Source organism: Myotis myotis, unplaced genomic scaffold, assembly GCF_014108235.1.
Source record: "Myotis myotis isolate mMyoMyo1 unplaced genomic scaffold, mMyoMyo1.p scaffold_m19_p_61, whole genome shotgun sequence".
Taxonomy (NCBI): Eukaryota; Metazoa; Chordata; class Mammalia; order Chiroptera; family Vespertilionidae; genus Myotis; species Myotis myotis.
In genome coordinates, this window is record NW_023416370.1 from 522,593 (window position 1) to 578,126 (window position 55,534).

At 53.7% G+C, this 55,534-nt stretch overlaps 1 protein-coding gene and 1 long non-coding RNA gene across 7 annotated transcripts; both read left to right on the forward strand.

Annotated features, from left to right (window-relative positions):
* Positions 1-4,388: 4,388 nt before the first annotated feature.
* Positions 4,389-31,195, forward strand: MOB2 (MOB kinase activator 2). 5 transcript variants are annotated; one of them, XM_036315819.1, is made up of 6 exons: positions 4,429-4,506; positions 7,466-7,582; positions 27,574-27,734; positions 28,299-28,392; positions 29,550-29,674; positions 30,196-31,195. In XM_036315819.1, the coding sequence occupies exons 1-6, from the start codon at positions 4,490-4,492 to the stop codon at positions 30,504-30,506; spliced, it is 825 nt and encodes a 274-aa protein (XP_036171712.1). In that variant the 5' UTR covers positions 4,429-4,489; the 3' UTR covers positions 30,507-31,195. The 5 variants fall into 5 exon arrangements, with proteins under 5 accessions (XP_036171715.1, XP_036171712.1, XP_036171713.1 ...); XM_036315822.1 differs by lacking the exon at positions 7,466-7,582 and having other exon boundaries at positions 4,389-4,506; XM_036315820.1 differs by lacking the exons at positions 4,429-4,506; positions 7,466-7,582 and adding an exon at positions 21,737-21,861.
* A 17,727-nt stretch (positions 31,196-48,922) lies between these two features.
* Positions 48,923-53,583, forward strand: LOC118659616. 2 transcript variants are annotated; one of them, XR_004968646.1, is made up of 3 exons: positions 48,923-49,468; positions 50,750-50,843; positions 52,897-53,583. It is a non-coding gene; the product is annotated as an uncharacterized LOC118659616 (long non-coding RNA). The 2 variants fall into 2 exon arrangements; XR_004968647.1 differs by lacking the exon at positions 52,897-53,583 and adding an exon at positions 52,141-52,882.
* Positions 53,584-55,534: the final 1,951 nt, after the last annotated feature.

Here is a 55,534-nt window from a genome sequence, read left to right on the forward strand (position 1 = left end):
GGCAGGGGTGTTGGCTCAGCCTCGGACCTTGAGCAGAAGAACGAGCCTCAGACAGTGAAGAAAACACAAGAGTCATTAGCCTCAAAGGTCCCAGCAGCCCTCAGCTAAATAAACAAGGAGGGTTTCTGGGAGCAGAGGTACCCCTGTCACTGGTTCTCAGGACACCTTGCCCGGCCAAAGCTCTCAGTGACCTGCAGGTCCCATGGAGGGGGCTTGAGAAGGAGGAGGAAGACCTGGATGCCAGGGCAACAGGCAGGGTAGCTCTGCGTGGTGGTGACGAACCCAGAAGCAGAAGCACTGGCTGAAACTCCCCTCACATACAGCCTGGGCCAGGTGGCTTAGCCACACCTGGAGACAGGGATGCCGAGGCCCCCACTGAAAGGTGCAGAGAGGAGGCCATGGGTCATGGGCATGAAAGGTTAGTCTCCCAGAAGTGATGCCAGGTGATATGACAAGTGTCCCTATTGAAACTTTAGCCCTGAGCCCTAGTTGCTGCTTCCTACCTGCTGGCTGAGGGACCTGGGACAAGTCCCTGCAAGGTAGGAGCCTGGGTCTCCTGCCTGAGTATCACTGTCCCCAAAAGTAAGCAGGTGATGTTGTGTTAGGAGCCTGCCCAGGGCGCCAGCCCAGTGCAGCTGCAGGAGCTAAAGGCTTCCAAGGGCATCTGCCCTTGGAGCGGGAAGGCAGGGGCATGTGTGGTTCCCCTGCCGGGAGACTGGCTTTTGGCAGGGCCTTCCCCAGAGCAGACCCGAGGCCTCTCTGAGACTAAGCAAAGGGGCTTCCTTTACTGGGCTGGCCCTCTGTGCTGTGGACACTGCTGTTGCTCATCTTCCACCTCGCTTGGGACCGTCCCAGGCACAGGAACCAGCTCAGGAGGAGAGGGAGCCATTATCTCCGGCCTCCAGAGTGTAGGAGAGTGTGTCACGAGGCCTGCCCCGTGCCAAGGCCTCTTGGCGGGGCAGCTGCACGGGGAGGGATGTTCTGCACTGACCCTCTGGCCAGGCCTCATTGGCTGTGGGAGGAAGGGAAGGCAGCGAGAGGAGGGCCCTCTGCCCCATACAATGATCAGGAGCCTTTCGGAGGGGGGTGGGGGGAGTGCAGTCAGTGGGGTTGTGGGACAGACAGGATCAGGCCAGAGGCCAGGAAAGAGAAGGGAGGATCCTGCAGGCTCAGCCTGCATCCTGGGTAACTGATCAGAGTCAGCTTTGCCCCCTAAGTCTCAGCCATGTGGCCACCCTTTTTCTGGAAGCCTCATGGTCCACCCCACAATGGAGGACAGCTGCCTTGGGGAGATTCCTACAGGTCCTGCCTTCACAGGGTCCCCAATCCAAAGCAAAGCATTATTGAGAAAACCAAGCCCCCCACTTCCCTGGCTCGTCAGCTCCAGGTGCCCCTGGGAACCTGGGCAGAGACAGGTACCCACAGGAAAAGGCAAGGCTGAAGCTGCAGCCTGGATTAGCTTCCTAGCGCTGTGGTAACAAGGTCCCACAAATGAGTGGCTTCAAAACGTAGAGATGCCTTGTCTCAGCTCTGGAGGTCAGAACCCCCAGGGTGTGGTGTCAGCAGGCTGGTGGCCTCTGACCTGGAGAGAAGCTGGCTCAGGCCTCCTCCCCTCGGCTGCAGACACATCCCCTCCCTGTGGTTCTTCACACCCTCCACCCACTGTGCTCACCACTCTCTGGGCCCCAAGTTCCACCGGTCCTAAGGACGCCAGTCAGTCATATTGGATTAGAGGCCAGCATGAACTCATTGTAACTGATTTAATCTGCAATGGCCCTATTTTCAAATAAGGTCACATTCTGAGGCATTAGGGGTTAGGACTTCAATATGTCTTTTTGTTGTGGGAGGGGCACATTTCGGCCCCTGACACCCAGCCTTCTTTGTCCCTACCCCTGGGGTGACTGTTCCATCGAGGAAAGAGGGGAGCAGGAGAGGAGGAAATGGATGTGGACAGAGGGCAGGGAACTGACAGTCTGGCCAGTGCTCCCTGGATGCGCTGCTCTAACCCAATTAGCAAGGCCCTCCGTGCCCACACTGAGAAGCTGTAACCGAGGCTGCAGACCAGGCAGTTCTACTGCTTGTCACTTATGAGCCCCAGATGTGTGGAGACCGTGGCAAGCGCCAACAGAAGGGTGAGGCAGGAGGGCCCTGGGCTTTAGGAGCAAAGCCAGATCTTCTTAGGGAATGACTCGTGATTCTTTGAGATGCAAGTTTTGACTTGCCACTGGGCTCCACCTCAGACAGCACACAGACCCTGGGATACCACGTGCCCTTGTGATCTGAATTGCTCATTGCAGACTGGGTGACGTGATGCCATAAAGTGGGGTGTGCCCAGCAGCACCCTCATCAAGGGCACTCGGATTTGCCTTGAGCACAGGTAAGCTGCTTGAACAGGTGGGTCACACTCCAGATACACCCAGTCATATCTCCCACTTCCCCATCCCCGACCTACACTTGTGACCTCATGAAGTTCCTTATGACACATCTGGCAACATTATTCTCATTATACTAATAAAAAAAACCTGAGTCACAGGGTGTTAAACAAGTTGTCCAAGCCACCAGCCAGTAAGTGGAAGAGCTGAAATCTGAACCTCAGACTATGGAGGGGACATAGGATTGCTGGTGCACAGTGGGGACAGGAAGGAAGATGGATGGGCCCTGGGGGTTGCCTGAAGCATTCCTAGGACCGCATGCTATTGTCACAGCTAATAGAAGAGCAGCGCCACAGGCTGGTGGGGTCACCAAGGCCCTATTTCTCAGGAAGGGTGGTTTGGGTCACTGCACCAGGAGGAGACGTAGCCTGCTGCGGGCTGGCTAGAGGCAGAGTGAACGTGGACTGGAGAGAAGGAAGCCCAGTGGTAGCGAGAGACCCCAGCACGTATCCGCATGCTTTTCCTTTCTGAGACATCACATGTGGAGGGAACCTCTCTCCTTTGTCTCCTCACTGCGCTGTCTCAGCGGCTGTTGGTGGAAAGCTCTGCAGCGTCCACCAGGAGTTTCACAGTCATCGAGGAATGAAGGGAGAAGGGAGGTCTCTGCATCCTGGCGGTCGCTGGCAGCACTTGTGCCTGGCCCTTAGGGAGGGGTGAGCAGTTTCAAGTGTATAAGGGGCAGTTGCACTATGGTGGGCAGCATGTTTTTTTTCTCTCTCTTTGGACCTGTAGGTGAGGGAACAGTGGCATTTGTCAGTACAAAGCAGCAAACTTGGGTGGACTAGCTTCCTACCGAGGACTCCTCACATGCTGACTCGCACTCTAAGGCTGCCTGCCTCTGGTGCAGCCGGGCGCAGGCAACGGGCCTAGTTTTCCCCAGTCAGCCTGCTGCCCAGCGTCCACCCCAGTGCAGGGTCACATGGTTGCATCCAGGAACATTGGTTCTGGCACCAGTGGCAGCAGTGACCACCTTCAACATCCCAGTTCTGCAGCTCACATGTCAGTTGGAAGGGCTTGGCTGTGACTGGCAGAAGAGCCTACATTTCTTATCCGTCTAGAACCTGGAGGAAAGCAGCCTGGGGCTGGCGAGGCAGCAGTTTGAAGACACCCATGTCCCAAGGTCTGTCTTTTGTTCCCAGTGGCTTCCACTGTCATGGTCCCAAGATGGCTCTGTGCCTCCAGGCATCATGCCCAAGCAGCAGAAGCCCCAGCCTCTTCTGGTCACTCAGGAGGGAGACCTCCACACGGACCTCTGGTTCACCTCATAGGCCATACCACGTCCCTGGCCTCCCGCTGCTGCGAGGGAGGCTGGGATTGACAGGTTTACTTGCTGGTCTTCACCTTGGGGACGGCAGGATGCAGGGGCTCAGAATCACAGAAGAGGCCGCTGTTACTGGCCCGTGGGCTCAGTTCTCCATCTCTCCACCTCTCCTGGCAATGCTGCGGGCACCTATATCTGTCCATAAACCTTCACCTGAGACCTTTCTGTTGTTGGCAACTGAGAGCCCTGCCTGATGATACCTGAGACTTTCTGAGCCTGGAGAGAAAGCGAGGCGACAGGAGGGGATCTGGAGAAGAGGGCAGGGCTGGAGGGGCCCCTCTGAGAGTAGGGGTGGGGGGCTGCTTCCTTCTGGTGCGAGGAGCCGGCGGGCGTGGTGGGGCGGGGAGGGGTGGGGGGAGAAACAGTCCGGAGAGCGGTGGACAGCCCAGGGTGTGAATGGACAGCCAGGGCGCCATGACACAGTCCGGGGTGTCCGGGCTGCAGGGGGACAGTCCGAGGAGCGAAGGACAGACTGGGCTATGAGGTCAGTCCCAAGACAGGGACGGACAGCAGGGTGCACGCTCCGGGCGGCGCGGGCGGGGAGATGCAAGGGAGCCGGGCGAAGCAAGGGAGCGGGGCCTCCGGGACTACATTTCCCAGCAGGCGGCGCGCTAGCGTCACTTCCGGAGGCGCCGCGGTACGCGTGTGGGAGTGTGCGAGCGAGTGTTTACTTCCGGCCGCCGCGGGCTTGGGGCCGAGCGTGTCGGACGGCGGGCGCGGCGGGTCCCGCGCAGCCATGGACTGGCTCATGGGGTGAGTCGGGCGGCCGGGCGGGAGGGCCGGGCCCGCGGGAGGGAACTCGAGGCGCGCCGCGGGCAGCGCCGGTCAAGGGCATCCGGTGCGGGCGGAGCGGGCTGGGCCGGCAGGGGCGGCTCCGTGGGGACTGGACTGGGGAGCGGGCGCCGGGCCAGTGACCGACCGGGGCGCGCGGCGGGGCCGGACGCGGGGTGTCGGGACCGGGAGCAGGGTGGCTCGCCCTGGGCGGGACCGGCGCCCGCACTGCCCGCCGCACCCCGCGAGCCGGCCCAGGGCAGGCCGGCCACACCTCGCCGCTGGGTGTCGGACCGGGTGCTGCTCTCGCCGGTCGCCGAGGGGAACTTGCTTCTGGGAGAAATAACGTTAGCACCGACCGAGAGCAGCTCCTTAAAACCGAGGAACACGAAGCACAGCAGCCCAGCTTGGCCCGTCAGCCGGGCTCGGGAAGAGGGCGAGCCGGGCGAGGCTGGGGTGGGGAGGGTGCGGTGGGCGAGGCGCACGCCGCGCTGCGATCGGCGGATACGGGCCGCGGGTGGGGTAGGAAGGAAGCGTCGGGCCGGGAGCAGCGGGCTGGGCTTCCCCTCCAGTGGCTTTTGTGTTTCGCTGGAAATGAGAGAAACGAGGTAAAATGTCACACGGTCTCCAAAAAGTTCACTGGCTCCAGTGATTGTTCCAACCGTTTACCTTTTGAGGACCAAGAAGGGAGGCACTTTCCCCCCAGTAGCGGGCCCTGCCCCATCTGTCCTTAGCTCTGATTCTACTAGCACTTCTCCCCCCGGAGGCAGGTTCCTTACTCAGGGGCTGGGCGGGGGGAGCCGTTGCTGTTGGCCCCCGGCTCCTGGAAAGGCTTGTCTGGACACTGAAGTCCTGGAAGGAGGGGGAAGGCGTTTGTTCCCCTTGCAGGGTATAGGGCAGAGTGGAGGGTGTGCTGTTGGATAACTAAGGCGATGGGCTAGATCGTCCACCTTTGCCTGCAGGTTGTGTGGAGTCTAGGAAAGGGGGATCCCAGGGGGGACAAGCAACTTGAGGGATGAATTGAGCAGCCAGAGGGAAGTGCCAAGTGGGGAGGGGGGCGGGGGGGGCCAGAGTGCAGGGGTCAGGCAGGACAGCGTGTGGGTGATGCTGGGGACCAGCCTTGGTGTGGCCGGCTCACTTGGCTTCTTGGGGAGGCAGCACGGCTGCTGTTAGCTGTGTGACTTTAGGTGGTCACACTCCTCTCCTGACCTCCTCCTGTGAAATAGAAACTGTAGTGCTTGCAGGATGGCTTTCGGAGAAGGTGAGCCGAGGGGATGGAGAAGGGCACTGACACCGGGTTTGGCATTGCTGTGCGCTGGCGGTTCCTACCAGAGGTGTTTTGTAGGAGGCCTTTGAAGGCAAACGGCTGTGTTTGCCTTGTTTTGAATTGCAGACTCTCGCTTTCTGCACTTACTGGGAGGGACTGTATGGGGGGAAACCTGGCCTCCCAGTAAGCCTGTTTCAGCCGAGTCCACTCAGTGAGTGTGGGAAGGGCCAACCTAATCGGCTGAGTTGCTGAGGAAGCAGCCGCTGGCATTCTGGTCTTTTGCCCCTTCTCTGTGAAGATGGCGTGCTTGTGTCCATAGGAAGCAGGTACTCCAGCGCCTGGAAACTGACCAGCAGACAGTCATTTAACTTGACAGACGTCTGTGCTTTGTGTACTCCACTGTCACCGCTGTGACTATGCAGAAACTAACCACAGTTAGGCTTCTAAGGGACTGGTTCTTGAGGTCCTTGCCAAGACCTTGGCACCCAGGCAGTCGTCTGTGTAAGGCCCTCGGGGCACCCATCTCCTGGGCCCCCTTCTGGGGTGGCTGGTCCAGGAAGACAGTTCTGAAAGGGACGAGGCTTGGAGCTGCTGCTTCCATGGGCCCCTGGGAAGGGAAGGAGTGTCCGCTCTGCCTGGCTGTGCAATGGACAGTTCCAAGAGGACACTGAGATGTGGGGAGGGCATCGGTGGAGTTTGGTTCTTTGTGCATGTGTTCTTAAATTCAGTGGATTGCATATTGGACACTATAAACCACGAATTCTCCCATAGTTCCTTAACTATGACCCCCTCCCACTATTTTAAAAAGGGGTATGATTTCATTTGTCAAGTACCGATCTTCCTCAAGAGCTTTTTTTCAATGTGGTATCCTAGGATGCTGGAGCCAGTAGAGCCCAGGTGCCCCTCTGTCCCTCCCACGTGTTTATTGAGCAGCTACTGGAAAATATGATGATGCGAGGCCTAGACTAAGCCACAGAGTGGGTGAGCAGCAGAGCCCTGGAGATGGCTCCCACTCGGGTCCACGTCTCACTTAACCCATCTCTCCACTCCAGCGAGAACAGCCAGCCAGCGGCGCTTGCACCCGTTGCACGCCTTTTGTGCGCTCAGTACTGGGGCTTGAGCTGGCCATCAATTCTTCAACTGGGTTTCAGCCTGGGAGATGTCAGGAAATGTGTTATTTTTTTATACTTCCTTACTACTTTTATTAATTCACACCATTCAGTGTCAGCCATGTAGTTTGCAATATAGTTCGTTCTTTGTGTTTTAAATGCTGTTTATTCAGTTTTTCTAAGAAAGAGTTTCTTTCCATCAGTTCATCTCAGGTGACAAAGTATGGACTCCACTAACGTAGCGCTCATGCTCCCTCCAGCTTTGACCACTGTCACACCAGCATGGCTTTTGTCCCTGGAAGGGCTGTGCTGAGTAATGGTGCGGCCTTATCTTCCGCTCTCCCGGCTGCGTCTGAGGGAAGGGAGGTCCCGCAGGAAACCTGCTCGGAAGCTAGAAACAACGCCGCACGTTGCAACTTGCCTCTGGAATCTGCTGGCCTGACTTAGAGAGGAGCTTCTTGGTGTGTGGCTTGCATGCGTCTGTGTCACTGTGCGTTTCCTGTTCTTGGCCTTGAGCTGGCTGTTGCAGTAGGTGTGTAGCACTTTCTTTTTCTACCTTGCAAAGGGTCACCGCTTCTTGTGTGGTCTGCTCTGCAGTCCCTGGCTGTCTCCACCCTGGGAAGCTGATGGCAAGGTGGCAGCCTGGCCCTGGGAAGGAAGCAGCCACGTCAGATTCAACGAGGTTTGTGGCGGCGAGGAGCCCTGCAGCAGCATCTGGGGAAAACGTGTGTCTTACCCTTAACTGGCAGCCGTGGGCATTGCTGAACGGACGAGAAAAGAGCAGTGTCAATGTTACCAACAGAAAGCACAATGCAGCAGCTTCCCGGCTCTGGACATACAGAAGAGGAAATGTACTTCCTCCCTCTTCTGACTGCGGGGCAGACCTGGGCACCCTTCCCTGGCCCGGGGTGGGGCCCACAGGGTGTTGTTTGCAGGGACAGCCCACCCTCCGGCTGGGACCCGAAGCTAGGGGCAGCAAGCACACCCCAGGAGCCCTCTTCCCCCATCCTGGGGCTGCGGACACCTTGACACAGCCACGCCCTGCTCCTCCAAGCAGCAGTTGAGGTGAGGTGGGGTGAGGTGTCAGTAAGAACTTCCTGGCTCTGGCCAAGGAGACAAACCGACCACCAGGAGATGCAGTGCTGAGTGCATGGCCCTGGGAGCTCCCGGCCAGCTGACCGTCTTTGCTGAGCTGAGCTGCAAGGCGTTCTGGCCTGTGGCTCTGCCTGCAGGAGTCCTGTGCCGGGTGGAGCCTACCTGCCTGACTCTCAGGGACTGAGTGGCTGTCACACATTGCCTCCCGGGCAGGTGTTGCTGGTGGCTGGCCACTGAGCCTGGTTATGAGGGGACCGGACTGAGCTCGCCCCAGTCTCTAGGCTATTTTTATAACAGCCTCATTGAGGTATAATTTACATACCATAAAGTGTACTCCTTTCGAGCATACAATTAAGTAATTTTTAGTGAAATTACAGAGTTGGGTAACCATCACCACAGTTTAATTTGAGAACGTTGCCTTCACCCCAGAAGAAACCCCATGTCCGTCAGCAGTCCCTCCCCGCTCCACCCCTGCCCTGCCCCGTCCCCGGCAACCACTTGTTTTCTCTCTGTCTGTGGATGTGTCTGTTCTGGGCATTTCGTGTAGGTGAACCACACAGGTGGTCGTCTGTGGCTGGGTCACTTAGTGTGACGTTGTAAAGCTCGTCTGTGGTGGGGGACAGGAGTGCACGCTGCACCCTGAGCCTGCCTCTGGCAGCCGCCACGTGAATGCTGGCAGTGGGCATCTGCCCTACAGGCCCTGGTCCTGGGAGGGGCACTGACAGGAGGGCATGGGTGCCCACCTGGCATGCCATATGTGTCAGGCTGTCCCGGGAGTCACAATTCTCTGAGCCTCGGCACCCAGCTCTGGGGAGGACTCCCAGCCCTGCATGCAGTGGTGTGGCTGACGTGGCTTCTCGGAGGCCCTGGTCATGGCAGCGTCGTCATTGCAGTCAGGTTTGCTAGTGTCAGGGACACTGATGTGCTGAAGCCCCAGAGCGCGGAGGCACCGAGGGCGTGTGGGCGGGTGTCCTGTGCTCACGTTGTCACTATGCAGGCTGTCCCTGCTGCCACCCTTCCTGGCCTCCGGGAAGCAGCGTGGCTGTGTGCTCCGGGGCTGGCAGTGCTGTGGGCCGGGGCTGTGGCCTGACATTGGCTCCTACATTTGCAGTCAGAGCAGAGAGGCCGTCCTCTGGAATGTCACTGCGGGGCTCAGACACGTTTTGTCATTAAACCTGTGTTCAGGATCATTCTGTGTTCCCCTGGGGCGGCCTCCTACCTTTTTGGCTGAAGAAATGCTGGACTCCCTGAATTCTTCTGTGAGTTTCTGGCACGTATAATTCATGTAAAAACAAGTGTGTGGTCTTGTGGTGCCCTAGTTGTCTTCAGGGCCTCCTCCAGGCTGACTGGCAGCCGGCAGCCCCGCCATGCTCCATGCCGACTTTCTGCACAGGACTGAAGAGTGGGCAGTGGCCACGGAGGAGCTGTGCTTCCTCTGGGGTGCTTGGTGCTAGTTTCTCCTCGTTTACTGCCTCCTCATTGGACTCATGTTTTTAGGGAGGGAAGAGCACTGGTGGTTTGCTTGTCCCTGAGATCTGAACTGTCTCCAGGAAGGCAGCAGGGCCCTTGGTTCAGCGGCAGTGTCTGCTCTCTCCTGAGATGGGGCACCACCGCCTCCCCAACGGTGGAGCTGGTGCAGAGGGCACCACCAGGCGACTGGGGACGTGTTGTGGCCGAGTCCTCACCCCATACCTGCACCGCCAGGCTGACCACACAGCTGGGAACAGCTGCAGAGAGCACAGCCCGCAGGATCCAGTTCGGGGGCCTCATTGGGAAGGCGGGAGGCAATGCTGGTGAGGCCGTGGAGAACAGGGAGCCCCCCCACACTGTTGGTGGGAATGTACATTTGGTGCAGCCACTGTGGAAACAGTGTGCAGACTCCTCAAAAAGTGTTAGAAAAGAATTACCTTCTGATCCAGCAGTCTCACTGCCGGACCTATTTTTAAACAGAATCATTATCTTGAAGAGCTGTCTGCTCTCCCATGTTCATTGCAGCATTATTTTCAACATCCCAGACATGGACATAATCTAAGTGTCTGTGGACAGGTGATACACAATGGCAGTTACTCAGCCTGAAAAAACAGCCCTTGGGAGGATGTGGCGCTGGCCCGGGGCCCAGAAAGGTGCTGGGGCTGAACCCACCCACCTGCCCTGCACTCATGCAGCAGCGGGAGGGGCTCTTCACAGAGGCTCAGCGTAGCTGTCCTCTGACCACATGTGCCAGCAGCAGCAGAGACTCGAAAACCACGGTGCACACATTTGACCTAATGCAGAGAGTAGAGTGCCCACCAACGGTGGACTGCACAGCCTCTAAGCCAGCCATGGGCAAACTACGGCCCGCGGGCTGGATCCAGCCCATTTGAAATGAATAAAACTAAAAAAAAAAAAAAAAAAGACCGTACCCTTTTATGTAATGATGTTTACTTTGAATTTCTATTAGTTCACACAGACACTCCATCCATGCTTTTGTTCCGGCCCTCCGGTCCAGTTAAAAAACCCATTGTGGCCCTCGAGTCAAAAAGTTTGCCCACCCCTTGCTCTAAGCACTCAATATCTACTGACCGGAACCTCTGCGGATTTCAGCAGATGGAAACCCTCCGAAGCATGTTCTTGGCCAAAGTGAATCAAATCAGGGCTCAGCCACAGAGATGATCTGTATTTAGGAGTTAGGAGACACACTTCTGATTGACCAGTGGGACAAAGAAGAGCTCATAAAGGAAATCAGAGAAGAGTTTTAGCTGAAAGGTCACAGCAGCACTGCCGTGTGGGAAGCAGACCGGCCTGGGAGGACCTCGTGCTATCCTGACGGTTCTCTGAAGGGCAGAAGCCTGTGGCTTGTTGGGTCAGTGCCCCTCAGGGCTCCTGAGCACCCTGCTCTTCCCCCGGCGTCGTTTGCATTTTCTCATTGGACTCGGGGACCACACTGAGAATCAGCTGCCAGAGGCAGGGGAGCACGCGTTGCTTCTGCGAGGTGGTCCCGACACGGGGGTCTGGGCCTTGTTTGATGTCCTACCTTTCTTCACTGTGTAAAGAGACGCAAAGTAAAGTGATACCTGTGTCACCTTCCACTGTTGGAAGGTGAGATGCCAGTGTCCCGTCTCCTCCTCCACCCCTAGGCCTGGACAAGAAGAGTCTTCTCTCCTGTGTCTGTGTCTTGGTTCCCTGTTCTGGGTCTTGCTGAGACCTGCTGTGGCCTCCTCCCGAGCTGGTGGTTGGGAGCCAGCCCAGAGTGACTGTAACCTGGGAGACTAGGTTGTTTCCATGTGTGGTGGCTGGAAACAGTGTAGCAGGGGCCACAGGCATCTGAGGGTAGTCAGGTGGCCCTACCCTCGTTGATACATTTTGACACATACTTTCTATTAGCTTGTGCCTGCTGGGTGACCAAGGGCCTGCCCTGGCGGCTGCCAGTTTTCAAGGGCTCTACTGTCTGTCACCTGTGTTTCGCTGTTAGTAGGGTGAGCCTGTTTGTGATCTCCGTTACTTCTGTGAGTTTTCTTCTGCAGGCTGCTCCTGGCATTCTCCGGATGCTGTTTAGAGTCACCTGGTCACGGCTGAGAAAGGACTTTTCTTGCTCGCTCCTCAGCTGCACTCGCCATGCAGAAGCGCTAGGGAGACAGAGGGCAGCAGAGTCCCATGTCGTGGGGCCCTAGCAGCAGCAGTGCTTGGCTCTGTCTGTGTGCACTGGCCTTGTCACTGCCCAGTAGGAGATTCGGCTTTCCCAGGGGCTGCTCCTGGCGGCCCAGGTGCCCAGCTCTTGGGCAGCAGACCCTGAGTGCCCAGGGCATCCAGGAGCTGGTGGTGGGTTCCTCTGCTCACTCAGGACACTGGGCTGGAGGTCAGCGTCCCATTTACAGGCAGGAAATCGAGGCCGAGAGGCCAGTAGCTGCCAGGGGCCGGAGGCTGGAGGCTGGTGCCAGGTCGGTGTGCTGCTCTCTGCTCCAAGTCCACTATCCCACTGGCCTCTGCCCCCATCTCACCGCTGCCTTCAGGACCTCCCCACATAGTTTCCGGAGGCTAAGGGTGTGCAGACCAGGCTAGCCATGGGGGAACTTTCGAGGGCTCTCAGGAAGAGAGAGAAGGTCTGTCCGAACTCCAGAGTCACCTTTATTCCCCTGTCCTGTTACCAGGGAAGACTGGTCCCTGTAGATGGTCCACCAGGGGGCGCTGCCGACCATGCAGGTGACTACAGTGGTGGCGAGCACCGGCTCTGTACCAGACCACATGAGTGTGGAACAGGTTCCATGTCACCCACAAATGCCGCCATGGGCTGCTGGGAGCCAGAGGGGTCAGGCCAGGGTGAGTGTAGCAAGGTTGGCTTCACGGGGCCAGACCCGAGGCCTGCTGCGGGGTGGACTGGCCAGGCCCACCTTAGGCACCTGTGCACGTGTAACTGCAAAGTGAAACCTCAGAGGGCGCACCCCCACTGCCCAGGCCAAAACGTGTGATAAATTCCACCAGTGTGAATGCCCACCCCACTACCACACCCTGGGCTCTGGGGCCAGTGTCCCCCAGGATCAGGGACCGTGCCTGTGACTCCAGCAGATCGGGACCTTCCTGAGCCACACAAACCTTCTCCGAGTGGTGTTGGAATCTCATGTGGAGGTGGGCATGGGTAGCGGTGGTGGGGACCCCCAACACGAGGTGCTGCGTGCATCCCGGCAGGTCAGAGGCCCCCTTCTAAGCAGCGATGAGGCTCAGTTAGTAGTGTGTTGTTGAGGGTCCAGTAGAGGACAGGTTTGTGCTTGTTCTTGGCCTCTCAGAACCCCCAGGGAGACAGTGGTGTTTGTTCGGTAGCCTTGGGCTAGGACCTGGGTACAGTCATGGCCTTGGACACTGACCCTCAGGGTTGGGTCCAGGCCGTGGCTTTCTGACTGGTTGGTGGCGTGGGGCTAGGGCCTACATGGAGGGTCATCCTGTGATGCTGGCAGTAAGTGGGTGGGGCTGAGCCTTTTGGGAGAGGCTGTCAGTGCACCGTCTAGCCCTGCCATCCAGCTACGTCCAGGCAGGGCTGGGCCCTCCTCTGTGAGTGGTCCTGAGCCGGTGGGAGGTCCTGCCATCCATGAGCAGAGCTCCTGTTGATGCCAGCGACCCCTTTGTGTGCTGGAGACACCGGTGCTGCCCGGAAGGGAGCTGGGCTATCCACCCACATCCTGTATCGCACTTGGACCTGCTGCCGGAACCGAGTTGACTGGCCTTGTAATTGGACCTGCTCCCTCCCAACCCCACTGAAATGAGAGCAAGGGGAATTCTGGGAGGTAGAAACCACAGAAGCACAGGATGGGAGACAGCACAAACAGGTTTGGATGTTGGGAAGCTGATGATGGGGTGGAATGTGAATTTGAGAAAGGTGAACCAGGGCCAGCGGGGGTCGCTGAGAGACCTCTACCAGCTCCGCATTGGTAGGGCCCAGGAGCTGGAGGGTGAGCTGGAGAAGCAGCAGTGAGTCACCCCCCACCCCTGCTATCTGCCCTGAGGGGGCACCTTCAAGCAGATACAGCATGGAGGACGTCCTACAGCCAGCCTGTTGATGTCCCCCAGCCACTCTGGTCTCAGACCCCAGCATTGCGGTCTCCTTTCCAGGCAGAAGAATGGGAGTCTGACCAGCCCAAGAGAAAGGCCCCCAGAACTGAGAGTGGAGGGGTCATCCTCCGTGTGCTGCCAGGGAGCCAGGTGGCGCCCAGTGACGCCCCCCGAGAGCTCCCCTGCCTTGGAGCTGCCAGGGAGCTCTTAGTGCCCACTGTGAAGAAGGAGTGGGTGGCGGGCTCCCTGGGTGTTTTGAGGAAAACCTGCATAAGACAGAGCAAGGCCAGCAGAAAAGGGCGCAGGCTGAACAGCAGAACCCACTGTGGTCACTCTCCTCGGAGACGCCAGGACTGCACAGCCCCCACAAGAAGAGCAGCCAGAGAACGAAGGAGAACGCAGGGTGATGAGAGGCCACAGCAAACCGAAATCCTGACTCAAGGACCAGAGGGAAATTGGGTGCACTTCTCAGCAAGTAGATCAGCCTGGCGTGGGCACCTGCCGAGCAGGGGAGGCACAGAGCATCTGTGCGTCTGTGCGGTAGCTGCAGCCACGTGGGCCCAGCAGGAGCCAGAAGCCTAGGGATGAGTTAAAGGAACTCTGCAGTTTTCCAGATCCGCGGGCAGCGAGTTCAGGTGGAAGAGTCTCCCGTATGAAGGGCCTGGGGTCACAGCTGTGACGTTTCAGACACCAGGTCCAGGGAAAGTTTACAGGTACTGAGAGGGACAGGACCCAGGAACCGAGCACAATCCCACCCACATGCTAACCACAGTCCTCAGGATGCGGTGGGGGAACCCTCCTCAGTGCAGTTCAGGAGAGAGCACTTCCTGGGATCCCCATTCTTCCCAAGACCCCTTTCCTCCTGGGAACCCCTTCCTCCCATGAACCTCTTTCAGGAAGCGTTTGAGGGGACCAGTGCTGAAGGGAGAGGGAGGGGACCGTGGTGCGGGGGAGCATCCGCTGGTCGCCCTGCCCGTGCTGAGCTCTCCCCCCTGGGCTTCTCTGGGTCTCCCCTCGGGAATCTCAAGTATGGACCATGGCATCTCGGCATTCCTCTCCCTTTCGGGCACACCCACATCTTATGCCTCCCCTCTCATTCCAAAGAGAAAACAGCGTTTCCAATTAGAGGAGAATGTGCCCTTTCACCTTGGCCGCCAGGGCGTCCAGGAGGAGGACCAGGGTCTTGTCCCAGCACGGCCACCCCCGTTTTCCTGCCTGTGACCTGCTGGGTGTCGTTCTCTCCATAAAAAAACCAGGGACACGCCCTGCCCAGGCCTGTGGTACCACAGGAAGCGAAGTAGATGAGGCCCGGCCAGCCGCCTGGCGGGGTGGCTGCAGCAAGCTCTCGGGGACAGAGCCCTGTGGTGGGTTTTGACCCTCACGCCCTCGCTGAGCTGCAGCCCAGGCAGACCGGGTTCCGTGTGCCTGTGTGTGCTCACGGGCACGGGGCACCTCCAGTCTGTACTTCCTGGGGTGGATCTGCTGTGAGGGGATAGCCTGGGCCCTGGGTTCAGGGAACGAACGGTCCCTTCCCTGTGGGTCTGCAGGGTGACCATGGGGTGGGAAGGCCTTCTCCGCTCGTTGGGCTCTCAGCCTGTGCCTCTTGGGATTCCCTCCCTCTCTGGGAACATTTCCACTGCCCTTGCACAGGGAGGGCACTGCTCTCTCCCTGGCATTTTCCCAGGCCAGGCTGTTTTTTTCTTAGATTTCAGTGGGTATTTTTTTGGGGGGCGGGGGGGGGGGGAGATTCCCAGTGTTTCTGGAGGATCAGCAGGTTGCCAGGTCCATAGGGTAAGGGATGACTCTGGGTGCTGGGAGGCTATGGTCTCCTGCCTCTCCCAGGCTCCCCTGGGTCTGCCAGTGGCTGCTCCAGTCACTGCTCCCTCCCTGTGGCCTGAGCCGCCTTCCTGTGCTCTGAGCCTGGGCTAAATCTTGCAGCCAAGGTTTTTATACCCACAGGGAGGGTGGAGTGACTTGGCAGGACCCACATTGCCCTTTTCTTAGGCAGCCTGGACCCTGGCTGCCTGGGCTCCGTGCCTGCTTGGCTGGTGACACCAGGGGAGGGAAGAGAGACAGTGTCACCTGTCCCCTGCCATGAGTCCACTGGCTTTTCTAAGCCCAGGTGACCTCACCGCAGAGCAGCGAGCACCAGCCTCTGTCCGTGCCTGTGCCCTGGGTGGGCAAGGGCTCTGCTGTATTCAACAGGGTGCTGTTTACTCAGGGGTCTCAGCCACTGTGTCCGTGCCCAAGGCTGGTGGCCCTTGTTCGGCAGATGCAGTGCAGGGTCAGAGGGGAGACTTGCCAGAGGTGGCTGCTCCATGGCCTGGGTACCCTGCCCCTCTGTCAGCGGTAGCTGGGGGTCAGGTGGGATGACCCAGCAGCTCCAACAGGCACTGTGATTGCTTCAACTGTGCCTTGACTTGAACTTGAAACAGACGGTTTAGGTGGTATGTGGGGTGCATGGGTGTTTCCCTGCCTTCTGTGACCTAACACCCTGGCCCTGGGGTCTGTGGCCGCCGGTTCCGGGGGCTCCAGTGTCCCGGTGTTTCCATGGCTGGGCTTTAGTGGGCACTTGGCCTCCAGCCTTACCCCTTGGCCTGCCACCCAGAGGGTCTTCCCTGACCTTTTGGGCCTGGTTGTACAGAGCTGTCAGGTGAGTGTGCGAGGTGAACAGGGTGAGACCCACCCTATGTCTGTCTCTGCCTTACCCGGCAGACCTGGCCCTGCCCACACACCGGTGCCAAGGCGTGTCTTGGACAGGCAGGGCTGTCACCTCTCCGCTGTCCCTCGGGGCGTCTCTGTGGTGTGAGGCCTGTCGGCTGTGGGGGCAGGTGCACTGGGGGCCTTTCCTTTCCTGATCCCTCCCTCTGCTGTTGGGTTGGGGGGGAGGCAGCACGTGCTCGCCCTTGGAAGTTGAGGCTCAAGGGTGCAAACAACTGGAGAGTGGTCAGAGGGTGCTGGGGGTGCAGTTCCGTGGACTGATCCAGACAAGGTGTCACACTTGCACGTGGTGTCACCCTGGGCTGCAGAGGCGAATAGGAATGGGTGAGGATGAGGCCCAGGAGCTGGGATTCCAGGTGGCCAGTGCCTTTCTGTCCTGCCTCCTCACACTCCCAGGGCTCCCAGCCCAGTGAGGTCTCGGGAGCAGGTGAAGGCCTTTCTACCCAGCTTGGGACATGCCAGGTTTGGGTCTTGTGGCCAGACCCACACTGAGCCTTGTTCCCATGGTCACCCTGGTGGCTCACCTGCGGGAGTGGTGCTGAGATGCCTTGGTCGCCATGGACCGTGTGGAGCGGGACCTCTGACCTCAGGAGGCTATTTCAGTCCCTGCGCCAGTGACTCCAGAGTCAGCGTCCCCACGGCCCAGACCACCCCTGCCCCGTTTGTCTCCTTGGACACCCCCCCCCCCCCCCAGCGCTTCCTCTTGTGTAGCAGGTCAGACAGACCGTAGGATGAAGTTAGCGTAGCAGCGATCCCATCACTGGATGTGGCGATCCCTCCCATGAGAGGAGGGCTGCCAAGCAGGCAGTTGTCCAGGTAAAGGGCGAGCCACCAGGCATTGTCTGATGGTCCAGCGAGGAGCTCCGGGAAGACGACCCTGTGCAGCAGAGTCACTGAATCAGACGGCACGGGGGTCCCACACATTCCCAGGATGGTTGTGGGTGCTGGGATGCAGCTGTCAGCACACTGGGTGCCATTCCGGACATGACTCCCTGGTGTGGTGCTGGTAAGGCATGTGCCAGGCTGTGTGTGCCGGAAGTGGAGTGAGCACAGCAGCCGATGCTGGCCGTGAGCAGAACCTGAGAGAATAGAACGGGACAGTCTGGAGGAGCAGGTGGGCATGGCGGGGGCTGAGCCCAGTGTGGTGTTCAGGAGCTGGGAGGCGAGGGTGGAGGGCTTAGGAGGAAAGGAGCACATCTGCCCAGCAGTTACACACACACCTACATGGACACGCACTCACACACCTCTCACACACGTATCCTTGTACACATAGGCTGGATTCAGTTTACTAACACTCTCAGTTTTACATCTGTGTTCATGGAGGATGTTGCTCTGTAACTTGTCTTGTGTGTTCTTGCCTTATTTTTATCTAATTGAATTAGTTTGGTATTGTTTCTCCCTCTGTTCTCTGAAAGAGCATGTGTAAGAATGGTATTATTTCTTCTTCCTTTTTAAAAAAATATATTTGTATTGATTTCAGAGAGGAAGGAAGAGGGCGAGAGAGAGATAGGAACATCAGTGATGAGAATCATTGATCGGCTGCCTCCTGCCCGCCCCACACTGGGGACCGAGGCTGCAACCCAGGCATGTGCCTTGGCCAGAATTGAACCCGGGACCTTTCAGTTCTCAGGCTGATGCTCTATCCACTGAACCGAACTGGCTAGGGCTGCATTATTTGTTCTTTATGGGCCTGATAGAATTCACTCTTAAAGCCACCTGTACCTAACATTTCCTTGTAGAAAGGTTTTTAATTATATAAATTTAAGTTTTTAATTCCTTGTATCGGTTTTGGTAGCTTGTGTTTGGTCGTCTACATTTTCTGTTGGCATAAAGCTGTTCACTGTAGTCCTCGTTATTCTCTCAGTGTCTGTGGGTCTGTAATGACGTCTTTTATTTTTAATACTGGTTGCCTCTCCCCCTTTTCTATCAGTCTAGCAGGATAATTTATCAGTTTTCTTAAACTTTTCAAAGGTGACTGTGTTTAATTTAATTCTTCATTTGTCCATTTCCTGTGACATAGATTTTTAGTATCTTTATTTCCTTCTACTTTCTTTGGGTTTCATATGAACTTCTTTTTTCTAGTTTCTTAAGGTGGATGTATAGATTATTGATTTTAAGCCTTCTCTCTCTCTCTCTTTTTTTAATATATTTTATTGATATTTTACAGAGAGGAAGGGAGAGAGATAGAGAGTTAGAAGCATCGATGAGAGAGAAACATCGATCAGCTGCCTCCTGCACACTCCCTACTGGGGATGTGCCCGCAACCAAGGTACATGCCCCTGAACAGAATCGAACCTGGGACTTTTCAGTCCACAGGCCGACACTCTATCCCAGGTGTGGGCAAACTACGGCCCGTTTGAAATGAATAAAACTAAAAAAAAAAAAGACCGTACCCTTTTATGTAATGTTGTTTACTTTGAATTTATATTAGTTCACACAAACACTCCATCCATGCTTTTGTTCGGCCCTCCGGTCCAGTTTAAGAACCCATTGTGGCCCTCGAGTCAAAAAGTTTGCCCACCCCTGCTCTATCCACTGAGCCAAACCAGTTAGGGTTAAGCCTTCTCTTTTAACATAAACATTTATGGTCATAAATGTTCCCCAAGCCCAACTTTAGCTGCATTGTACAAATATTTTTTAAATCCTCACCCAAGTATATGTTTATTCACTTACTTATTTCATTGATTTTAGAGAAAAAGGGAGAGAGAAAAAAAAACACATCAGTGTGAGAGAGAAAAATTTGATCAGTTGCCTCGTGCATGTGCCCTGACTGGGGATTGAACCCGAAACCTAGGCATGTGCCTTGACTGGGAATCAAACACAAAACCATTTGGTGTACGGGTTGACACTCCAGCCAACTGAGCCACCTGACCGGGGCTTCTACAAATTTTATGTTATATTTTTGTTGTAATCTTTTTTTAAAAAAATATATTTTATTGTTTTTTTACAGAGAGGAAGGGAGAGGGATAGAGAGTTAGAAACATCGATGAGAGAGAAACATCGATTAGCTGCCTCCTGCACACCTCCTACTGGGGATGTGCCCGCAACCAAGGTACATGCCCTTGACCGGAATCGAACCTGGGACCCTTCAGTCTGCAGGTCGACACTCCATCCACTGAGCCAAACCAGTTAGGGCTGTTGTAATCTTTTCTTTGCGTTGTTTAATCTGTTAAGTCTGTCCCATAAAATTACATTCCAGATATTGTAATCTTCAGTTCTAAAAGTTTCTGCTTGTATTTTTCTAATTTCTATATCTTTTGAGGACCCTAATCTTTTCACTCATTGTATTCATCCTTTTCTTTAAGTCCTTGAATCGTTGAATATATTAATTTTTGTTGTTTAAAGTCTTTTTTACCTTCAACATCTTTGTCGTGTCTGAGTCTGTTTCTGTTTTCCTGGTTATGGTTGCATTTTTCTGTTTCCTCACCTGATATGCACATCTGCTGTGTTAGCTATGGGATGGCGATCCTGTTGAAGGTCCTCCGACGAGGACCGTGGTGGTGGTTCCAGCGGGCCGTTCATTTGCTGTTGGTTCAGCAAAAGCTTTTTAGGGGCCAGTCTAAAGATACCCTTCCTCTGGGGCTGCTGCTCCCCCTGCAGAACCTGCAGTTTGGCTCTGGATGTGGGAGCACGCTGTCTTCCTGCCCTTATGACCTCTGGAATGCTGCTTGAGCTCACGGCTCCTTGGAGCTGTTGTTTGTGAGGCTCTGTACACCCTCAGCCGTGTGGTTGGCCAGAGGGTTGGGTGGCTCTGTCCATAGGGCCAGAGCAGGGGTGGGCAAACTTTTTGACTCGAGGGCCACAATGGGTTCTTAAACTGGACCGGAGGGCCGAACAAAAGCATGGATGGAGTGTTTGTGTGAACTAATATAAATTCAAAGTAAACATCATTACATAAAAGGGTACGGTCTTTTTTTTTTTTTAGTTTTATTCATTTCAAACGGGCCGGATCCGGCCCGCGGGCCGTAGTTTGCCACGGCTGGGCCAGAGTCTCTTGATGAGGCAGCTCCATCCTGTCAGCAGCCCCAGCTGTGTGCCTGCTCCACACCAGCCTCCTGTGCGCCAGCATGCTGTCCAGCGTCGCCAGTTGCTTTGTGTATTTCACTGATTGCGTTGATGGCGGTCTGGGCCCCTGTCTGTTGCTCCATCATCGCACAGTGGAAATGAGAGTCCCACTTGTGTGTTCTCTCAGCTCTGTGTTCCCGTGTGTCGCTTTGAGCTTCTGGTAGCTCCCCCGTTGTTCAGGAGCTCTCGTTCCCGATTCTCAGAGCTCTTGCGCCTCTGTTCAAATCTCTCCGTATGTCACTTTAGTTCTGCGCTGTTCTGATGTCTGGGGCTGGTTACAGAGGAGCCCGGAGGAGGTTGCAGTGATCCATGGGTGAGGGACCAGAGTAGGGGCATTGAGAGGGACTCGTGTGCAGCGTGATCTGCACGCAGACGCCGTGTCTGAAGTGGACAGATGTGCACGCAGCTCTGTGCTGCCAGTGGAGAGGCTCGCAGCAGCGTGTGCACCGGCGCAGTCTCGGGGCTGTTTTCTCCAGTGAAGGAACCAAGGCGGAGGTGGTTGGTCCTAGGACAGGGCAGGGCAGGGGATGGGACACGGTGAGCCTAGAAGCACCCCCTAGTGCTCAGTTATTCCAGCTGCCTGCTGCTGTGGCTGGTCCGTTGGTGTCTGTCCCCGGACAGTCTGGGTGGGGGCAGAGGGGCTTTTTGCCCTGGTCCCCGTCGTGCCTGTTGTTCCGTCCTCAGTGCTGAGCTGGGTTGAACCTGGACAGGTGAGAAGGTGGGTGGGGCCCTTTATGGGATGCGGCCTTGGGGAGGGAGAGGGCGGTGGAGGGCAGGGCTGAGGGGGTGGGGATGTGAGCATGGGGCTCCTGGCTGGGTGGGGCCTCTCAGGGATCTTTGTGGACGGCTGCCCCTGTGGTTAGCCGTTCAGGGTTTCGGTGCTTCCTGCTCTCCCACCTGCCGGCAACTGTCAGGAAGGCGTGGCTGCACGGCCTCTCCCCCCACTGGAAGGCCCTGGGCAGCTCACGCCTGGTCTGGATGCCCCAAAGCTGCCAGCCGTGTCTTCCTCCTGCCTCGGGCCGCGTCACTCTGCCGGTGACAGCCCGTGTCTGCAGCCACACAGGGCTGGGCTCAGGCAAGGGGTGCTGTCAGCCCCAGGAGGTCATGGGCAGAGCTGCCGCCTGCTCTCAGAAGAGCTCTCCCAGCTGTGTCAGAAGGGCCTCCAGGTGCCAGGGCCTGGCTGACGCGTTCTTCCCTGGGGCTCTGCCCTCCCTGTACAGCACCGCCCGCAAGGCGCCACTTTGAAAAGTTGACTGAGACACGCCCTCATCTAACCAGGCGGCTGGCCTTGGCCTGTGAAAGGAGCGGCTGTGTGTCTGCCAGGCCAGAGCCCTCCTTCCCCTGCGCGTCCTCATTGGCTGGTGTCGCTGCTCCAGGCAGACTGCCCAGGGAGGGAGCAACGTTGGTGCTGGGGCTCCCACTTCCCTCGGCACCTCTGCGCTGCTCCAGCATGCTGGGGGATCACAGCAGCCTCCCCGCAGACCGGGCTCTGCTCAGCCAGCCCCCCAAGACTGGACTCAGCTGCAAAATGGTGCTTCAGGCAGTCGGCAGAGTGCTCAGGTGAACGCTGGGCACCGGGGGTGCTTGTCAGACTATCCCTGGTCCCTGCCCCTGGGTCAGGCTGCAGTTGTCTGCTGCCCCCAGGACTTGGTCAGGAACTTGGTTTGCAGGGGTTCCCCTAAATGCCTGCATCCTGCTGCTTGAGGGAGGAGGGAGTTTGCCCCTGCAAGGAAGGGGCGCCTGTACCTGGGAGGTGAGAAGGGCCCACTGGTGAGTCTTTCTGGCCACAGCAGTCCTGCCTTGTCCCCGCTGAGCCTGCGGGACAGGCCCTTCTCCGTGGGGGGGGGGGGGGGGGGCGGGCTATTGTCTCCAGGCAGGTGATTGGAGCCTGCCTATGAGTAGCCGGATCCCGAGAACTGACCTAGGCTGTGGCCGGCTGGCCAGGATCGTTTGCACCTCTTCTTTTATTGCAAGGCCTCCAGTGCCCCCACATGGGTAGCACCTTTCCTCGCCCAGTATGAGTGTGCGTGTGCATGGGGGGCCCGAGGGCCATGGCTCAGCCCCAGCCGGAGCAGAGAGGCCCTTGGGGGTCAGGGTCGGTGCTGGAGGGGCCCCGGGGGTTCAGGAGCGGCCGTCACTTGGAATGTGTCACAGTTGAGCTCAAGCCTGCTTTCCTTCAGGTGACTGTAGTGGGTCCTCTGTCAAGTGGAAGCGTCTCACTTTCCCAGTTCTGTCTGTAACTGTAAGTGAATAGCAGCTGTGGTGAGAGTCTGGGTGTGGGCCAAGCCTGATGGGTGGTCCTGGTGGAGTGACCACTGAGTTCTCGAACCAGTGAGGTCCGTGCCTCTGGCCATCTCTGGGCACCTCTGGTGTCCACCTCTCCCTTCTGCAGCAGGTCAGCTCACCAGGGGCTTTGGAAATGTGACAAGTTGGCGGCACACTCCAGCTCATTGGTTCCAATCGGGAAAGTGACTGTCTTGGACAGCGTAGGCAGCCATGTGTGTGCACACCTGTGTGAATGATGGAAAGGGGCTGGCCATGGAAATGGCCCCACGGAAGACAGGGTAGAACCCACGGTCTGAGCTGCACATGGGACTCCAGAGGTCCCGGTGAGCTCTGGGGGTGGGGGTGAGGGGGCAGGGCTGGGGCGAGCCCGCTGTTCTCACTTGGGGCCTGGGAAGACTCTAGGCGAAGGTGATACCTGGGCCCGGTGTTGAAGGAAGAGCCGCTTATTTCACAGGCAGAGTGAGAGCGGAACCCGTGGCCGCATGGTGGCCGCAGTTTGGGGCCAGCGGCGTGTGCCGCTCCTGCCCTGCCTTCTTCTGGCCGCCTGCGGGCAGTCTCCCTCCTGGTGGGGCATTAGCTTATGAAAGCCCCCTTTGTTTGGGGTGCTGACCTTGGGCAGTCAAACCAGGAGAAGCAGTCCGGCCACCACAGCCTGTGGAGGTCTGACGGGGACCGGACAGGGGTCCGTGGCATCTCCCAGGCTCTGTGCCCGTCGGGGTGCAGAGGCGCCAGGCTGGTTGGGACCCGAGAGAACAGTCAGGCCGGGAAGTTCTGAGGTTCAGGACAGTTCAGGCCCCACCCCAGAGCCTTGCATCAAAAACTCGGGTGTGAGGTGTCCATGGAAGGCGGAGAGCCCCAGTGCCAGCGGCCTCTGGCATGTCAGTGCCTGGCCGTTAGGGGTGACAGGGTAAGCCCACAGCTCCAGCCAGGGTGGGGCTGAGTCCCTGTGCCCTACGGAGGAGGTTGGCAGGAGCTGCCTGTGCCTCCGCGAGGGACATTGCTGCCCTGCCCCTGCCTGCACACTGCCCCCCAGACAGCTCTTCCTCATGTCGGGCGCCAGCCCTGAGATAGCCTGGAATGAGGAGCAGTGGCTGAGGCTCAGGGTGGGGTCCTGCTGGCTGTCCTCTCTGTGGCTCCCCTTCTAGGCTACCAACAGCACCCCTTTCCCTGGAGCAGTTTCTGTGGGGGCTCCCAGCACCTGAGTACTGCTCACGTACCCTAGGTTTCTGTAACCCTGCTCCCTCCTCCAGACTTTCCAGCTCCCACGCCCCATGTCCCACGAGGCTGTCTCCAGACACAGCCACCTCTGGTCCTTCCTGCTCTCAGGGTCTCCACCCTTCTCTGACTTCCCACGGGCGCCCCTTCCAGACCTGCCTGCATCCCTCTCCTGGCAATGGCCTGAGCTATCCCAGCATCCGCGAGAGAGCAAGGGAGTGACAATGCACCTACAGCAGATTGAGGGGGGCCCTAGGAAAAGAGGGGAGTGCATTCACCCTGTACCTGGGGACTACCAGCCCTCGCCAAGCCTGACTGGTGCCTTGAAGATTCATCCCACTTTCAAAACCTGGAAGTTACTTGCTGCTCCTCAGAGGGTGGGACCATGCCAGCCAGGTGCCTAGGGCCGTGTCCCATGGGCTGTGGGGCAGGCTGGCACTTGGCACTCGGTGTGTCCCCTCAGCTGGGGCCAGCCCACCAGTGCTCTGTGTGTTCCTAAAGCCAGACTCCTTTCGTAGCCGATGGGGGATAGCCCCACTGCACCTCCAGTGGACCCAGCAGGCCTCACTCACACCTGCGCACATGGTCTAGCTCAGCACAGATGGGCCACACTGATGACTGCAGGGCCCTCCTGGTGAGCGGGGGCTGTGACATTGGATGGGCTCGTGGACAGGAAGCATGCAGGCCTGTGCGATGCCCACGATGATGGCAGTGGCTGGTCGTGGCCGCTCCTGTAATGGCCACTGCAGGCTAGTGCTCTGGCATGTTCGTGAGTCACCAGGTGACACTGCTCCTAAGTAGCAAAGCGTGGAGGTAGGTCAAGCGGCCAGCTCCACGGCCTGGGCCCCACCTCGTCCCGTCCCCATACCGTGGTCGCCAGACCCGGAGGCCCAGGCTGTGTGCACCAGCCCTGTGGTGGCCGTGGGACAGTTTGCGCGAGTGCGGGGTCGGGCAGAGCAGCCTGGTCCAGGCGCTGGACACGGTGCGCAGCCGGAGCACAGGCTGGCACTGGTGCAAGGTGTGTCTGGCAGGCATGTCCTACCTGCCTGGGGCTGAAGGCACCGGGACCTTCCTGGCCAGTTGTGGCTTTCTGACAGGGTGGTGCATCACTCAGGAGCAGGGGCTCAGGGTCAGGAGAAGGGCTGCGGGCAAGGAGTGGCATGGCCCACCTGCCCACCCACTCCCAGTGAGTGTCTCAGTGCGTCAGCAGAGCCCCTGGTGCTCCCAGCCCTTCCTGGGGCCTGGTCTCCCTCTGTTGCTCTGACCTGGAGAAGACGGAGCCTCCCTGCCTGGGCCGAGGCTGCGGGGCTCTGAGAAGTTCTGGGCACATGTGTCCACAGTGAATAGCTCGCCCCCACGGGGACCCCTGAGCGCCCACTGAGTGTGTGGCATCCGTGCTGGCACTCCAGCTGGCCCACCCAGGCAGGGTCAGGGCCCCGGTCTGAGTCTGTCCCGTCGTCCCCCTGGCACTGGCCACTCAGGCCCTGCCCCGGAGGCCAGCACACGCCGCCTTTTAAGGCGAAGATCTCCTGTGAGAAGCCAAAGGGAAAATATTTCCCTGGCGTACAGGGACCATTTTTTCTTCCTGTTTCTCAAATAAACCACCAGCAACTTTTCAAAACAGAACAAAAAAAGGGCAAGGTCAGGGAGCTGCAGAGACCTCTCATCCCACAGCCAGTGCCCCCCCCCCCCGCCCGCCCATGGGCCTCGCCTGGGGGAGGGCCGCCGAGGTCCCAGGGCCGTATGTTTTTATTGTAGGTGTGGGGACAAGCGACAGGGGCCAGGAGAGAGTGGGTTGGCTTCTCCTGCAGGTCTAAGGACCCGAGAGAGTGGGCTGCTGGGGCTGGGCCCGCACCCGACCACACGCCCCTCCTGGATTGCAGGAGGCAGGGCTGAGGAGGGGGTCCTGTGCGCAGGGGGACCCTCCCAACATCTTGCCCATGGACTGCAAGGTGTGACAGACACAGCGTCCTGTGTCTAACCTAGCCTGGCCGGGCAGCTCCAGCTGTGGCTCCAGGCCACTCCTTGGGCAGTTTTCCTTCTTGGGGACATGCCATCTCGTTGACCTGCCTTAGCCGCAGGGACCTGGCCCCAGATCTGGCCTCGGGCAGTAGCAGGAGGCTGGTTCCCGGCCACAGCCTCCACCGAGGAGGGGATGCAGCCCCTCAGCACCAGCGAGCATTGGTTCGTGGTGTTTAGCCACCGATGTTCATACTCAGATGGAAGCAAGACGTGTTAGAAATATGGACTCGTTCATGTAAAAATAGCCACACACACCTGTTCTGTGTTAAATGATGGCACATTTTTGTGGAAAGAACTGTTTTCCTAAATAAGAAAAAACCTCAGTGAGAAATGGCCGTTTCTGCAGAGTTCTGTAGTGCCGGGAGCCGGTCCATCCTTGCTGTTTCAAGGGACCTGGCATATATGGCATACTGTTCTTAATATGTTTGCTCACCTTCTTGGCACTATGTGTTTTAACCAAGGTCACCTCTCTGAGAAAGGTTGTTTCCCCAGGTAGGGATTTTCCCCTGAAGTTAGGGAGGGAATAAAACCCCTTAACTAAGTGCCAGGCGGGTAATTAATCACTTTAACTACGAACAATCATGCTTAAGCTACATAATCTTTACTCCCTGGAATGGAGATAAGAAACACCCTAACCTTTGGAATAGAGATTGATAGGATTGGAATCAACTGGTATAAATACAGATGTAACAAGACAACAGACACAGAACCTAGACACAGAACCTACACAGAACCTAGAGACAGAAGAACTTCACTGGAGAGAACATGGCAAAAGATCCTGGACAGAAACTGGCCACAGAACCTGGAGACAGAACCTAGCGAGAGAACCTGGCTGAAGATCCTAGAAACAGAACCTGGCTACAGAACCTGGATAGAACATGGCAAGAGAACCTGACTAGAACCTGGTGACAGAACCTGGCTGGAGAACCTGGACAGAACCTGACTGGAGAACCTAGCAAGGGAACATGGCTACAGAACCTGGCTGGAGAACCTGGAGAACCTAGCAAGAGAACATGGATACAGAACCTGGCTGGAAAACCTGGAGAACCTAGCAAGAGAACATGGACACAGAACCTGGCTGGAGATCCTGACCAGAACTTGGCTAGAGATCCGGGCTAGGCTGCTGATCAACTGAACGCTGCCTCTGTGTCGTTCCTTCTTCGCCGACTCCGTCCACACCTTTGGGGACCCCTGGACCTGCTGGGGCTGGACCCCAGCACTATAGCATTTGGCTGGCACCTCCCTCTCCCTGGGAACCTGCTCCCCGCACTCGAGGGAGAGAGGCAAGCGGGATAGGGGTCGTGCGGCTGAGCCTGCAGCTGTGATGATGTGGCTGGGGGGTTGGCGGCAACAGTGCTCAGGACGCCTGCCCACCATCCACCTGCCTCTGGGACTCTGTTCATGGGTCAGGGTGAGTGATGCCCAACCCTGTGTCCTGCTCATCGGTCCCGCCTTGAGCACCAGGCCCTGGGCGTGGGCCGGGCTGCTGCAGGGCTGTGGCGTCACACGTGGGGGAGAGCCCAGAGTTCCAGGTTCAACCCATGATGCCAGGCTGCCGGTTCATGTGTCTGTGTCCCCCTCTCCCCTGTAGTGGCCAGATGGCTCTGCTGGCCAGACGATGGCTGGGGATGGCACGTGGTGCCAGTGGGAGCAGAACCCCCAAGGCATCTCCAGGAGGCTTCTCTGGTGTCCCACCGGCTGTCTCCTGGGGTTCTTGCCGGGCAGTGACGGTGCTCCTTCTCTCGGCAGGAAGTCCAAAGCAAAGCCCAACGGGAAGAAGCCTGCGGCCGAGGAGAAGAAGGTGTACTTGGAGCCAGAGTATGCCAAGTCCAGGATCACCGACTGCGAGTTCAGGGAGCTGGTGGTGCTGCCCCGGGAGATCGACCTCAACGAGTGGCTGGCCAGCAACAGTGCGTGGGGATGGTGGGCGGGCGGCTGGTGGGCTGGGAGCCACAGCAGCTGCAGCTGGCAGGGAGGCAGTGCAGGTGGCCGCCCTCCAGGTCCTTGGGGATCCCCAGAGCTCTGTCTGCGGAGGGTGTGCTGCCCGTGTGGCCAGCGGCCTGGCTGTTGCTCACCAAAAAGGAGGGCTGGACGCTGAGGCATGGGGTGGCCAGCCCTGCAGTGTACTGAGGGGCCTCGGTGTGGGCCCTGAGCAGGCCCGGGTCTCAGGGCTCAGAGAATGCCACACGAGGGCCGCCTGCACACGTGGTAGGATTCTGGAGGGGACTGGCTCTTCTCTGAAGCGTGGCGGGCTGGAGTGGCCTTCTGTTGACTCAGGCCTGATGGCCACCAGCTCCCGCCTGCCTGGTATTTGCTGCCGGTTTGGCGGTGGCTGGTGGCTACTCCCCAGGCTGGTGCTCCCCACGGGGTGTTTGGTCTGTGACACGTGCTGGCCATCCCAGCACAGAGCACTGCCCTGGGCAGTGGCCACGTCAGGTGGCGGAGCTCACGCCTGCTCTTCTCTCCTCTCGCAGCCACCACATTCTTCCACCACGTCAACCTGCAGTACAGCACTATCTCGGAGTTCTGCACGGGGGAGGCGTGCCAGACCATGGCCGTGTGCAACACGTGAGTGCCGCCTGGCCCTGGGGACTCGGTGGGCTGTGGGGCCATGACCCTGCGACTGCACCTCCGCCTCTCAGACCTGCTCACGGTCCCTGTGAGGTCTCCCGGCGGCACAGAGCCTTCTTCAGCCGTGCTCTCCTGTCCCCACGGGGCCTAGGGCCTGGCAGGGAAACGGGAAGAGAGCCCAGCCAGGGCAGGGACACGGACCATGTGGGTCCTGCTGGGGTGTGGGTGCCAGGAGATGGCCTGAGGCTAACAGTCCGGATTCCTAGGGACAGGACATGCCCGGTGGGGCTCCCAAGACAACAAGCCCCGCGAAGTTGCAGGCGGTCCCTGCTCCAGCCGGCCGTCCTCCAGTAGAGGCTCCTCCTCTGCACAGGGAGGGAGACCCCTACAGGCCTGTGCTGGTTGCTCTCCCTGGGACCTTGTGCCATGTGTGTCCTCAGCAAACAGCCCCTGGCAGCACTGCCCTGGCTCAGTGCTATGTGGGAGGGAGAGCCACCATGTGGCCAGGGCTTGCCCCCAGCCTTCAGAGCAGGAGTGAGGGATGTGGACACAGGCCGACAGGAGGCTGGTCGCCAAGGAGGAGGCCAGGAGCTCCTCTCTGCGGCCTCGAGCACACCGCCCTGCATTCACGCTTGCAGACGACGGTGCTGGCTCTCAGCCCCTGGGTCCTGCTCTCCTGGCCCCACTGGGTCCCAGCTCAGGTCCAGATCACGCGGGAACAAGGTCACATGGCACCAGCTCTCTCTTCCTTGTTTTGGGGGAAGAGCATGAGGTGGCTGAGGTGTTCCTCATGTCCCACTGTGAGGCATGGCCCAAGGGAGGACGGGGCAGGCAGGGCGGGTGAGCTGGGCAGGAGGCCACAGAGTGGGACAGAAGTGGCTCCTGCAGCAAGTGTGGCGGGAGGTGTGCAAGGACGGGGTCTTCTTCCCTGGACTCTGTCAGAACCGATCCAGTCGGCTCCCTTATCAGACACAGCTCAGGTCCCACAGGTGTGTCCCCAGGGCCTCGGAGGAGAAGCCTGGGCGCCTGCCACACCTCCTCCAATAGTGGCTACCCACCTGGCACCACTTCTGACTGCAGCAGGCCCCTCGCCCCCGGACCAGGGTGGCTGTGTGGCTGGGGTGGCACCATGACCAGCCTCTTTGTCCCCACAGACAGTACTACTGGTATGACGAGCGAGGGAAGAAGGTCAAGTGCACTGCCCCCCAGTACGTCGACTTTGTCATGAGCTCTGTGCAGAAGCTGGTGACGGATGAGGACGTGTTCCCCACGAAATATGGTAGGTCTCTCAGCAGTGCCCCCTCAGTGTCGGGTGGGCCTGGCTGCAGATGAGGAGGAACAGGCAGCTGCCTGACCTGGCGTCTGCCACCCTGGGTCAAGATGCCATCCGCCCCAGGCTTTGGGACTTGTGGGCCTTGAGCAGCCAGTGTGGGTGTGTCCAGCTGGACAGGGCTTGGTGGTGCTCTGGGTCATCCTGAGCTTCCAGGGGCCTCAATCTGGCTGGCAGGACGTCCCCATGTGCCTCCCCTGGGTCCAGGCCACGTAGAGGGAAGCATGCAGGACCCCTGGGGCCAATCCAGGTGTGAGCGGCCTGTGGTGGATCTCTGACCTCTGGTTACAGAGGTGGCCCGGGGGGTTCAGCTCTTGGGGACTGGGCCCCGGGGACAAGTCACTCGAATGTGTGCTGGTGGCTGCTCAGTGAGGGCTGCTGGGGGTGACCCTGCCTGCCTGGTGAGGGCTCTGAGGGGCAGGAGGGGCGCTGTGGGGAGCAGGGCCAGGGTGACGCAGCCCTGTCCGCAGGCCGAGAGTTTCCCAGCTCCTTCGAGTCCCTGGTGAAGAAGATCTGCAGGTACCTGTTCCACGTGCTGGCCCACATCTACTCGTCCCACTTCAAGGAGACCCTGGCGCTCGAGCTGCATGGACACTTGAACACCCTCTACATCCACTTCATCCTCTTTGCCAGGGAGTTCAATCTCCTGGATCCCAAAGAGACCGCCATCATGGACGACCTCACGGAGGTGCTGTGCAGCGGCGGGGGCCATGGTGGGGGCAGCACGGACGGGGCCAGCGGTGGGGGTGCAGGGGCACAGAACCATGTGAAGGAGAGGTGAGCCGCACGGCCAGACAGGCGTGCACGTGTGCAGAGACGTTGGCATGTGTGCTTGCGTGTGTCCACCTGTGTGCGCACATGTGCTGGGCACGCTGGGCAGGAAGTCGGAGAGGTGACGCTGCCCAGGCCAGGCCATGCAGAGTGTGGACCCCGGAGCCGGCGTCTGCCTGCTTCCCGCGCCATTTCCTGTTGGATGGACAAGTGCCGCTTGTCGAGAAGCACCTGGGACTCCTTCCTCCGCTCAGCACACCGAGGGGACTCTGCTGTTTCCTCTGGGCTTCCTTTCCTTGTCTTCTCTGCGGCCCGGCCCCACCTCCCCGGCTCTGCCGCTCTGAGAAGTCGCCAGTGAGATGGGGCTCCTCCCAGGCCTTGGGCTGCAGACCTGGGTTCCTCTTGGTTGTGTTGTTTCAGGGTGGGTTATCTTAGATTCCTCCTGTCTCCCCTCGACTGGATCTTGGCTGTCGGCAGTTCAGCTTGAGGGGGAGGGGGAGGCCAGCGATGCTCTGTAGGGCCCCCAGCTCATGTCCCTGTTCCTCCTGCCCCTGCCGCCCAAGAGGGACCCTGGACTAGCCGGCCTTGGGACCGAGGCATCGGGCGGCAGCCTGTGCGGAGCAGCTGTGGGCAGAAGGCGGAGCCTTGCACGCTCTGCTCCTCTCTGTTTGCTCGAATAAAAAGAATTCTCTCAGGTTAGCGCCTGTGTGTCCTCAGTGTCTTCCTGACCTGTGCTGAGGGTGGCCTGGCCCTGCAGCCACTACTGTTTCCCTCCCTTTGTCCCCCATCCCCCCAGAGATCCCCACACCCCCCTGGGGCCACCTCCTCCCTGTCGCCTGGGGTGTAGAGTTCTCACTGGCTTCCAGGACCCATGCTGGCAGCGGCCAATGGCAGACGCTGCCCTTCTGCCGGGACAGCCACAGGCTTCTCCACTGACCCCTGGAGAGAGGGCACACCTGTGTCACCCATCTCCAGAGGCTGGATCCACTCTCCCTGTGCTGGGCCTCCATCAGGCGGCAGGGACTCTAGAGCGTGGGTGAGAAATGCTGGGGTTTCCCAATGGGCTGAACTGCAGGGGCCATGCTGGGTGGGCAGAGGGAGGGTCGGGACAAGGGGGTGGGGAATGCATACAGTGGGTCAGAGCATGAGGAACAAATGGGGGAGGGGCTGTGTCCAGGCCCTGTGTGGGCAGAGGAGGGGCTCTGGCAGGTCCCCCCCCCTTGTCTGACATCACACTTGGTGATGCGGGGACATCTTGGTCCAGGGGTTCCCAAAGGTGTGGACGGAGTCGGCGAAGAAGGAATGACACGGAGATAGCGTTCAGTTGATCAGCAGCCTAGCCAGGTTCCTCAGCCAGGTTCCTTCTTTATTCTGTTTCATCTGTATTTATACCATTTGATTTTAATTCTATCCATTCTATTCCAAAGGTTAGGGTGTTTGTTATCTCCATTCCAAACTCACTACTCTATTGTTCTGTTAAACTACAAGGAAGTAACTGAAGGAGATTATCCTAAGTAAAGGTTATGTAGTTTAAGCATGATTGTTCTGATTGTTCGAAGTTAAGGTGATTAACTACCCGCCTGGCACTTAGTGAAGGGGTTTTAATGATTTATTCCCTTCCTTAGTACTGTTAATCCCTAACTGCAGGGGAAAATCCCCACCTGGGGAAACAACCTTTCTCAGGGAGGTGGCCTCATAGTGCTAAGAAGGGGAGCAAACATTAAGAACAGTATGCCAGGTCCCTTGAAACATATGCTGTGCAGATGTTTCTTCCCTGTAGCAACTGTGTCAAGCAACAAGGATGAACCGGCCTCCGGCAGGGACAGCCTACTCTGATGATTGGTTTCAGTCACGCTCACCCCCACGCACCCCTTAAATGGGGGGGGGGGCGGGCGGGCCCTGGTGTCTGTCTCCCAGCTTGAGGGGGCTCCTGTGCCCTCCCACAGGGTCCTGGGTTTCCTGCCCTCCGGATGGGCCCCTGGCTCTGAAGCTCAGAGCCACAAAAGGCACCCGTGGCTCGCTGGGCCCTGCTCTACTTTCCTGTGTGAGATTGTCATTTGTGTTTTCGTTTTCAGACTCCGGGAATTCGTTACTAGCTGGTGTTGCTCAGTGGATAGAGCGTTGGCCCTCGGACCAAAAGTCCTGGGTTCAGTTCCGCTCAGGGGCACGGACTTTGGTTGGGAGTGCGGGAGGCAACCAATTGACGTGTCTTTCTCTCTGTCTCTCCCCCTCCCTTCCACTGTCTCCAAAATCAATGGGAAAATAGCCTCAGGTGAAGATGAACAACAAAAATAGGACTGATGCTTGGGTTTTCTTTTCAGGCTGCTAGAATTCCTTACTGGGTGCTGTTCTCAGAATACCCACAAGGGGCCACTATTGCATCACCTCTGCAAGGTGCCCTCTACGACTGTCAATAGGGTTTTTTCCCCCGCTGGGCGGCGGCGTTGACTTTGCCATCTGCAGTAACAGGAACAGACCAGCAGAGGGCGACAGCCTCTGCCAGCTCCCAAGAGACCCCAGGCAGGCAGCTGGGCGGGGCGGAAACCACGCCTGGTTTCCCTTCAGCAGGGGTGAGTGGGAGGCTGAAGGATGGCTTTGGGGCCAGCTGGCCAACCAGATGCCCTGGGAAGCCTGTTCTGCCTGCCGCTCTGCGGATGAGTCTCCTCTGGTGGGCTCACTGCGCAGGCCAAGCCCTCCAGGAGCTGGTTGGCAGCACAGACTTGGTGCTCATGGCGTTTGGGGGTGGGCGGAGTGCCCACCTGGTGTCTGCACCCCTCTGTCAAAGGGATCAACCCACTGGCCCTGCCCAGTCTGGGGCTGCAGGCAGGACCTGGGGGACTAATGACTCAGCATCTCCCTGGAGCTGCAGGGGATCGCTGAGGGTGCTGTGAGCTGAATGGGGCTCCAGGGATGAGAGAGGCTGCCACAGAGGTGGGGTGGCATCAGGGATGTGGACCAGGAGGCACCGGGGCAGAGCCACGTCTCAGAGCGAATGCAGGAAGTCAGCCGGTTTTCAGACCCTGAATCAATTTCTTTTTGAGGTAACACAATCTGCCATGGGAGGCAGGTGGCGATAGCCAGGTACAGAAAAAATGATGGTACTTTGTAATTTAAGCCACAGAAGGCTAGGGGAGGCGGGGTGTTCTCCACACAAGGCCCTCACCCAAAGGCAGCTGGACTCTTCTTAGGTTAGCAGCTGGGAGGGACCTCAGGACAAAGAGCAGCCGCCAGAGGCACTGGTGCAGTGACAGGACCCCTGTCCACTGGGGGTGGAGGAGGCGAGGGTGGGGGAAGAGTGAATCTCATCAGAGCAAATGGCCACAGGGTGAGGGGCTGCTTACCCAGAGGTCACAGGTAAAGGAGAGGTCACAGGCTGTGGGGTCAATTTTTAGCTCCGCCCTTTTACTGCTGTGTGCCCTCGAGGTAGTCGCTTGCCCTCTTTGCTGCAGTAGCTTCACCTGTACATTGGTCCACAGCTGCTCCTCACAGGAGTGTGGGGTGATTGTGTGTGTGCCCCACTTGCCCTGAGGGCTTTCCACTTCCCAGTCAGCACCCCTGCCTCACCACCCTTCCCTCCCCCAGCTTCCAGGGACGGCACTGGCCCCTCTGGGCCTCTTGCTTTTTTCTCTGGAGGAGCCACTGCTCTCCTGTCTCCTTTCAGTCCCAGCTGTCACAGGCCCAGCAGGAGAGAGATGACACGTGCAAATTATTTTCTGGAAGGACTTTGGCAAAGGGACTGTTGACAGGTGTGAGAGCAGGGCAGACAGCCAGGGAGGTGGCAACCCCGAAACAGAGACCAATCGAGGTCTCAAGGGGGCAGGGCCACGTGATCACATAAGATTGGGAACGTGAACAAGGGGGCGGGGCTACGTGAAGATGGAAGGGATGTGGCAGGAGCCCCCAGAAGCTGAAGAGGCAGGAAGGACCCTCCCTGGACACCCCCCCCCCCCCCCCCAGCACAGCCCCAGACGCCCTGATTTCAGATTCTGGCCCCAGAACAGGGAGACCACATGTTCCTGTTGGTTTAGGCCACTTTGTTGTCATGAGAGCAGCAGCCCCAGGAAACGGCCCCTCCTTGCCCCTCCTTTTGGGGCTTTGACCGGTTCTGGGAACAGCTGAGCCCTGTGCCTCGCAGAGGGGACCCCCTAGATCTCTCACTGCAGGGCTCACAGGGAGACCATCCCTGTGTCTGTGCCTCGGCCCTGCCTCCCGCTCCCCCGGGCTCCTCGGCAGCGACGGTGCAGTGGGCACAGCAGGCTGTTGGGTGGGAAGCGCAGCCACGGGGCTCAGGGACTCCCTGCTGCCTTGCTGAGCCGCCCCCTCCCCTGCAGGAGGGTGCAGGGTTCCCCCAGCCCGCCCTCCCCTCCCGGGCCTCCCCCTCATGAGTCCAGCCTGGGCCTCCGCTTCCTGGGGCACCTGGGTTGACAGGAGCTGACAGCTGGGTTGTCATACCCATATTCCAGACGCCAAAACTGAGGCTCAGAGAGGGGAGCAGAGGTTCCTACCCCCAGCCCCCCTCCCCCTCCACTCAGCCCAGCCAACAAGCCGCTCCCCCGCCCGCTGCCTGGTTGCCATGGAGATCAAGGAGGCAGAGGGTCCAGGTAGTGGGTTCTGGGCCAGAGGTCTAATATCAGAGTTCAAAGGTCAAAGGTCAGAGCTTAAAGGTCAAGGGTCTATAAGAGGACAAGTGTTCGGGTACGGTTCAGGTTTGGGTTTTAGGGTTAGGACTAGGGTTAGGGCTGTGGCTAGGGTTAGGGTTAGGGATGGGTCATGGGTTAGAGGTCAGGGGTCAAGAGTTTGGGTTTCAAGGTTAGGGTTTTAGGGTTAGAGTTAGAATTAGGAGTCAGAGTTGGGGTTAGAGCTATGAATAGGGCTAGGGTTAGGGATGAGTCATTGGTTAGGGTCAAGAGTCAGAGATCAAGGGTCAGAGTCCAAAGGTCAAGGGTCAAAAGGTCAAACATCAATGGTCAGAGGTTGAAGGTCAAAGATCAGCGCTGAAATTTCAAGGGTCAGAGCTTAAAGGTCAAGGGTCAGAGATCAAGTGTTCGGGTTTGATTTTAGAGTCAGGTTCAGGTTTTAGGGTTAGTGTTAGGGATTTAGGGTTAGGGGTTAGGGCTAGGAATAGGGTTAGGGCACAAGGTTAGGGTGAGGGTTAGTGTTGTATGTGTGTTCCCCCACGTCCTGTGTGGTTTAGGGTTCAGGATCTGGAAGAGGAGCCGCACACAAATGAAAGAGAAGAGACAAGAGATAATTTGGAAATATTGGGGGGCCAGGTGCATAAGTCCAACTCAAGGGGAAGGACCTCCACTGGTGCCCAGGCTTCTCCAGCCTTTTATTCAACTTTGGTTACACATAAAGGCCTTAGGCAGGTAATTGCGGTAGCAGACAGACTATCTTAAAGGTCAGTAAATATTAGAAGGATTTACTCTGAGACTATTCGATCAGGAAATAGCTTGAGCCCCCATTGTCAGGACTAGACAGTTGGTGCATAACTCAGGCCCTCCCGTGGGTTCAAGGGTCACCAGCCTTCCGGGATCCTTGTTTGCACTTCTTGCTAGTGAAGACAATGGGCAGCCTCCCACAGGTTAGGGTTAGGGTTAGTGTTAGTTGAAGTGGGAAAAGTGGCTTAGGGTGAGGGTGAGGGTGAATGGAGAGGTAGGAGGTGGGGGTGGGGGTGATGTGAAGATGAGGGTTTAGGCATTAGGGTTTAGAGATTAGGGTTAGGGTTAGGATTACGGTTAGAGGGTTAGGATGGGGGTGGGGGTGAGGGTGAGGGTCAAAAGTGGAAATGGTGAATTTGTTTTGCCAAAGATAACTTTGCAAAAGGTGAATTTGAAGTGAAAAATTGGAATTTGAAGTGGAAAACATAAATTTGCTCTTCAAAAGTCGAATTGGCTGTGCAAAATGTGAATTTGCCTTGCTAAAGAGGAATTTGAAGTGAAAAAGGTGAATTTGCTTTGAAAAGATGAATTTGCTTTGCAAAAGGTGAACTTGCTTTGCAAAAGGTGATTTTGCTTTTCAAAAGTTGAATTTGCTTGGCAAAAGATAAATTTGAAGTGGAAAAGTTGAAATGTAAAAGGTGGATTTGCTTTGAAAAGATGAATTTCAGATCTGCCACATTTTAGAAGGTGACTGGGAAAAATCTGTTTGAAAGGAGACTCTGGACGAGGTTGGACCTGAGATGAGTTTTTCTTACCTGTTGGGTTTCGGGGGCTACTGGACTGGCTCATCCCGAACCACCACTTTATGCCATTGCTGGGTTGGTGCCTCTGACTGAGGGCCTGGCTCTCTTACTATGTATTCTTCCCACGTTGTGTCCTTCAAAAGGGTGTGGGACCAGTGGGGTCTATGTCCCCATGGTGCCTTGCATGTAGGTGCTACAGGGGAAATGACCTTCATTTGTCTGAAAAATGATGTGTGAGTTTGCTATTAGAATAAATTCCAGGCTGGGAAGAGGGATCTGAAATCAAGGTTAAATGAATACCCCTTCACTAGAGAAGTAAAAGGGCATAAGTATTTTTTCTCCAAAGTGCTAAGTGCTAGGTCTTACAATCATGCATTCTATGTTTATGTTTGTAATATGTAACAAAGATGTGATAGGAGAAAAGCCTTCACTGGGTTCATGGGAAGTAAGGGAGGTCTGTTCTTCCTGTTACTGTAGATTTCTGTTATTCACATTACCAATAGAAATAGAAATACAAACACGGTTGATAATAATAGTAAAACTATGATCACAGTGTACCTCATTTATGAACTTTCAATAAGATGGGACTAATATCCTCCGGTGAGGATTAACAACAACAAACAAACAAACAAAAAACAAGAAGGAAGTCTCAGCGAGATTCCGTGTGGAGGATGGCATGGTAACTGGTCTATCAATGTGTCCAGGCTGCCTGTCACTACTTGAGCCAATCAAGCAGGGTTGAATCACTTATGAGCGTTTATTCCAATACTGCCAGCAGTATGGGAGAGCAGCAGGTCATCCACAAAAATCTGCTCTACAGACCACCAGAAGCCAGCTGTTTATATAGGATAGGACAAGAAATTAAACTTTTTATTGTTACAGAACTTACCAGGTGACTGAAAAATACACAGGGAGGACTCGGAGATCCAGGATAAACCCATTTATTTTCAGATGTTTCACATGTACTAGTACAGTGACTCGGGGGTTAGTTCTCCAAATCCTGAGTGAGTGAATATGGAGGAAGCTTTCCTTTTATACCCTTTGGTTTCTTTGTTTTCTGTTTCCTAACTACCAGGCTTTTGTGGTGGCTTCCACAGCCCCTCCTGAGTCAGTTAGAATGGGGAAGTTAGATGGTATCTATAGGCCTTGTCTGGGTGGTGCCAGTGACCTCCCCTCTAGCTAAGCTATTACAGTCTTTGTTTATGGCCCCTTTGTAAAAGGAGAGTATTCTGGGAAACAGGTTCTGCAAGACAGGACAGGCATCAATGGAGTTAATTATCGTCCAGCAAGAGTGTGCAATAGAAGGCAGGTTACTGGCACAGATTCAGATTGCTAGCCGCCCCCCCCCCCCAAATGTCTTATTTTCCCCATCATTATATTAAGAAGCAGTCTATGGTGGGTAGACATGTCCTAGGCTGGTATATTCCATGACAAAGATCAACTTTGGTCTTAACTGAGACTATTGTCTTTTTTGCATTTGATAACATACCTTTGGCTTGTCAGGGTAACTTTTAACTTCCCTTCTTCTGGATCCCTCAGGGCACAACCAGTGCATCAGGGCAGAGACCACAATTTCCCTCATTGTTATTGTTATCATGTTAATTGTTGACTGTTAACTCTCCTGAACCACCCAAGTAAAAGAGCCTGTGTCTGTCATTTTACTTTTACCCAATTGCAGAGGTTTCCCCTCTTTGCTTTCTCCCACCTCCTCAATCTATCACCAATGGATTTCATGTAACTCACTTATATCTACTCCTTTGTTGGTAATTTATAGAACTTGGTGGAAAACCTCCATTCTCCATCAATTCATTGAGATTCTGCTTCCTGCCAATTGTTGACAACAGCAATTGGGACCTGAGATGACAAGCTGGGCCAGGACGCACAGTCCTCAGTCCACACAACAGGAGAGCAATGAGGTGGACATAAGGTGAAGTGTGTCCATGCAAGCGGTGGGGCCTGGTTGTGAGACCAAACATGAGGTGAGCTGGGGCTGGGGAGCAGGTACAGCCAGCCTGTGAGGACCAGAAGTGTGTGCCTGGACTGGGTCTGGGGTACAAGTCTCAGGTGCCAATTTCAGTGAGAAATTCTTGTGGGACCACCTTTCCGTGAGCACATCCTCTAGACTGGACACGGGATTTAGGAGTGTACAGTTCTGGTCTCAGTTTACTTGAGCACTGCAAGGGCCAACCTCACAGGCTCTCAGGAGCAGAGCCGGGTCTGATGCTGTGGTAGCTATAAAAATGATGAATTTATTAGTAATAAAAAGACCCAAAGAAGTTTGTTCTGTGTCCAAAAGAACATTGCCTGTAAATGCAGACCCAGGCTCAGATCAGGTTTGGAGAATTTCCTCTACTGGAACTGCTGCAATTATACATGAAGAAGTGCAAACGAGAAAAGGAGCGAATTTGGTCAAAATGTAATAATTTCCCCCCTCTGACTGTCACAAGACCTGTTAATGTAAAAAAAAAAAAATTTGAAACCTGTAAAGAATTTTTGTGAGTTTATTTGAGCCAAGCTGTCATCATATGCCAGGAAGCAGAACCTCAACGAATTGAGATAGTGCTCCGGAGAATGGCGGGTTACACCTCTATTTATACAGCCAATCAAAGGAAAGGGACGTGGGTGGGTTCCATGAAATCCATTGGTGATAGACAAGGGAGGCGGGAGAAAGCAAAGTAGGGGAAATCCCTGGGATTCATTAAAAAGGTAAAATGATGGACACATGCTTAGGTGGGTGCAGGAACAATTAACATGATAATAATGAAGAAATTTGTGGTATCTGTCCTGGTGCCCAGGCACATTAGGTTGACCCCCAAGGGGTCCAGAAAAGTTACACGTTACCCAGACATTTCAAGGGTATCTTATTATAGATGCAAAAAGACAATAGGCTCAGTTAAGGTAAAGGCTGACCTTGTCAGTGAAGATACCAGCCTAGGACATAACTACCTACCATAACTGCTTTTAGTTAAAGTTTAACCTCAGACCATCCTTTGTGGTGACTTTAGGTCTGAGTCTGCAAGACTGCCATGCAGGCCTCCCCTGAGCTGTCAGGTCAGCATGTGGCCCCTTTCGTCCACAGACCAAACTGAGTGACCAAAGAAAAGGCCTGTGGGGCCTGTGGTGTTCTCACCACAGCAATCTAGGTTCTTATACTTTTTTTAACTATCCCATGTTTTCCTCTCGTACTTTTTTTTCTAAAATGAAAATGGTTTTGTTTGTTGCAGCTTACTTACACTATTTAGAATAATACAGTTACTTCAGAATCCTGCCACAAGAGGTAAAAACTGCTTTCATTTTAAGTACATACCTTTCCAGACAAGTCTACACGCACAGTTCCACTTTCTGTGGATTTAATTTACTCTTCTGGATTCCAAGAAGGGTGTGAAACTTGTAAATAGTCAGCTTGTCTCTTTCCCTAATTTGTGCACTTATGACTGCACATTTTTCTGTAAGTCTTGTAATGTAGTCTTTTTATTATCATTCAGTTCTAATTATTTTCTAACCCTTGGGCCCCTATTCTGGAGCCCTGCTGACAGTGTGAGGCCTGGGGCCTGTGGTTCAGCTCCTGTGTCTGCATCTGGTAACTGGTGTCCGGTGTCCAGTGCCTACTTAGGGACCTGGGTTCCTAAACGCAGACCTGAGTTCCGACTGCAGTGTCTGTGGTCTCGGGTGAATTGTATTTGGGTCTTTGTCTGGGTTCTGGGTTCTGTTTGGGTGTGGCTGGTTTCCTGCATTCCTCTGTGGGGTCCATGTGCAGCTCTGATATCAGGGCCTGATGGAAGGTGTCCTGTATCATTCTCTGGCACCTGGTGTCTGGCATTCATGGTCCAGGGTCTGGCTTTATGTCTGAGGTTTAGCTTTCATGATCTGCTGTGGGGACCGGGGTCTGTTTCTGGGGTCCTGAGCCTGGCTCTGCTGTCTGGTGTCTGTTAATGATGGTCCTTGTCTTTAGCTCAATGCCAACTGGAGTCCTTAAGTCATGGCTTGAGGAGCCCTGGGGTCAGGCCGCCCCGAGTGAATTCCCTTTCACGCTACACAATTCAGCTCCGCTCTGCTCCAGTCTGCGTGTTCTGGTCTGGTCCTGGCATCTCCTCTGGGCTCAGTCCAGAGGACTTATCAGTCAGTTCAATGTGGCAGGACACCCTCAGGTCACGCCCTGAGCTGAGGTTTGTGTGAGAAGCTCCCGTGTCGACATGAACACGAGGCTCTGGTTTTTTTTTCTTCCTAAATTTGAGCGCAGTTATTCACCAGGAGCTCTTTATAGTAGGGATCTTTATTCTTATCCATATATCTGTCGTATGCTGTGTGAGTTGCATGGGGAGTCCTGGGGTAAGGGACGAGGAAAGAGCTGGAGGCAGATTTTCTGGCTCAAACCCGCTATGAAGGAGATGAGGGGTGCCTGGGGAAGAACATAGGAGACCTGAGGCCACATTTCCATTCTGCTTTGAGACCAGTGTGTGGGGGGCAGAGCAGGTGTTTGGCTAAGAGGTGAGGAGAGAACTGGAGGCAAATTACTTAACCCCTTTCCACACACCTTTTGAGGGGGTCATGAGTCAGTGGACAAGGAGGGACCTGCGGGCAAATCCCCCCTCCCTGCTTCAACCTGCTGTGCAGAGCACAGTGGTTTTTGGGTACGTGGCCAGGAAAGGCCTTGAGCAGAATTCTGTATCATGACTCTCGCCAGCCCTTGTGGTTACAGTGGTTGCCTGGCAAAAGGAGAGAGATCTGGAGCTGAATTTTCCATCCCTGCTTTCACCAGGATGTGATGGGAAAGAGGACATGAGGAAAGGGGCCAGGGAACACGAGGGGCCAGTAGAGACCTTGAGATGAATTATGTGTCCCGACTCCAGCCTGGCATCTAATGGGCAACTGGCACCTGGGGAAACGGGTGAGGAGAGACCTGGATGCGATGTCTCCGTCCTGGGGCAGGCAGTGTGGGGGGTAGAGAGGGAGCCTGAGATCAGGGTACAGTGCCAGCGAGTGTTTGAGAACCAGAGGGGATGCCTGGGGTGGGATGCACAGCGGCAGCTGGAGTCTGTGAGCACTTTCTCCCGTTGTTTCCAAGTCAGCGCTTCCTCAGGACCAGTTTCCTGGGGAGCGTCCTCCTGGTTCCAGTTGGACCCCTTTTCATGGTCACCTCCTCCGGACAGGATTCAGGAGTGCACTGCTTCCCAACAGACACATTTAAAAAATATATATGTTTTTATTGATTTTTATGGAGAAAGGAAGGGAGAGGGATAGAGAGACAGAGACATCAATGAGAGAGTCATTGATCAGCTGCCTCCTACATAACCCCTACTGGTGATTGAGCCTGCAACTCTGGCATGTTCCCTGACCAGGAATTGAACAGTGACCTCCTGGTTCATAGGTCGACACTCAACCAGTGAGCCACACCAGCCGGGCCAAATAGATAAATTAATGGAACAGAATAGAAGGTGTAGTAAGAGACCCAAATCCAAAGATAAATTTTGTCTGATAAACAGGTCTCCTCAGGTCATTAGAAAAATGTGCATTATATAATAAATGGAGGCCAGCAGCAGGTCACAGATAAAAGTCTAGCTGCAGCCCCAGCATGTTGCTCAGTGGTTAGAGCGTCGGCCCTGGGTTAAAGGCAGCATTCCTGACCTGGGTGGGCTGCATGTGGGAGGCAACCGATGGATGTGTTTCTCTCAGTCTCTCCCTCTCCCTTCCACTTTCTCTCTCTTTTTTAAAATACATTTTTATTGATTTCAGAGAGGAAGGAAGAGGGAGAAAGAGATAGAAACATCAATGATGAGAGAGAATCATGGATTGGCTGCCTCTTGCACGCCCCACACTGGCCATGTGCCCTTGATCGGAATCGAACCCGGGACCCTTCAGTCCACAGGGTGACGCTCTATCCACTGAGCCAAACCAGCCAGGGCTCCCTTCCACTCTGTCTTAAAAAATCAATGTAAATATCCTCCCGTGAGGATTAAGAACTGAAAAATGGCTAAGCCACAAAGCTTTATTCTGGAGGGGCGGGGCCAGACCTGAGGCGGGAGCTGGTCTGGGACGTAGGGGCGTGGCCTCGCTGTGCGTCCTCAACCAAAGGACCCGCCATGATGTGCGGGCAGAGCGGGAACTGAGGTGAGAAGCGCCTTGAGCCTGAGGGGAGCGGAGGGTGGACCTGAGGAGGGGAAGGGGGCCCAAGTGGAGCCACATGGGTTCAGGTCCGAGGCAGGCGGCTGGCGGGCCTGAGGCGAGTGGTGGCCTGGGAGCAGCGTGGCCGGGCCCTGAGGTGTGAGGCTGAGGCTGAGGCTGAGGCTGAGGCTGAGGTGAGGCCGCGGAGGCCATGAGGAGAGGGGCACGAGGTGAGGGGGGCACAGGGGTGTGAGGCGTGAGGTGAGGGGGGCAGAGGCCGTGAGGAGAGGCCTCCGGGTGTGAGGAGTGACACGGGGCCCCAGCTGAGGCGGCTCCCCTGTCGCTGGGACCTTTATGTCTCAGGAGCCACAGCCGCCCCGGGCCCTCCTGTGGCTTCTGCGCGGAGCCTCTGGGTGTCACTGTCCGCAGCTTGAAGGACGGTCTCTGAGGCACGGAGATGAGTTTCAGCTGCAACAACATGGCCCCGGGACTCGGCTGGTCCTGGACACAAAGAATGCCGCGGCTGTGATCCCAGGTCCCGGCGGGTCCGGGTTTCTCCGGCTCCTTCCCTTCCGCTGAAATCAGTGAGGATTAAAGGGGTAAAAATATGTAGATAGTTTAAGCGTCTGGATGTAAAGCTGTTATTTACCGTCCAAAGGTGGGACTAAAGAGGACACAGCTGTGCATCGTGCATGTTGATGTAGTGTCTTCCTAAGAGGTTTCCATGGCGACGCCTGGTGTCGGGAGGGAGCGTGAGCCCAATGGCCTCAGCTTCAGACCTGAAGGTGCAAACAGGAGGCTGTGGGCCCCCCACCCCACACGTCCCATTGGTTTGGGTGTTCGTATAAACACAACCTGCCCAGTGTGCTGCGCTTTTCCTAAATATCACCCTGCCTCACCGTTTCCCAAATCATTTGTATTCCAAATATTACCTCATTGCTTTTCGCATTAACTTGTGTGTGAATTAATGGAACAGCATAGAAGTGTTAGTAAATGACCCAAGTCCATCAGTAAATTGTATCAGATACAGATGTCTCCTTAGATCAGTTGGGTCAACACACCTCGTAAAATAGCTGGTTTTGGGACACGGGACAAACAGCAGGTCACAGATACAGGACGACCAGCAGGATTTTTCCTGACTCAAGAGGCAGGTGGACACCAGGGAGCCTTTCCTGTGGGACCACGTTTCACGAGCACGTCCTGTGGCAGAACCAGCACCCGGAGCGCCGCCTCCCTGTCAGTCCACTGAGCTGCACCCTCCCATCCTGCAGGCTCTCCCGAGGCAGAGCCCAGGCGTTGAGGCTCGGTCTGTCAGCAACGAATGTTAAAGCTATAAAATGGGGATTCGGCCTGGCCGGTGTAGGTCAGTGGTTAGAGCATCGGCCCCCATCCCGAAGGGTCTTGGGTTTGAGTCCCAGTCAAGGGCATGTGTCTGGGTTGCAGGTTTGATCCCCTGTGAGTATGGGAGGCAGGCAAGTGATGTGTCTCTTTCAGGTGGATGTTTCTCTCCCTCCCTCCCTCCCACTCTCTCTAAAAGAGCAATGAAGAAAATATCCTTGGGTGAGGATTAACAAGAAAAGGCATGTGTGTGTGAATTTTACAATTTAAAGAATGACGACCCTGAGAGGTCTGTTCTGTGTTCAAAAGAACATCACTTGTAGATGTTAGAACCAGGCTCAGCTAAATTCCAGGGACCCAAAGCTTAGGAGTTCCCTCTCAGAACTGTTGGAATTGCACACAAAGAGGTGCAGATTATGAAAGGAGCCACTTTGGGCTAAACAATTAGAAAGAGCTTCTATTCTTTTTAGATGAAGAGGCCAAGCTTGGTGAGCAAAGGAAAGACTTGTGTTGCCACCACAACAGTCTAGCTTATTATTTATAAACTAGAGGCCCGGTGCACAAAAATTTGTGCTGGTGGGGTCCCTCAGCCCGGCCTGCGCCCATTCACAGTCCAGGACCCCTTGGGGGATGTCCACCTGTTGACTTAGGCCCACTCCCTGGAGGATCAGGCCTAAGCTTGCAGTCAGACATCCTTCTGGCAGCCAGGGAGCCCTTGGGGGATGTCCGACTAAAGGCTTAGGCCCCAAAGGGATCAGGTCTAAACCGTTAGTTGGACATTCTTAGTGCTGCCACGGAGGTGAGAGAGGCTCCTGCCACCACCACTGCGCTGGCCAGCCATGAGCCAACTTCTGGCTGAGTAGCACTCCCCATATGGAAGTGCACTGACCACCAGGGGGCAGCTCCTGCATTGAGCGTCTGCCCCCTGGTGGCCAGTGCGCATCACAGCAACCAGTCATTCTGCCGTTCAGTCAATGTGCATATTAGCCTTTTATTATTATTATACTAGTAGCCTGGTGCACAAAAATTTGTGCCCTTGGGGGGGGGGGGCCCTCAGTTATTAAACATTTATTGGCACAACACTGACCACATTGGTGGTGGTGGTGGTCTTGTCAGAATGTGTTATATTATGCAGATGAAAATCTATTTAAACAGATTTGATGTAGATATTTTCAAAGATGGAAGAATTGTCCCTGTCAACTATTTTAGTTGATTCATATCTTCACTAATTGTCATCATTGCAGTTTTCAGTCCCCATATGGATTGCTGGATATAATAGGTCATGCGCTGTCCCTGTCCTTTGTAGCCTTTGTTACCTTAAGGACTCTAGTTTTCCATTTATATAAGTACCAACCTTACTGGCTTAAAAATGTAAGCTTTTAACACTGCTCTCTCTGTTCCGTATCCTTCCGATGAAAAGTGGAGTTGGGTTGCAGCACAGGAGAGAAATTCAGAAGGGGAATATTGAAGTAATGACTGCAGTAGGAGAAGAGGTAACCTATTTCCTTGGCCACAGGCACTGGAGCCCTGGACCACAGGGCTGGCAGCTTCTCCAGGTGGCTGCAGCCTGGGACCTCAGGCAGGTGGCTTGTTCGTCTCCTGGGCTGCAGCCAGCTGCAGGCACTGGCGCCTGGACCAAAGGTGGGCGGCTTCTTCTTCTTCTGTGCTTCCAGGGAGGGCAGTCAGTTATGTGTATATGTGTGTGCATGTAAACATAGGCATGTACACGTGTATATGTGGAAATCTGCTGGGCAAGTCAAAACCATAGAAGAGTTGCCCCCTCTCTCCTGTGCTGCAACCCAACTCCACTTTTCATCTCTTGAATCTTCTAGAGATATCCCCCACTTTTTTATTCTATCACTACTGGAGAGTTAGTATTTGCAGCCAGCCAGTCAGTGACTCTCTCAGTGTCTATTTCTGACTTCTTTCCCTGTCTGTCTTCCAACCTCTAATCATATTTCCACCTGGATGCATCATTTTTACTCCGAATATGCTGTATAGAGAAGGAGTCAGGATGCTGTCTTCCCATGAATAGTACTCAGTAACAAAATAATTGCATTTTAGTTGGGCAATGCCCCTACCCACCCTTCAAATCCCTTCCACCATGCATTTCTGTTTCCCTTTTTGTTTGTTGGATTGTTCTGCTGCTCCTTCTCACCCCACCACCCTTGGATCATAATGTAAAATTCATTTACCATGTCAAGAAATTATTAAAAATACGGGTACTTTGAAAAAAAAAATATAGGTACTTCTCCAAACACTGGCCGGGGGGCGGGCAAAGGCGGCCCCGGTTCTCCGGTCACGGGCCGGGGCAGGGCAGAGGTGGCCCTGCCACCTGGCTCTTGCCTGCCACCTGGGTTTCCGATTACCATCAGCGGCAGGCAGCTTCTTCCGTCCTTCCCCTTTCACCTCCCAGCATTGTGCCTACGTATGCAAATTAACCACCATCTTTGTTGGCAGCTAATTTGCATATCTCGCTGATTAGCCAATGGGAAGCGTAGCGAAGGTATGGTCAATTACCATGTTTGTCTATTATTAGATAGGATAGGATGTCCCTATTTCCCTCCTTTTGCCCCCTCTACCCAGCTCTTGCTCCCCACTTCTCTCTGGCCATCACCATACTGTTGTCTATGTCCATGGGTTGTGCATATATTTTCTTTGGCTAATCCCTTCTTTAAATTCACTTCTTTAAATTTTTATTTTCAGATAAGTGCTTATAACTGCACTATTATATATTTTCTATTACATCATTTAGAATTAAGATATTTTTAAGAGAGATAGAATTAAGATATTTTTAAATTGAACCCTTGTAAATTTTAGCACAATTTAATAAATTATGCTAGAAGCAATTAGGAGATTTTTCATGTAATGCAGATACATTTCAATTAATATTTTATTTTTAATTTTCTAATATTTTAATTTGAAATAATCTCATACATGTAAAAAAAACTATAAAATACTACAGCATATTATATGTACCCCTCACCCAATTTCTTAGGTGTTAATAATTTAAACATAACCATTATACAACTAATAAAATTTGGAATATATTTTTCTTATAATCTCTTTAATGTTACTTAATCCATTTACTTTGTTTTTGTTAATCTTCACCCAAGGATATTTTTCCATTGAATTTTAGAGAGAGTGAAGGGAAAGGGAGAGACACATTGATTGGTTACCTCCTGCACATGCTCTGATAGGGACTGGGGATCAAGCCAGCAACTGAGGTACATGCCCTTGACTGGAATCTAACCTCGGACCCTTCAGTTCAAGGGCTAATGCTCTATCCACTGAGCAAAACAGGCTGCAGCTTAATTCATTGACTTTTAATCTATATGTGTCTTTATATTTAAAGTGGGTTTTGTTGCCCTAACCGGTTTGGCTCAGTGGATGGAGTGTCAGCCTGCGGACTGAAAGGTCCCAGGTTCGATTCCAGTCCAGGGCATGTACCTTGGTTGCAGGCACATCCCCAGTGGGAGGTGTGCAGGAGGCAGCTGATCAATGTTTCTCTCTCATCGATGTTTCTAACTCTCTATCCCTCTCCCTTCCTATCTGTCAAAAATCAATAAAATATATTTTAAAAAAAATAAATAAAGTGAGTTTGTTTTTGATTCACCCTCATAATCTTCCTTTTAATTGGTGCATTTATGCCACTGACTTTCAGAGTGCTTACTGATAGAGTGACTGCCATATCTGGCAGCTTCTGGGGCTTCCAGGGCGGCAGGCAGGCTTCCTGGGGCTTGCGGGGCCGGTGTGTCTGCGGCCCGGGACTGGATCGGGTCCCGAGCGGCAGGCAGGCAGGCGGCTTCTGGAGTCATCCACGGGGGCCTGGATGGTGGCTTGCGCTGGTGGCTCATGCGGTCCTGCCCTGACGGCAGTATGCAAATTAGCTGCCATCTTTGTTGGCGGTTAATTTGCATATCTCGCTGATTAGCCAATGGGAGGTGTAGCAAAGGTATGGTCAATTACCATGTTTGGCTATTATTAGATAGGATAGGACTAGAGGCCCGGTGCATGAAATTCGTGCTGGGGGTGTGTGTCCTTCAGCCTGGCCTGCGCCCTCTTGCAATCCGGGACCCCTTGGGTAGGGTCCCTAGGCCTGGCCAGCAATCAGGACCTTTCAGTACTTTCCTTCCCTGGCTGCTGGGCTGCTGGCAGCTGGCCCTACCCCTGCCGCTGCCATTGCTTGCCATCTGTGCTGTGCTGCCCCCCTCCCCTGCCACTTGTTGCCTCCCTCTGCGGGTGACAGGCATGGGGTGCAATGGCTTGGCTGGCCTGGGCCTCTCTCTTTGGAGCGACTGTGGAGGCCCACCCTCACCTCACCCCCCATCAATCATCCTGCTGGCTGGGGGCTGGGGCCTCCCTCTGCAGGGTGATTGTGGGGCAATGGTGGGGCCCCCAAACCAATCGCATTGCACCTGCTTTGGCTGGCCTGGCGCCAGTGCGTGTCATAGAGTGGTTGTCCGGAAGGTTGTCTGGACGGTCATTCTGCTGTTTGTTCATTCAGTCTATTTGCATATTATGCTTTTATTATTATAGATTACCCCATGTTTTCCTCTAGAACACTTTTTCCTAAAATGAAAATGCCTTTGTTTGTTGCAGTTTACGTAAATAATGCAGAAAAAATAAAATTAATTCAAAATTCTACCCCAAGAGTAAAAAAACAAACAAAACCTGCTATGATTTTAAGTATATCCCCCTTCAGACATCTATACATGCACACATTTTCTTTGTTCTGTTTTCTCTCCATTTATTTTACTGTTTTAGGTATATACATTTCAGAGAGGAAGCGAGAAAGAAGCATCTATGATGAGATAGAATCATGGATCGGCTGCCTCCTGCAGACCCCCCACTGGGGATGAAGCCCACCACCCCGGCATGTGCCCTGGAATCAAACTGTGACCTCCTAGTTCACAGAACAATGCTCAACCACTGAGCTACACCAGACAGGCTAGGTTTCTGATACGGATGTAAAACATGTAAATTTTCAGCTTTTATTCCTAATATGTGCATAAATGAGTACACATTTTTCACCATATGTTTTGGTATGTACTGTTATCATTTACTTCAAATTATTTTCTAACTTGAATTGTGATGTATTTTGGGGGTTATTTAGAAGTGTATTTGATAAATCTTAAATATTAGGAGTTTGTAGGTGCCTTCTGTTCCTGATTTGTAGATTAACTGCAATGACAACAAGAAACGTACTGTATATAATTTCATTTCTTTGAAGTTTGTTGAAACTTGCTTCATAGCACTTCGTGGTCTCATCAACTATAATTGAAGTGTGCCCCTCTGCTGCCACCTCGTGTGCAACTTGGGAATAACACCTTCGTGCCTTTCAGCAGGTAAGGTTGTTGGGTACAGTGGGTCTTAGAACATTGACTACAGTTTGCTGCTCAGATTGTTGAAGTTTTTACATCTTTACTGGGGTCTTTGTGGGGGGCTATTGGTTCTGAAAGAGGTATGCTCTGTCTCAGAATGAGAGAGGTGTGATATATGTATTATGGTTATAAATTTATTATGATTATAGAATTGTCTAGTTTCCCTTGTAGCTCTCTTCTCTGTACCTTGATTCCATGTTATGAAGTGCTTGGGAATTTGGATCTTCCTGGTAAAATGAAGTTATTGATCCGAAGTGATCTTCTTTAGTTATAGTTAAGCTTTTGCCTTTAAGACTTGTGTGTTATCGTATAATTTTTATTGGGTTTATGTTTGCTTAATATATCTTTTTCCATTCTTTCACTTTTGATCTCTTTGTACCCTTATGTTTTAGGTAGCTTTTAGTTTTTATAGTAGTTATGAGTGAAATGAGTTGCTTCTGTTTCAATATTTTTTTCCCATTCAGTTGTTCCAACACTGTTTTCCACTGCTCTAAGGAGATGTTGTTATCACACCAAATTTCCATATGTATTTTAGTTTATTACTTGGCTTTGCATTCTGTTCCATCAACTTTTTTATTCATAGGACATTACCCAAGTTTTTAAATTACTGTAGCTTTATAACACAATGTATTTTTCTATCTGGTCAGGGTAGCTGTTATTCATTCATTTGCTTTTTCAGATGTTTCCTTTATTATTTTCAAATATATTTGTATTGATTTCAGGGAGGAAGGGAGAGGGAAAGAGAGAGAGAAATATCCATGATGAGAGACGATCATGGATCAGCTACCTCCTGCATACCCCCTACTGGGGATCGAGCCCACAACCTGGGCATGTGTCCTGACCGGGAATTGAGCATGATTTCCCGGTTCATGGGTCAATGCTCACCACTGAGTCACACTGGCCAGGCTACCAGGAGTTTCTTGATACTAATATCTTACCCCTTCTTCCCATCCTATAGTTTTTGAGATCACCTAACAGAAATTAACATACCACATATCCTGCACTTTTCCTAAATATCACCCATTCACTTCCACAGTCTAAGACTCTGGTTCACCATTTTCCAACATTTCCTGTTTGTAATATTGCCTTTTTGTCTTTGGCTTTCATTTGTATGTGAGTTTTCCTTGGGCTTGTATTAGATGTAGTGCATCTCTTGTCAATTTGATCATGTTAATTTGGTTATTAGCCCAGCTGTTAGAATGTACGAGGTATGAGGCAAATAATTGCTTTTTAAATTTCCCACAGTTTTGAAGAGCCGGCCTTGTGTAATTATCGGCTGGGACACAGCTAACTTCTGACACCGCTGCAGCCGAGAGATCATGGATACCTGCCAGCAAAGGTAAGCAGTTTCATTACTTTTCCATTCTGTTAACCTTATGTGTGTGACACTGCAGGGTTTGGTAGGATTTTGAAAATCTGGAATTATTTTTTTCTCTTATACATTGACATTGGCATGAAAAAAACGTATTTGTGAAACTAGCTGCTTGGACTTAGAGTGACATGGGTTCTCTTTATTGAATCACGGGTTTTTGTGCAACATGAGGATCTGGTTCAGTTAATGCATCTGGCAACTGAGGTCTGGTGTGTGTGTCCAGCTCTGGGTTGTGGCTAATGTGTCTTAGTCATAGATCTCTGCTATATGTCCAGGGTCTGTGGTTTTGGGTCAAATATGTATTCAGGTGTGTGTCTGGGGTTTTGGGTGTCTTTGGGTATGGCTTTGTGTCCTGGGTTCTTGTGTGGGGTCCGAGTGCAACTATAGATTCAGATGCCGGTGTGTGGAATCTCTTCTTAAGAATCCTGTCAGTCTTTGGTATCAGTTTCTGGCTTTTGTGCTGCATAGCATGTTTGAGTCGGGGGAATCGTTTGAGTTTGAGTCCCAGGGTTAGGGCATCCAGGTTTTGGTGTGTGGTTCTCTATAGGGTCCAGGTTCTGGAGTGCAGGGTGTGTGTCTGGGGTCCTGATTATGGCTATGGCATCTAGTGTCTGTCCACTGATGGTCATTGCGTTGAATTCAACACTAATAATAGAGTTCCCAAGTTTATCGAGTTGTGGCTGGTTATGAAAGAGCTAGGAAAAGTTCTTGGCAAGTGGAATGGAAAATCTGAGACTCTAACAGGGCCTAGTAATTTATAGGCACAACTAATAAATCACAAAAACGTATCTTCCCTAACCTAGGATGCTTAGAAGCAAATGGGTTACACGTTCCAGACCATGTCTGGGCAGATCAACCTTGGTTCAGATCCCCTTCCAGTGACATTTTTTAAGATGAAACTGATCAGAGAATGACTCTTATCACTGTTTATGCTCTTTGTAATGCATCAGCATATCAAAGGACAGACTTGGAGAGTTGATAAATATTGTATTGAGATATTCCATTGAGACCTCCCTTAAAATTGTCACCTTTAAAAACCAGGTAAAACCTTTCCCTGGTCAGTTTGACTCAGTGGATAGAGCATCAGCTTGTGGACTGAAGGGTCCCAGGTTTGATTCCGGTCAAGGGCACGTACCTCGGTTTCAGGCTCCTCCCTGGCCCGGGCCCTGGTCGGGGCTTGTGCAGGAGGCAACCAATCAATGTGTTTCTCTCACATCAACATTTCTCTCTGTTTTTCCCTCTCTCTTCCATTCTCTCTAAAAAGCAATGAAAAAATATCCTTGGGTGAGGATTAAAAAACAAAATAAAACAAAACCAAAACCTTTGCCCTACCCATTGTGACTAACTTGGTTGAGCATCATCCCATGCATCAAAAGGTCACCTGTTCAATTCCAGGTCTGGATACATGCCCAGGTTGTGGGTTCAACAAAAGGCAACTGATGAATCTCACCGTTTGTGATTGATATACCTCTCACATGGATGTTTCTCTCTTTTTCCCTCTGTTTTCCTATCTCTGAAATCAATAAAACCGTATTTAAAAACCCAAATAAAGAAAACAGGTAAAACCCTTAAAACAAAGGTGTGCGTGGTTCCTCCTGTGTCTTCCCTTCTCTTATTTCCTGTTTTTACTTTGTTTCTTCTAAGCTCTAAAGGTCCCTGTCCCTGTGAGACTTGCAGTGGGGGAGCAGTGGGCAGTGGCACCTCGTCCGGGCTAGCTCCCTGAACTTGTCTCCAAGGGCCCCTTGATCTTGTCTCTTCTATTTTAATCCCTTCCTTTGTTTCACTCTGTGGATGAAAACAGGCCACTTGCTAACCTGACAAGGTTAGAGGTTATGAGAACCCAGGCTATAAGGTGAGACAGGAAAAATGGGTGCCTGGTTTTTAAATTTGGCTTTTCAATTTGAATTGTTTTCTGAGAGTTTGAACAAATGCCTTTGCTGTGTAAATGAGAGCTGAACTAGTTCAGCTCCTAAGATAAGGGGCACGTCCTCTCTCCAGCCTGAATTTCTCATGCTCTTAGGAAACTAAAAATCTTGGTGGAGGTGTCAGAGGTCATTCCTCATGACCTGTAAGGGCTCCACAGGGAACCTCCAACTCAGCTCTAATGAAGAAATTGACTCATCGAGGGACACGCATATAAAGGTTGGTCACCGAGTGCTCCCAGTCCTCACGGCTGTATTAGACAGCTGGGGAGAGAAACCGAGGCACAGAGAGGGTTGAATACCACTCAAGGGCCTCGAAGAGCTCAACCCATAAGCAGCACACTGTGACCCACTACATAGCCGCCCTAGAGAATTTTCTCAGACTGCCAATGTTCAAAAACCCCACTACAATTTACATGGGAAATTGTGCCTCCCAGACTGGAAACTCCCAGACCCCAGCCTTCACTAATACTCCTGATAGGAATCCTTTTACTGGCAAGCACTTTACAGAAATAAGGTGATTTCTCTAGAAATCTCATCTTAAAATGGCCATAATGCAGGGATCTTTGGGTGCCTAAATTAAAAAAAAATTAATACAAGTCCATGTAGGCAATAGTGGTTGCTTAATTTTTCATTATCATTGAAAATTTAGCTTTGCAAACACTAAAAATTCTCAGACATTAAATTACTGTAAATTAAAAAAAGATAAAATATGGACATGCATCCCTGGCCGTCATTGGTCAGTGGTTAGAGCATCAGCCTATGCACCAGAGGCTTGCAGGTTTGATTCACAGACAAGGGTACTTACCTGGGTTGCAGGTCTGATCCCATTCCCAGTTAGGGCATGTGTGGGAGGCAACCAGTAGATGTGTCTCTGTCACGTTGATGTTTCCTCTCTCCTACCTATTTCTCTCTCTTCTCCCCTTCCTCACTCCTCCCTTCCACTCTCTAAAAATCAATGGGAAAAATATTCTCACTCCTGGTGAGGATTAAGAAAATATGAAAATACATATTTAAGGAAAAAAGGTGAGTTACTCTTTTTTTTTAATTAAATCTTTATTGTTCAGATTATTAACATTTGTTCCTCTTTTCCCCCCATAACTCCTCTCCTCCCAGTTCCCACCCCACCCTCCGCCCTCACTCCCCACCCACTGTCCTCATCCATAGGTGCACGATTTTTGTCCAGTCTCTTCCCGCACCTCCCACACCCCTTTCCCCCCACAAGAATAGTCAGTCCATTCCCTTTCTATGCCCCTGATTCTATTATAATCAGCAGTTTATTCTGTTCATCAGATGATTTATTCACTTGATTCTTAGATTCACTTGTTGATAGATGCGTATTTGTTGTTCATAATTTGTATCTTTACCTTTTTCTTTCTCTTCTTAAAGGGTACCTTTCAGCATTTCATATAATACTGGTTTGGTGTTGATGAACTCCTTTAGCTTTTCCTTATCTGTGAAGCTCTTTATCTGACCTTCAATTCTGAATGATAGCTTTGCTGGATAAAGTAATCTTGGTTGTAGGTTCTTGGTATTCATCACTTTGAATATTTCTTGCCACTCCCTCTGGCCTGCAAAGTTTCTGTTGAGAAATCAGCTGACAGTCATATGGGTACTCCCTTGTAGGTAACTGAGTTTCTGTCTCTTGCTGCTTTTAAGATTCTCTCTTTGTCTTTTGCTCTTGGCATTTTAATTATGATGTGTCTTGGTGTGGTCCTCTTTGGATTCCTTTTGTTTGGGTTTCTCTGCGCTTCCTGGATCTGTAAGTCTGTTTCTTTCACCAGGTAGGGAAAGTTTTCTGTCATTATTTCTTCAACTAGGTTTTCAATATCTTGCTCTCTCTCATCTTCTGGCACCCCTATAATTCTGATGTTGGTACGCTTGAAGCTGTCCCAGAGGCTCCTTACACTATCTTCGTATTCTTTTTTCATTTTGCTTTTCTGGTTGGGTGTTTTTTGCTTCTTCGCATTTCAAATCTTTGACTTGATTCTTGCGCTCCTCTGGTCTGCTGTTGGGAGTCTGTATAATATTCTTTATTTCAGTCAGTGTATGCTTAATTTCTAGTTGGTTCTTTATCACAAAATCGAGGGTCTCATTAGATTTCTCGAGGATCTCACTATATTTATTGGCGGTCTCACCAGTCTTTTCGAGGGCCTTACTAAGTTTATCGGTGGCTTCTAGACAGTTCTTGAGAGACCTTAAAAGTGTGGTTTTGAGCTCTGTATCCTCCATTTCTGTCAGTTGTGTCCTGTTTCTTTGTCTCCGCATTTCTTATTTTTTTTTCTAATTTATTTATTTATTTATTTATTTAAAATATATTTTGTTGATTTTTTACAGAGAGGAAGGGAGAGAGATAGAGAGTCAGAAACATCGATGAGAGAGAAACATCGATCAGCCGCCTCCTGCACATCCCCCACCGGGGATGTGCCGCAACCCAGGCACATGCCTCGACCGAATCGAACCTGGGACCCCTCAGTCCGCAGGCCGACGCTCCATCCACTGAGCCAAACCGGTTTGGCTCTCCGCATTTCTTATGCTTTCTTGGTGCACCCCCTTGTGGTCTTTGTGCGCCGTCTTTTTTGTGTAGTTTAAGCCTGATTGTTGTAGGTAATACTGGAGGGGGGGGGGGATTTGACCTCCAGGCCAACTGGCTGTGAGAATCAGCTGTGTCCTGCAATGGGGAGAACTTCTGTCCTCTAGGGAGGTGCTAATCTAGCCTTTGCCTAAGGATATCCC

What these genes read in the sequence shown, in the direction of transcription:
- MOB2 (XM_036315819.1), top strand. An exon ending in GCCACGTCAGATTCAACGAG is followed by an intron (nt 7,583 to 27,573) that starts GTTTGTGGCGGC and finishes TTCTCTCGGCAG; the next exon opens with GAAGTCCAAAGCAAAGCCCA. An exon ending in CGTGTTCCCCACGAAATATG is followed by an intron (nt 29,675 to 30,195) that starts GTAGGTCTCTCA and finishes CCCTGTCCGCAG; the next exon opens with GCCGAGAGTTTCCCAGCTCC.